Source organism: Helianthus annuus, chromosome 13 (assembly GCF_002127325.2).
Source record: "Helianthus annuus cultivar XRQ/B chromosome 13, HanXRQr2.0-SUNRISE, whole genome shotgun sequence".
Taxonomy (NCBI): Eukaryota; Viridiplantae; Streptophyta; class Magnoliopsida; order Asterales; family Asteraceae; genus Helianthus; species Helianthus annuus.
The window spans coordinates 102414426-102486514 of NC_035445.2; the positions used below are offsets into that span (position 1 = coordinate 102414426).

At 37.5% G+C, this 72089-nt stretch overlaps 1 protein-coding gene and 2 long non-coding RNA genes across 3 annotated transcripts; 2 read left to right on the forward strand and 1 right to left on the reverse strand.

Annotated features, from left to right (window-relative positions):
• Positions 1-38623: 38623 nt before the first annotated feature.
• On the reverse strand, positions 38624-40256 carry LOC118485579. Its single transcript, XR_004876756.1, has 2 exons — positions 39978-40256; positions 38624-38850 (listed from the first exon to the last, which is right to left on the reverse strand). It is a non-coding gene; the product is annotated as an uncharacterized LOC118485579 (long non-coding RNA).
• Positions 40257-40619: 363 nt separating this feature from the next.
• On the forward strand, positions 40620-44680 carry LOC110901420 (general transcription factor 3C polypeptide 3). The gene is made up of 9 exons (XM_022148251.2): positions 40620-40652; positions 40765-40883; positions 41025-41148; positions 41293-41361; positions 41476-41602; positions 41723-41834; positions 43783-43967; positions 44057-44169; positions 44339-44680. The coding sequence occupies exons 1-9, from the start codon at positions 40620-40622 to the stop codon at positions 44606-44608; spliced, it is 1152 nt and encodes a 383-aa protein (XP_022003943.1). The 3' UTR covers positions 44609-44680.
• A 4114-nt stretch (positions 44681-48794) lies between these two features.
• On the forward strand, positions 48795-49346 carry LOC110903065. The gene is made up of 2 exons (XR_002571638.1): positions 48795-48892; positions 48989-49346. It is a non-coding gene; the product is annotated as an uncharacterized LOC110903065 (long non-coding RNA).
• The last annotated feature ends 22743 nt before the right edge of the window (positions 49347-72089 follow it).

Below are 72089 nucleotides of genomic sequence, written 5' to 3' on the forward strand. Positions count from 1 at the left end.
GATGACCGCATCACAATGGCAAATGAAGAAACGACCGTGGCTCATGAAGCAGGATACGCCCCTACAAATTACTAATTGCGGGGAGGCACAAAAGTTGTTGCGTAAAGGATGTGTTGTTTTCTTGGCTCATGTCAGGGACAAGGGAGCCGAAGAACCAAAACTCGAAGATATTCATGTGATAAGGAAATATCCTGAAGTCTTCCCTGAAGACTTGCCAGAATTATCCCCTCCACGACAAGACGAATCTTCGCATCGATTTGATTCCAGGAGTCGCGCCTGTAGTCGATGCACTTTAGCGACTTACACCTTCGGAGATACAAGAATTGGCAGTGCAACCTCAGAAGTTGATAGAGAAGGAAGATAACAGACCAAAAATTCCATGTTGGGTAACCCAAATTCTGCGCGCCAAGAAGGAGGACGATGATTTTTAAATAAGCATCAACTACTAGGAGCCGAACAAGCTAACCCACAAGAGTCAGTAACTCTTGCTGAGAATTAACGAATTACTTACTTGACTAACTGTGAGGATCTGACTACTATTGCATGACTGATCGACGATCGAGAGTCATTAGCTGCGTATTCAGGAAGAAAGCATACCGGGGAATTGTGGGACAATAACTTGTTTTTAAACGTACACAAAGATGGTGCTACCTACACAATGCACAAAATCGAGTTACACAGAATACGAAACCTTAAGGATCTAGAAAACATATGCTTAGGACCCTTGGGAACCCAGGTCCAAACTTGTAAAGGTTGTTACTTAGACACCATATCTGTTAACTCAATCGAACACCATTAACCTGAAATATATGCCATTTCAGTTAGCAAAACAGAAAGCACTTGAAATTCTTTCGCTAGAATCTTCACTTTTGCTTCTAGCCGAGTAGATGTTTGCATCTCTACTCCCCTTGAAGTAGTTGCATCGCTTTGATTTTCTTCGCTAAGAGCAAACACACATTTGCTTCGATACTTGGTCATTACCTCATACTCATTGTTTCATCACTTGGAAACTCACATGTTACGCGTGCACCATCTGCTACGCATACGGTTTCATTTCGAACGCTTCATTGAAATTCGAATATTATGTTGCTAAATCTAACTACTGGTTTGTGATTCGAATGGCTTACATTATTGTAACGGTTGACTCTTTGCTATCAGGTCAACACACCTTCTCGAAAACTTCTTTTGTTTCAAGATACATTCATGGTTTATTTTTGTAACCATGCTGGGATTTCCCTTGTTGATACATACGTTCATTGGTGAGTTACACTAAAACTAAGTTCAATTGTTTGAACTTATCCATTTCACATGTTTGATTTGAGACACAATATGATGTATTAGGAGCATCATATTCAAATATTCTTGCAAAAGTCCTTTCATTACGGGTCGTAGTAGATTTGGTTGGTCTACGACTCCACTAAATCGTTTGATTAGTTTCAATACCTTGTGGTGATATCTTCACAAAATTGAGCTTGCGCTAAGTTGGTTACTCACTTCATATACGGATTTAAATTATTTATTTGCTCTAAATCCGTCTCGTTTATCACAATTAAAGCAGTCTCAACACGATTGTGTGTTAAGGCAGTGGTACATAGATTCATTTCATAAGCCCAATGTACCTCCTAACGATACTTTCATTGTCAATCGAATACCTTGCGGTACTTAATACTTTTCACGTTCGATCAAAAACAGCGGCTCTTCAATATTTCATATTCAACTGGAAACTTTACGACATTGTGTAAATCAAATCTTCAGATAGTCTCGGTACACGTTCATTTGATTTCAAGCACGGTAAACTTGTTCAGTCATCATTATTATTGAATCTCGTCATTATGACACCTTGTGGTGTCATTAGCTTGTACTAATCATGGCCAACTGTTTCACACAAAACTACATATACTTTTGACAACTGGTCATTTAAACATTTCTGATGCAACTACGAATTAAAACAATGGTACACCAGATTCGCTTTTACCTCACTTGGTGTATTTTCGCAATTCGAGAATGTCAGCACACAAATTCTTATCATTTACTCATTCGAAAGTTGACAGGTCATTTTCATCTCCAAGTTGTAGATTTTGAGTTCATGTAGCGGGTGCTATGGTTTGTGAAAATTTGCATACTATGACCAATCATTTGAGAATCCTATTGGACAAAACTCCTCTTTTGTGGAACCCCTGTAACTAGATTACACCAGACTATGCGTCAATACATCTTGTGTCTTAGACAGCAAATCCTGAAACACATACTTTTCAACCGCTGGGTTCTAATATTAATAAAACATCCTCGGATCCGTGTTGTTATATATTCTTGGACTCACCTGATGTGAATAAGGTTTGTTTCGGTTTGGTGACTATTTGCCTTGGTATTATTTGTATACATACACGCATAATGAAACCCTAAGGAGTTAAGGTAGTACAAATTTCGAGGACGAAATTTTCTTAACGGGGGGAGAATGTGACAACCCTCACAATTACAGGTACTGTACAATTAATTAATTCTAATTATGTGCTTAATGACTGTGCTTGATAACAACTGACACTTTAAACTGCTTACTGATTTATGTTACAAACATACATGTGCATCACTTTACATACAGTCACTCCATTTATTTCATACAGACTCTTAGTGACAAACCTGATGCACAAAGCACAGTTAGCACAGTGAGCGGATAACTCAGACACATGCTGACAATGCCAGCACATAGACAGACACTACATTGAGGCCAGTATGAGCCAGGGATAGAGTACTACACCAGTATGGAGTGTAGGGAAGTGAGGACCATAAGACTGTGTCACTAGGTGATAGTTTGAGTGCCGGAAAGTGCCTAAAACTCATTTTTAGTACAGAATTCTGCATTTTCAGTAACAATTCAGCTTTTAACACACTCGTATTATGCAGAGAATTGACTAAATAGTCCTGAACGCTTTCCTAAGTGTTGGAATTAAAATTCGTTACAAAAAGATGCATAAAAGACACTATGCGGTACAACTAAACGCTTTAACGGAACGATACGTAACCGACCAACCAGACATTACCCGGGACACCAAAATATTGTCAGAAATATTATTTTATCATTCTTAATTATTTACGGTCACAAAAATCCCCACACACTATATAAACATGACATACACTCACTATTCTAGAAAATACCCGTAACCTCTTAATTATCTACCCATTAGCTATCAAAATTTTACAAATTACCCCCCCCCAACCGAATTTCAGCCCCATCATTACAATATCTTTTATTCGGATTTTATTTTTATTTTCCTTATTTTTGGTTGGCCAAAAGCTTAGCTAATCATGTCCCTAGGATGATTAGGGTGGCCATGTGAGTTCCCAATGCCTCTATATCATCACCATCTTCATCCCCCCTCTCACCTCACACCTCTCTCTCTCATTTTCGGTTCCCCCTAGCAGAATTCACCATCACCACCACTTAAACATCACTAACTTCTTCATACTCAAGCTCCATTCAAGCCTTGAAGGTGATCCATGAAGGTTGCAAGTTGAGAAGCATTCAAGGAAGCTTTGATCTAATCTTGTCACCATACTTTTCTCACCATCATCTTCACTAGATTTCTACCCTAGCCTTGTGCTAGTAGTAAGTCTTCGATCTAGCTCACGAATCATTTTTACGCTGATTGTTCGAAACATTGTTGTTTGAAGTTTAAAATAAGAACACAAAGAGAAAGTGAACAAGGAACCTAAACACAAACTTATATAATGATAAAATCTGGTTGGATTATGTTGGTATAAGTATGCATGTTGTTTGATCATTGATTTCTCGATAAAACCGTTGTTAGAACAATCATTGACGCGTTTTTAGTAACTTTTACATCTTAAAAAGCATGCTGATCGGTATTTCCAGCCAACTTCAACAGGCTGTAACTGGACTATTTTAAATCGAAAAACTGATTTTCTGAAGCCTAAATTATGTATTTTTGAAAAACCGAACAAATGGCACTGGAATCATAATTTTTCGAGGCCGTTTACTATTTTTAAAGGACTATTATTGGACAGCAGCTCAAGCTGTGTTTTTACTGCAGAAAAAGTGTGTTGTATTCGGAGTCATAACTTGAAACCTGAGTAGAATCAACTCATGGAATTTTTACAGTAGATGGTCACCGTTGTCACGATGATCCTCCAACTGGAATTTCGTCAATTGGACTTACGATTAATTTTTAGTGAATTATTCCGTAAACTGCAATCAGAAAGTAACAAATCTGATTGCAGTTGGGAAAATGATTTTTTATAAAATATGGGTGATGAACTGGACCCCAATATTTTTACATAATAAAATTTGGATTGTGTGAGACATTCTGTAAAAAATTGGGAATTTTTGGAAAAGATTAACTATTTTATAAAAATCCTCGAAAACAGTCCAGTTTTGGGTAATGAAGCTGAAATAAAGTAAGTAATGCTTTGTATGTCTAAATGTCGGTTTGATTATTGAGAACGATCTACGGGGTATATGTAAAAGAAAATGATATGCTATGAAGCATGGACAACTCTATTTACAAAGGAGACTATGGCGAAATTTTCCCGAAAATCGTAACACTTAGTAAATATTTTCGAGACGGGTGTTTACTAGTATATTTTGTCACACCCCCAAAATCCACACGCGGAGTATCACCGCTTGGGAGCGTGACTGACCAGGATCAAGCCACCAATCATACAGAACATTGTATAAAGTAAAAGTAAATGCAATATAAACCAAACCAATTCCATATGAAAGGTGTTTCCAAAACATAAGTAAGTTGTCATTGTTTAGCGGAAGCGTATTATTGTAAAACCCATAGCAAATAAGTATCAAATATCAAAAGTGTTTAACAAGATGATCAAGATCCAAGCCCCACAACGACCAGCTCCTCCGTGTGCAAGCTCCAAGTACCTAACGATCTGCAAGGCATGTAACAGAATGATCAACAAACTAGTTGAGCGAGTTCATAGAAAGTAAATGCGTAATAGTAAGTTCGTTTGTAACAGGTGGCTCTACTGGGCCGTTTGTATGTTCTATTGGTGGTGGTGTTCCACGTTATTGGTGGTGGTGTTCCACGTTACTGGTGGTGGTGTTCCACGTTACTGGTGGTGGTGTTCCACGTTACTGGTGGTGGTGTTCCACGTTACTGGTGGTGGTGTTCCACGTTGTATAACCACTAGACTACTCGTAACTATAGGTATCCTTCACAACCGAGGATAGTAAAGTGGTAGTCTAGTCATAGTGTCAATAGAGTATCTAATCAACCTTTCAATCCCATTCCCAACACCCCGGGAATCCCATGCCTTGGTAAGAGTGTGAACTCACCTTGGTTTGCTCGGTATGCTAAGTTAAGCACTCACAAGTAATTAATCAAGTCCTATTGTTTGCACGTATAACAAATCAGTTCATGTTCGTAATGATACGCATGTAATCAAGTGTCACATAGAGTTTGACAGCCAATATCATGTATCGATTATGTATCACGTAACAGTTAACCCATTCATACAATTCACGTAATTCATATGAATACATACAGGACCATGCATCTCACAAAACTCAGACAAGTATGGGGGGGGTCTCCCCTGTTCAAAATTCGGATATCACATGTAATCATACAATAAACTCAGACTGTCATGATACACACACAAGCTTGGACCCTTGATACCTTCTTTAAACTCGGGCCCAATGTAATAACAAACTCGGTCCAAAGACAAACTATTATGCTCGGACCACACATGCTTATTAAACTCGGACAAGCAATTGAAGATTATACTCGGACCAAGTATACAAATTATACTCGGACCACTTCTCGGCCCAATTAAGTTCGGTCCAATTATCCACCTATTAAACTCGGACCATTGCCATTAATTAAACTCGGATCATTTCATAATTCATTATGTTCGGACATATACCTCATCAATTAAACTCGGACCATAGTTAAGTTGATTAAACTCGGACCATAGTTCAATTATTCTCGGACAATGATTGATCCAATTAAACTCGGACTATAACCAACCAAGTAAAGTCGGGCCAATTACACATCAATTAAACTCGGTCCACACTTGAAATATTTAAACTCGGACCAATATTCATCACTTATATTCGGACCATGATTCTTCCAATTAAACTCGGTCCACTAGTCTTGCAATTAAACTCGGACTACATGTCTTGCAATTAAATTCGGACTACATGTCTTGCAATTAAACTCGGACTTAGTTATAAGTTGATAAATTCGGACCTAGTTGTTTTAAACAAACTCAGACAATCAAAAATCATGAATTCCAATACAGGAGACAATCTAATCAGTTACGTTTTTCATTCAACAAACTCTAAATCAAAACATATGACGGCAGAATCATGATCAATCCATTCAAGCTCAACAACAATCAAACTATATCATTATAGGAACCATCTATCAATCATACGACTAATCATTATCATCAATAGTTCAGAATCAAACCAAAATCACAACCTATCACATGAAGAACTAGGGTTTTCAAAGAACACAAGAATCAAGAAATCAATCAACAATCAATCATGAACAATGATTAAACAATTACCTTGAATGATTCTAGAGAAATAGAAATCAAGTGTGATGATTATCTTGCCAATGATTTGGTGATGATGCTTGCTAGAGAATTAGAGAGGTGAAAGTATGTGTTCTAGTTTTGTGTGCAAATGATTAGAGAATTGAGATTAGGGTTAAGTATTTAGGATTTTCACTAATTATCATCTACATCCCTAAGTATTATAATTTACAAATGCACACCATCTAATATTTGACAAGTTTATTGTTTCATAGTTCCACCACCAAGTTTTACACATTAGACAAGTTTCACAAATAACCAACAACTTATACACAATCAAACAATCAAACATATATAATTTCATGGAATTCAATGGTGCACTTACATGAACGTGCAATAAATACGGAATAGAAATCTTAGAAATTCGAGTTGTCACATTATCCCCAACTTAAAAGAAATTTCGTCCCGAAATTTGGTACGCACTCACTGAGGAAGCTAGGTAAGTTACATCGTTTACCGGTTTTCCTGGGGTGTCACATCATCCCCCCGTTGATTTGGAATTTCGTCCCGAAATTCAGTAGTAGTAGCTTCAGTCTCAGTAGTGGATGCATTGGTTTCGAATAACTGGGGTACTTTTCTGTCATCTGATCTTCGCGTTCCTAGGTGTACTCTGGGCCACGTCGGGAGTTCCAACGAACTCGAACAAGAGGGATTCTCTTGTGTTTGAGGACCTTACATCCCGGTCCGTGATTTCAACTGGTTCCTCGACGAACTGCAACCGCTCGTCGATAGTGAGTTCCTTAAAAGGAACTATAAGGGTCTCATCTGACAGGCACTTCTTCAGATTCGACACATGAAATACATTGTGAACTGCACCGAGTTCAGCTGTTAGGTTCAGTCTGTAGGCTAATGGGCCTATTCTTTCAGTGATTTCGAACGGTCCAACATACCGTGGATTGAGTTTGCCTCGTTTACCTAAACGAACCACACCCTTCCAGGGTGAGACTTTTAATAAAACCCGGTCCCCGACCTGAAATTCCAAGGCATGCTACGCTTGCCCGCGTAGGCTTTCTGACGGTCGCGTGCTGCCGCCATGCGTTGTCGTATCTGTGCAATCTTTTCTGTGGCGTCCACTACGATCTCTGGACCCGTAATCTGTCTATCCCCCACCTCTACCCAACAGAGAGGTGACCGGCATTTACGTCCGTACAATGCCTCGAATGGAGCGGCTTGTATGCTGGTGTGATAGCTGTTATTGTACGAAAACTCCACTAAAGGGAGGTGTTTTTCCCAGCTGTTGCCGAAATCGATAACACATGCCCGAAGCATGTCTTCTAGGGTTTGTATCGTTCGCTCAAACTGCCCATCCGTCTGAGGATGATATGCTGTGCTCATGTCTAATCGTGAGCCAAAAGATTTGCGCATCGCTTGCCATAGCTCTGACGTGAATCGTGCATCCCGATCCGAAATGATGGAGATGGGCACCCCGTGCCTCGAAACAACTTCTTTAAGATAGATGTCTGCAAGAGTGGAGAACTTATCCGTTTCCTTTATCGCTTGGAAGTGTGCAGACTTGGTGAGTCGATCCATGATTACCCATATAGTATCATTCCCACGCTGGGATCTGGGTAGGCCTGTAACAAAATCCATGGAAATCTCTTCCCCTTTCCACTGTGGTATCCTGGGTTGTTGCAGTAGACCCGCTGGTTTCTGATATTCAACCTTGACCCTCGCACAGGTCAAGCACTTGCCAACATAGGTGGCGATGTGGGCCTTCATACTAGGCCACCAATAAGTAGTACCGATGTCGTGGTACATTTTATCTGACCCTGGATGTACCGAGTAGCGAGACTTGTGCGCTTCGTCCATCACAAGCTCTCGTAAACCGCCATAAAGTGGAATCCAAATACGCCCCGTTACATAGTAGGCGCCGTCTTCCTTTTGTTCCATGCGTTGCCTTGAGCCGCGTAAGGCTTCAGCTTTGACGTTTTCGGGTTTCAGTGCTTCCAACTGAGCAGCTCGTATCTGTGCAGGAAGACTGGACCGGATAGTAAGCTGTAGCGCTCGCACGCGCTTCGGTAGAGTGTCTTTCCGACTGAGGGCGTCAGCCACAACGTTGGCCTTGCCTGGATGGTACTTGATAGCGCATTCGTAGTCGTTCAGAAGTTCAACCCATCTCCGTTGACGCATATTCAAATCCTTCTGCTTAAGGATATGCTCGAGACTCCTGTGATCGGTGTAAATTGTGCACTTGGTACCGTACAGGTAGTGTCGCCATATCTTAAGCGCGAAAACAACAGCTCCCAGCTCTAGATCGTGCGTCGTGTAGTTTCGTTCGTGAACCTTGAGTTGCCGAGAAGCGTAGGCTATCACTTTATCCCGCTGCATCAATACGCAACCAAGCCCCTGTATCGATGCGTCACAATAAACCACGAAGTCATCCGTGCCCTCGGGCAGTGAGAGAATAGGTGCGCTGCAAAGCCTATCCTTTAAGTACTGAAAAGCGGTCTCTTGCGTATTACCCCATCTGTAGACGACACCTTTCTGTGTTAACATAGTGAGCGGCTGCGCGATCTTTGAGAAGTCTTTAATAAATCGTCTGTAGTACCCCGCCAAACCCAATATTTGGCGTATTTCTGTCGGTGTGCGCGGTGCAGGCCAGTTCCTGATCGAATCTACCTTGGATGGATCAACATGGATCCCATCCCTGTTCACCACATGGCCTAAGAAGTGGACTTCATGAAGCCAGAAGTCGCATTTTGAAAACTTTGCGTACAGTTGCTCTTTTCGAAGAAGTTCCAAGATAAGATGTAGATGCTGCTCGTGCTCCTCCTGACTCTTGGAGTAGATCAAAATGTCGTCGATGAAAACGATAACAAACTTATCAAGATACGGTTTGCACACCCTGTTCATAAGATCCATGAAGACTGCAGGCGCGTTCGTAAACCCGAATGGCATGACAAGAAACTCGTAATGACCGTAGCGAGTTCTGAAAGCAGTTTTGGAGACGTCCTCATCCCGGACTCTCAGCCGATGATACCCTGACCTTAAATCAATCTTGGAATAGTAACACGACCCTTGCAACTGGTCGAATAAGTCATCTATACGCGGAAGAGGATAACGGTTCTTCACCGTCACCTTGTTGAGTTCGCGGTAGTCGATGCACATTCTGAACGTACCGTCTTTCTTCTTTACAAATAACACTGGAGCTCCCCAAGGCGAAGAGCTTGGGTCGGATAAATCCCTTATCCAAGATTTCTTGTAGCTGAGTCGATAGTTCTTCCGATTCTGGTGGAGCTAAGCGATACGGACTCGAGCTATGGGTGCTGCTTCTGGAGCGAGCTCGATTTGAAATTCGACCTGACGATGAGGCGGTAGACCAGGTAAATCTTTAGGAAACACCTGAGGAAAGTCGCGTACAGCTGGATGGTCTTCCAACTTCTTTTCTTTGCATGGGATTTCTGCTTGCTGTTGCTGCTGGCGATTCCGATTTGCAGGCCGTGGGCTCCTGAATCCTTAGCTTCATGGCCCATCTTGAGACACCTCTGGAAACGTCCCTCGTTGCACTAACCACCGTGGTGTCTGTTGCATTAGTCACACATTGGGTGAATTCCCCGATATCCACCCTGCCCCTGACCACCAGAAGTTGGCTGACTCGGCTCTGGTGATCACTATTCTTGCGCTGCTGCTGTGCTTGAGACTGAACGGTAGCTGAACCCTTGCTGGAATACCCATCCCATTTCCGCTTGCTGTCACTAGGAGTAGCGGGAGTAGCAGGAGTGGTAGCGGTAGTAATAGCGCTGATACAACTAGGCAGCCTGTTCTGTTCCACTGCCTGATCCGTGAGGCGATAAGCAAGACACTGAATGTCTTGAATGTTGTCGAGGTTAGCCGATGTAGCATAGCTCTGAATTTCTGAGGCTAGACCCTTGTGATACAATTCGATATGCTTGCTTGGAGGGTCCACCATGGTTGGACACAAGATGGCCAATTTGTTCGTCCGTTTCGTATAAGCATCAATTCCTGACCCCGTCATTTTCAAATGGTAAAGCTCCACTTCCAACTTGTGGATGTCATAACGCGTGCAGTGTTCCCTTTTAATGCGTTCTTTGAATTCGTTTCATGGGGTGGCGTTAGCAGTTGCCAACCCTAGTATCCGTACTTGCGCGTTCCACCAGATTAGCGCGATTTCTTCCAAAGTACCAGTGGCGTACTTGACCCTGCGAGCCTCAGGGCATTCACACATCTCGAATACCGACTCGAGCTTCCCAAACCAATGGAGTAGTCCAACTGCTCCTTCTGGGCCACTGAATGTGTTTGGACGACAGTCCATGAAGTTCTTGAATGTGCAGGCATGTTGCTATGCGTTCCGACCCGTTGCGCGAGAAGGATAGGTCAAGGTTAAGCGCGAGAGTTGGGTCACGAGAGTAGGATCTAACATCCTAGAATAGGTCTGGAATAGCAGGTTATACCTCCTGCTTGTGCGGCTGCAAGTGCCGCAGCAACTTGTTCGTTAATGAGAGCCGTCAACTGGGCTTGAGTCATGTCAACACGTCCAGACATGATCGAACAGTAAAGGTAGCATAAGTAAGAATGGTTCACGAGTAGTGCGATGACAGAAGAGTGTAAGCACGTATGTGTTCTCAAGCAATAACAAGTTGTGAGCAAAGTAATGTAAGCATACTACGAGCAAAGTTCTATGCAGTTCTAGCAAGCAGGTAACAAACATAAACCTTATTACCTAGGATGTCGAGTCTTGCACGTGGAGCGAAGCGTCGTTGTGGATCGTTGAGAGCACTGTTCTGGTTATAGTCTGGTTTTAATAAAAACGTTTTCCCATATTAAAACCAAGTTCTCTATAACCAATGGCTCTGATACCAATCTGTCACACCCCCAAAATCCACACGCGGAGTATCACCGCTTGGGAGCGTGACTGACCAGGATCAAGCCACCAATCATACAGAACATTGTATAAAGTAAAAGTAAATGCAATATAAACCAAACCAATTCCATATGAAAGGTGTTTCCAAAACATAAGTAAGTTGTCATTGTTTAGCGGAAGCGTATTATTGTAAAACCCATAGCAAATAAGTATCAAATATCAAAAGTGTTTAACAAGATGATCAAGATCCAAGCCCCACAACGACCAGCTCCTCCGTGTGCAAGCTCCAAGTACCTAACGATCTGCAAGGCATGTAACAGAATGATCAACAAACTAGTTGAGCGAGTTCACAGAAAGTAAATGCGTAATAGTAAGTTCGTTTGTAACAGGTGGCTCTACTGGGCCGTTTGTATGTTCTATTGGTGGTGGTGTTCCACGTTATTGGTGGTGGTGTTCCACGTTACTGGTGGTGGTGTTCCACGTTACTGGTGGTGGTGTTCCACGTTACTGGTGGTGGTGTTCCACGTTACTGGTGGTGGTGTTCCACGTTGTATAACCACTAGACTACTCGTAACTATAGGTATCCTTCACAACCGAGGATAGTAAAGTGGTAGTCTAGTCATAGTGTCAATAGAGTATCTAATCAACCTTTCAATCCCATTCCCAACACCCCGGGAATCCCATGCCTTGGTAAGAGTGTGAACTCACCTTGGTTTGCTCGGTATGCTAAGTTAAGCACTCACAAGTAATTAATCAAGTCCTATTGTTTGCACGTATAACAAATCAGTTCATGTTCGTAATGATACGCATGTAATCAAGTGTCACATAGAGTTTGACAGCCAATATCATGTATCGATTATGTATCACGTAACAGTTAACCCATTCATACAATTCACGTAATTCATATGAATACATACAGGACCATGCATCTCACAAAACTCAGACAAGTATGGGGGGGGGGGGGTCTCCCCTGTTCAAAATTCGGATATCACATGTAATCATACAATAAACTCAGACTGTCATGATACACACACAAGCTTGGACCCTTGATACCTTCTTTAAACTCGGGCCCAATGTAATAACAAACTCGGTCCAAAGACAAACTATTATGCTCGGACCACACATGCTTATTAAACTCGGACAAGCAATTGAAGATTATACTCGGACCAAGTATACAAATTATACTCGGACCACTTCTCGGCCCAATTAAGTTCGGTCCAATTATCCACCTATTAAACTCGGACCATTGCCATTAATTAAACTCGGATCATTTCATAATTCATTATGTTCGGACATATACCTCATCAATTAAACTCGGACCATAGTTAAGTTGATTAAACTCGGACCATAGTTCAATTATTCTCGGACAATGATTGATCCAATTAAACTCGGACTATAACCAACCAAGTAAAGTCGGGCCAATTACACATCAATTAAACTCGGTCCACACTTGAAATATTTAAACTCGGACCAATATTCATCACTTATATTCGGACCATGATTCTTCCAATTAAACTCGGTCCACTAGTCTTGCAATTAAACTCGGACTACATGTCTTGCAATTAAATTCGGACTACATGTCTTGCAATTAAACTCGGACTTAGTTATAAGTTGATAAATTCGGACCTAGTTGTTTTAAACAAACTCAGACAATCAAAAATCATGAATTCCAATACAGGAGACAATCTAATCAGTTACGTTTTTCATTCAACAAACTCTAAATCAAAACATATGACGGCAGAATCATGATCAATCCATTCAAGCTCAACAACAATCAAACTATATCATTATAGGAACCATCTATCAATCATACGACTAATCATTATCATCAATAGTTCAGAATCAAACCAAAATCACAACCTATCACATGAAGAACTAGGGTTTTCAAAGAACACAAGAATCAAGAAATCAATCAACAATCAATCATGAACAATGATTAAACAATTACCTTGAATGATTCTAGAGAAATAGAAATCAAGTGTGATGATTATCTTGCCAATGATTTGGTGATGATGCTTGCTAGAGAATTAGAGAGGTGAAAGTATGTGTTCTAGTTTTGTGTGCAAATGATTAGAGAATTGAGATTAGGGTTAAGTATTTAGGATTTTCACTAATTATCATCTACATCCCTAAGTATTATAATTTACAAATGCACACCATCTAATATTTGACAAGTTTATTGTTTCATAGTTCCACCACCAAGTTTTACACATTAGACAAGTTTCACAAATAACCAACAACTTATACACAATCAAACAATCAAACATATATAATTTCATGGAATTCAATGGTGCACTTACATGAACGTGCAATAAATACGGAATAGAAATCTTAGAAATTCGAGTTGTCACATATTTAAGATTTCGTTTTCAAAGATAAAACTCGTCATAATATTATCACAAAATACAAAATATCGGAGGTTGGTTTATACATAAAAGTGGTTAAATATATACTCTCTATTAAGGACTTAAAAATATATTTCCGACATTCCATCTTTGGGAAGGAAGCACGAAGCTAAAATACTTGAGAAGTATTAATACAGAAATATTGTATAAACAATTATTCCGAAGCTAAATACAATTATTATAACTTGGAATAATACCAGAAACGTAACTCAAAACGTAAATACAAAGGCAAGGCACAGCCCGTTCGTCTAATAGACCATAGTACATTGTAGGGAGTCGTGTATGCTGAAGAGATTTGGGTTACAAGTACCGAAGACGCAATATTGTGAGTTCATGTCCCCCCTTTTCTCTTTAACTGTTTTCAGTTTTATACTTCGGGGGTGAAATACATGTTACACTTTTACAGACGCTTTTATAAATGGTATGGTTAGCTTAAGGAGGGTTTAGACGCTTAGAGCAAGTGAGTGGTGGGCATGACACTTAAGGCCATTAATCCTCATTGTAGGACCGAGGGACATTAGTGATAGATCTATTCGGATGTAGTGAGCCCCACTCCTGAGTCCGCTGAGTGGACCATGAGGTGACTAAGTGCCCGACGCACAAATCCGCTAGGTTTGAGTCTTCCTGCATCACGTCACACGTATCATTGGCTTTGCAACCCAGTGATGATTTCTTTTTCCTTATTGCTACATACCAGGGATTTTCATACATACAGACACATTACAAAGGTTTATACATACTCACTTACACATGAACTCGCTCAACTTTTGTTGATTTTGCAAACTACATGTATTTCAGGGAATTAGTAAATGGATCTGGCGGACGTTGGAGTTTTTAAGCTGCGTTGTGAATAAAGATGTCATCCAAGTCATTAGGGCTTAGGAGGCGTATCTTAATCCTGGACGAGATACGTGGTCCTAAACTCGGGGTTGTTTTAAAATCTTTTGTTGAGTCTTTTTGAACTCCTTAAAACATGTTATGGCTTGTAACTTGAATTTGGTCTCGTCATTTCAGACAATTATGTTGTACTTCTTTTAAACTTAAATTAATGGATGTACATCTACTAGCTTTATCATATAGTGTTGTTATGATCATATGCAATGGTATTAAGAAGTCACACCAATAATCACGCTTCCGCAAAAGTCAGGGTGTGACAACAACGTTTCCTATGGTCGAGCCATTGGTGTTTTCGTGTACGCCCAAAGTAATATATGCAGTTGTGACAAAAAATTTGCATGAAATAAAAGTAGCCAAACACTTCTTGTATTATGATAAACGTGTTGACGGTTCGGCCTTTGCGGTTACATAGCTGTTTTACATATAACACTTCCTAAGCTGTTGAACGTTCCAAGTTCGTGGAACCTCCTTGTCGTCGATGGTGCGCAGTTTGTAAGCCCCTTTGCCGAGTACTGCATCGATAACATATGGGCCTTCCCACTTGGGAGCTAGTTTCCCAGGTTTTTCTGCGTTGGAAGCCTCATTGTCTCTTAAGACGTAGTCTCCTGGGTTGAACGTGCACACTCGGACTTTGGAGTTATAATATTTTTCTAACTTTGTTTTGTACTTTGCCTCATTGATTGCCGCCATTTCTCTTCTTTCTTCTAGGAGGTCCAGATCGATCCTCCTTTCTTCTTCGTTGTCGATTAAGTTCATGGACAGCATTCGTGGAGACGGCAATCCGATTTCTGCTGGTATTACTGCCTCGGACCCGTAAATTAGACTGAACGATGTTTCACCGTTGCTTGTCTTTGGCATTGTTCTATGGGCCCACAGTATGCTTGGCAGCTCATCAACCCAGCCCCTTCTTTTCTCGCCTAACCTTGCTTTGATACCATCGACAATGCTTTTATTAACTGCCTCTACTTGACCATTCCCTTGCGGGTGCGCAACCGAAGAGAAGGTGTGCTCGATGTGCAATTCTTTGAACCATCGTTCGAGGCCGTCTGCTGCGAAGTTCGTGCCGTTGTCAGTGATGATTCTGAGCGGTAGGCCGAAACGGCATATGATTTTTTCCCATATGAATCTCTTGACCACATTTGACGTGGTTGATGCAAGTGCCTTCGCCTCTACCCATTTGGTGAAATAGTCGACTGCGACTATTATGAATTTGACCGCTCCTGGGGCTTCTGGGAAGGGCCGACCATGTCTATGCCCCATTGCTGAAAAGGCCATGCGGTTGTGACTGGTAATAACTCATTTTTGGGGCGCATGTCTTTGGCATCCACTGCACTTCCTCAACTCCTTCACTGCGTCTAAGTGCATTCCGGGCCAGTAGTACCCGGCATTCATCACCTTTGCCACCACCATTCTTGGCCCGGCATGTATACCACAGATTCCTTCATGGACTTCTCTGATCAAATAGTTTGCGTCCTCAGCATCGACGCATCTCAACAGTGGACCAAGATATGACTTTCGGTATAGAATTCCATCGGCCATCTGATAATGCTCGGCCTTGTATTGGATTTTTCTCGCTCCGGCTTTGTTCTCGGGTAGTATCCCAGACTGAAGGTACATGATTATTGGAGTCATCCAAGACGTTGTCCCTGTCTGGGTGACGCATACTTCCCGAAATGGGACAGATGGGTTGCTTAAAACTTCTATGCGCACATCCTTTGCAAGGTGCTGAAAGCTTGTGGATGCGAGTTTACTCAGCGCGTCTGCTGGTTTATTCTCGCTCCTGTTTATGTGGTGCACTGTAACACCTTGAAAATTTGTGTCCAATAAAGTATAACCACGTGTCATAAGCTCTGAACGTGAGAAAGAATACTTTGGAGGGACTAAAGTTGACAAACAGGAAAACTATGTGAATATAAGGGTCCAAAGTGTCAACGATGGATAAATATATTCTAAAATAGCCCTACATAATGTTTATACCTTCCAACGAATAAATCATGGATCATACGAAGCGAAACATAAAGGAAAGTGAGGAATTACAAACTACAGGGGCTAAAAGTGTCAACATGTACAAAGTATACCTCTGAGTGACCTTTTGGCAGACCCGAAGCTTTGTAATGGTAAAATATACTCACTAGAATATGTGGTTAAAATTTCATAAAGTTCCGTTATCGTATGAGAAAGTTATGATCAAATTCGTGTCCGAGGGGTTAAAAGCGTCAACATTGAATTCTATGGCCTTATGAGTGGTTACAAGGTTGGCCAAGGACTTAACCAAGTTAGTAAATGTCCCAAGGCCCTTAAAAATCAAGTTTGGAGGCTGAAATGGCAAATTAGAAGCTCAAAACCACGTTACAAAGGACCAGGGACTGAAATTGCTAAGTTTGAAACTTGTTGACTGGACCAGACAGGTCAGGCGACCCGCGTAAGCCCCCCTTAAAAACTCACGTGGGCCGCGTCAGGGTGCCAGCGACAAAATTCACCTGCAGCTGCCTGTTTAAAGCTGTTAACCGACTTATGAACCTATGAAATGATACCAGGGGCTGTGCAAACTGGTTTTCATGCATTAGGGACATGTGGGATGATCCTACAACAAGTGTAGACTTGTTTGGCACCATCTTGTAAGATCAAATGTTGTATATAAGGAGCATGAGTTGTGAACCAAATGTTCACCCATTTGCAAAGTTCACAAGTATACTCTCTGGAGCTCTCTGGACAGCAAGCACTCTTCCTTAGCATCCCTAATCCTAATTAGGACTCTTGTAAGTGTCCTTAACCCTTCCTAATTCGTTTTAGCTTAGTTAATTAGCTAAAAGTCAAACCGTCGTAATTAAGGTTTGACTTCGTGATTAATTAAAATGTGCTCTGTCAAATCACGAATTAAAAGTACCTTTAAGTAGGTAATTATATGGGTAACAAACCCTTAAAAGGGCATTTCAAGTTTCCCACTCTAACTATGTTAATTGTCGAGTCAAAGCTTATTACAAAAAGTCAACAGAAAGGTTATTTGCGAATTAATACATAATTAGCAATGTAGGATGCATGCAACCTGTTTAATCATTAAAATAACTTGGTAATTAATGTAAGAACATGTTCCAACATGTTCAACTCGACAATTTTCAGTTTAGGCTCGGTTTGGAACCGAAAGTCGCAAAGTTTGACTTCTGCTTTGACTTTCAGTTCTGACCCGTTTAAGCCAAGATTAGGATTGCCTTAGAGCTTCTTTTGAACCTATTTACATGTTAGTATAACTCTCTGAGATTATACAACTTGGTTCATGAGATATCCTTTTCACATGCATGTTTCCGTTAATCGCTTATATGTTGACCATTATGCCCATTTGACCTTAAAACGTCATTTTTGAAAATGTAAAAGGGTAGGCACTTTAGCTACTGAATTATAAACTTGCACCCAAAATTTGAGGTCAGTTTGAGGTCTAGATTAAAAGTTATGCTCAATAGCGTAATTAAGAGTTTCTTTATTAATTAAATGGCGTAAATTACGTATAGCCTATCAAAACCCAAATTTTTATACCAAACTTTTTACCCACTATTATAAAATAATATTTTGGGATTTTTGGAGATTTTTATTTATTTTTAGGCTGAGCATAACTTAGGATTCTAAGATTAATTCGGTTTATGCCGGTTTTGCCCTTTTTAGCCATAAAATGAGTTCTGCAAATCCTTTTGACCTCAAACCAATTTCTACTGATTTGTTATGATAAATAAGTTATTTTGAGCCTTCTGGAATATTAAAAATATCAGCTTTTTACAGAAAATCCGGAAATGGCTCCAAATCGGCTTTTTAGGCATTTTTAACGCATAAGTGTGCACTAGAACCTTATTAAGCTTAAGGGATTGAACCTACTGATGTAATTAGTATATTTTTATATTTTAAACAGTAGGCAAATGTTTTGAACTCAGAATTCCAGAATTGACCTTTTAGGCACATGTGAAATTACCAAAATGCCCCTACGGTGCAAAGTAAGGTTAAAGATAATAAATTTCACATAAATTTGATGCCCTACAGTTATAACTTAGTAAATTAAGTATATTTACTAATTTAATTAGACCTGTAACTCAGGTTATCATTTTAACCCTTTTTTCACTTTATAAAATGACCAAAACGCCCTTATGAGGCATAGTTTTGGTTTAAAATCATTTGGGGCATAATGGAAGGTATCATTCTGATATCACAACATATTTTAAGCATATTGACTTCAGAAACTTGTATTTGACTCCTATGGTTACTCGTTACGCATTATACGCGTTCGGATCGGCTTATGCGACTAGCTTGGCCATTTTAGCCGAAACGGGTCAAACCATATCTTTTTGGTCTCAAAATTCAGAATGTGATTATGTTACCCATATAAAACAAGTGTGCAAGCTTGTTGGGACAAAACCACATTCTAAAACGGTCTTCGCCTTATTGTGCGTTTAAAACCGTAATCTTTATATAAAACTAACCGGTCTAAGCTTAAGACCCGTTAGGATTCTAATAGGTTATTAAAACCTTAATTTCCAGATCTAGGAGCCCAGTAAAAGCTACTTGCACTCGTTATATTTGGTTTATACTTTGCTCAGGTAAATACGTTTAACTTATTTTCCCTATACGGGTTTGGGATACGGTATATAAAATACCGCTTGGTCGGGAATTGACCTTAACCGGTCTTGGTTATGTGCAGTCAAATTAACCCGTTTGAAAATGCTGTTTTGTTTGTTTAACGCCTTTGGGGGCTTATTGACCATGTCCCGGATATCCTTGGCATCATTCAAAGAATGGCCACGACCTTAGCACTCGGGTGTAGGCGTACACCCGTAGTGTTGTACAACATGTATAATCGTCGGCACGAGAGAAGTCTCGCGGCGGAATTATATTAAGTGGTGTGTCTATTAAACTTTAACCCGGCATGACCCGGGCTACTGAACGCAGAACAAACATGTAATTCTTTTACAAGATTATTAAGCAAATAATTATCCCAAGTTATAAAAAGTTTTATGCCACGAGCATTTAAATCAATTTTAAACATTTTCAAAATGAGTCAGTTAAATTGTATTTACCAGTGTAAACTGACGTATTTTCCAAAAAGACTAAGTGCAGGTACTACGCGTAATAGGCTGGTCACTGCTTAAGCATCCATAGAAGTCTCGCAAGCTTAGGATGCATGAAGTCTGTTGAACAATATTTTATTTTATCTTGCGATCCGCCTGTGGACCTTTTACTTTCCGTTTGTAATACTTGGATATTACCTCATATCGGATTGTAATATATTTTGCTTCCGCTGTGCATTTAAATTGTGTGGTTTGACTATGATGATATCAACTACGTCACGGAACCCCCACCGGGACCACCGGTGACACGTGGTAAAAATTTTGTGATATTTGAATATTACAATAATTTAAGTTGAAATAAATATATCTTTGCTTCCGCTGTGCATTATAATTTGTGTTGTTTGACTATGATGATATCAACTACGTCACGTTAATCCCCCACCGGGCCCACTGGTGACACGTGGAAATTAGGGGTGTGACATGCACCTTGTAGGAATAGAAGGTTTGCAGCAGCGTCTTCGCTTGACTTAGATAGAGCGCCATTACTTCTCCCTTGGCTTCATACTGCCCGTTGATCTGGCCAGCCACTAGCATGGAGTCCACATGCGCTTCGATGTGTCGGACTCCTATTTTGATTGCCAACCTTAAGCCAACAAGGAAAGCTTCATACTCGGCTTCGTTGTTCGTACTTTTGAAATCCAGGCGTATGGCATATGTGAATTCATGCTTGTCAGGGCTTACCTGTCGAAGCCCTGCTCCTGCGCCATCTTCGTTAGACGCGTCATCTGTGTATAACAACCACGGTTCTTCTACTTGCTTCTTCTCAGCTTTCTCCATTGCTTTACATTCTCGGTCCTTATCGTCAGGTACCTCTGTCATGAAATCTGCTAGCACTTGCCCCTTGATGGCTGGTCTTGGTCTGAAAACCACATTGTGACCTCCGAGTTCTATCGCCCATTTGGCTAGCCTTCCTGAGATTTCTGGCCTTGCCAGGATGTTGCCAATGTTGTAGTTTGTTAACACATGTATGGGATGGTTAGCGAAATACCTTCGCAGTCGTCTTGATGCATGGATCAGCGTGAGGACTAGTTTCTCCATGATGGCGTACCGAGTTTCTGGGTCGGTCAAGGTTCGTGACACATAGTAGACTGGTGTTTGGATACCTTGACGGTCGACAAGTAGCACTGCTCCAACTGCTCTATCGAAAGCTGACAAATATAGTACCAAGGGTTCTCCTTTGATTGGTGCGGTTAGTGTCGGCAGTTTGATGAGGCAGTCTTTCATCTCGCGGAACGCACTTTCTGCTTCCGGAGTCCATTGGAACTGGCTCTTCTTCATACAGTTGCACAATGTTTGATGAACGGAAAGGATTTTGTGGCGTGATTAGCTAAGAAACGATTGAGCGCTGCTAATCGTCCTGCTAGTTTTTGCATCTCTTTGATGTTTGATGGGGAAGGCATTCTTTCGATTGCTTGAACTTTTTCTGGATTTACCTTAAAGCCATCTTTTGTGACAATGAAACCTAAGAATTTTCCTTCTTCCATACCAAATGAGCATTTTGCTGGATTCAGTTTAATACTTACGCTGCGCAAGGTGTTGAAAGTCTTTTGGATGTTCACCAGCATCATGCTTTCTTCCTTGCTCATAATCACTAAATCATCCATATACACTTCGATGTACTTGCCGATGGCATCGCTGAATGTCTCGTTCATCAATCTCTGATAGGTCGCGCCCGCATTCTTTAGGCCGAAAGGCATCTTGGTGTAATAGTACAACCCTGTCGGTATGCGGAATGCGGTTTTGTCTTCATCTTGAACAGCCATTTGGACTTGGTGGTACCCCTTGTAGCAGTCAAGGAAGCACTTCCACCTGAATGTTGCTAGAGAGTCGATCTTTTCGTCGATATCTGGTAAGGCGTAACAGTCACGTGGACATGCCTTGTTTAGGTCTTTGTAATCTACGCACATTCTCCAGCTTCCATTTGGTTTTTTCACCATCACTGGGCTTGCCACCCATGTCTGGTATCTGACTTCTCTGATGATGCCTGCATTTAACAGCTCCATTACCTGCTCTTTCATGGCATCGTGTTTTATGTCGCCCAAGTGGCGCTTGGCATGTACTGGCTTCGCTTCTTCCGAGACGTTTAACCGGTGTTCTGCTATGTGCCGTGGAACACCCACCATATCTGTTGGTGTCCAGGCGAACACGTCCCTATTTTCGTGTAACAACTTCTTGAGCGCCGCGCGCGTTAAATCGGACATCGCAGGTCCCTAGCCCGTCGGAGAGCTAGATTTGCCTCGATTGTTTGTCTCTTTCCTTCAGCTTTTCTCAAGCAGCTTCTGCTATTTCAAGAGTTTGCTGAGCTTCTTGTGGATCAATGTCACTACTTTTCTCTGCATCATTTACTAAAACAGTGATTTCATTATTACCTATTCTAGCAAAACCGCCCATCAGAGCCATCGTTAGCCATTGGTCGTTAAGGCCAAGGTGACTGTCTGTTCTGGGTATGCACTGTTCAGTACCCATTTTTCTGCCTCTGCGCGCGGTGCTTGTTTGCTTGCCTTTGCGGGTCTGACCTCATCAGTTGCTAAGACTTCTTTGCTTGCGTATATTAATGCTATGCCTGTTTCTGTTGGGAAACCAACAGCTGAGTGTGGTGCAGAGCATATCATACTGAAGTCTCCTTGGGATTCCCTTCCTAAAAGAATGTCGTGTCTTGAATGCGCGGGTAACACCATAAACATGACATCTTCTGCTCTTGAATTTCTCCCATCTGAGAGTAGCACCGGGAATGATATCGGTCCCAGGGGAAAGACGGCTTCGTTGCAGAAACCAGTGAGTGGGTAATCGACTGGTTCTAAGCGCGCCTTGTCCTCCTGATCAAATTGATTGAAGCATTGTTCATATATGATGTCCGCGGTGCTTCCCGGATCGATGAAAATGTAGTCTGTTTGGTAATGGCCGATCACTCCTGAGATGACTATCGGTCGCTTTTCCCTCGGGCCCCCTCTAACAACGGGAAAAATAACTTGCCGCTCGCGCCACGAGTCGTCTTGTGTGCGCTTGTTGTAGTTTCTCCTTGGCCTTCGTGGACCTCCCTGAACCATGTGGGTTTCTAATTTCCTGAGTTTTTTGTTATCTGGCCCTTCCTATCGTCTTTGAATTTGGCGATAATCGCGCTTTCCGCCCTTTACCAAGTGAGTGAGCTTTCCATCTCTCAGGGCCCTTTCAATTTCTTGCTTTAAACTGAAACAGTCATTGGTTAGGTGGCCCGTATCCTTGTGAAATTCACAGAAGAGATTGGGATCTTGACCCCTCTTGTTGCGCATCTGCAGGGGTGGTTTGAACTGGTGATTTTCAGTGGCCAAGACCTCAGAAGGGGTCTTTGTCAATGGTGTCCACTATTTCTCCCTGTTTTCTCTATTTACTTCTTTTCGGTGGACTATTTGATTGATCGTGTGGCGCGCATCTTCCCTTGCTGGGCTTCTCTCTCTGTGACCGGACGCTTTCCATGATTGGCTTCTGCCCTTTTTGTTGTGCCGGTCGTTGTGGGTATATCCGCGTTGACGGTGATCATCACCGGTCAACTGCTTATCTGTTTGTTCTATTGTTTTGGCTGCCTCAATGAAGGTTTCCCAATCTTTGGGTCCTCCGTCTCTTCCCTTTACGCGCTTGATTAGATCATCGCACTTGACTGCCCTCATGAAGTGCGCGCGCATCATTTTTTCACCCACGTCTCCGATCTCCAGACATTCCTTGTTATATCTTGTAATGAAATCTTCTACGCTTTCGTGGTCTCGGCGCCATATATTCAAACAATCAGCTGGGTCTCTGGTGTGTCTACGCTGTTGGGAGAAGTGTGCAAGGAACTTCTCTCGGAAGTCGACCCATGATTTGATTTTTCCCGCTGGCAAACTGTCAAACCAGATGCGCGCTGCGCCGACGAATGTTTGTGCGAAGAGATGACACCAAGTTGGCAGGTTCCATCCTCCTGTTGCTCCTGCGCCATTAAAAACTTGAAGGTGGTCATCTGGATCTATGAGCCCATTGTATGTGCCCACGTTGTGTGGCAACTTTGTCTTGTCTATAACAGCTGTGGCGATTTCCCTGATGAATTTTGAATTTTCAGCCATGTCATCTGGATGATAGCTTAAGGTGTAATCATGTTCTGCCTTTGGGTTGTACCCTGCGCGCTTAGCTGGTTTGTACGACTCGTGTTCTGGGTGTAGTCTGCTGAACACTGTGCTTTCTTTGTACGTTGGGCCTTCTTCTTCGTCTTCCCATTCATTGTTCATATTGTGCGCGCCTAGGCGGCTTTGAATCGGCCTTCGTTGTAAGTTGGAGTGCTGCACATAATTGCTTTCTGTTTCACCGTAGGTGTTGCGCGTGTCGTGCGCGCTGGGCTTTCTGATGTTTGGTGCAGGTCCTTTTTCTGGGCGTAAAGTCCACGCATTGATCTGCTGAGTCGTGTGTGTGCTCAAAGATCGTTGCGGTGGGGAAGCGAATGCTGACTGATTAGCTTGTGCCTGTAGCAAAGCTTGTTGTGCGCTGAGCTGCGTATAGACGAGGTTTATAGACGCCATTTGTTCGGCATACCAGGAAGCCAGAGTTTTTCCTTCGGGTAGCCCTAAAAGTGCAGAGAAATTCAGTTGTGCTTGTTCCGATGGAGCTGAGGGGCCAGCTCCATGGCTTGGTGTCTGCACTGGTGGAGGCGTTTGTTGGACTATCCCTGGTGGAGGTTGGAAAGTGGCTCCATTTGTGGTTTGAGTGATTATCCTAGTGGGGGCTTGGAAAATGGGTCAAGTTGTGGTTTGACTAGCAATCCTGGATGCACTTCCAAAGATACTAGGAAAATCGTTGTTCGCTGGCCCTTCTTGGATAATTTCGTTCCTCTGGCCCCGTTGGACGTGTGCTGTGTCCGAAACGAGTTCAAAGGAAGAAACTTCTCCGTCCACTTGGTGTGAAGGGTTTTGTTCAGCCATTTTTGGCGAGTGTTTTTCGAAAAGAAAAGAGATGAGATTGGTCTTGCAAAAAAGCGGATGACGCCAATGATGAAACATAGGTTAACACTGAGGTTAATCTGTGGGGTTATTTCTTCTGTGGGTTCAATCTCCTTTCTTACTCGCTGAAATGACCTAGATCCTGCAAACCAGCAACACCGTTAGTCTCGTTAAGAGGGGAATATGGGGGTTTCCCTCTTAACCAGGCTCCGGCGTGAGAATAAGTACTGTTCTGAGGGAGAATAAACAGTGTGTGTTTAGTGTGTGAGAATAGAGAGCCAAAAGATCCTCAACCTGAATGATAAAGGGTCCTATTTATGGCCGGAGGGTGAAGGAGGGAGGAGCAGCTGTGCCAGCTGTGGATGCGCGCCAGCTGTCCGACCAAGGGGAATATCCTCTTGGTCTGCTCTGCCACGGCCGGTGTAGTGATACACGTGGCGCGCTTACGTTTGTCCATGCTGGAAACCTTGTACTGGGCGTTGTCAGCTCTGCCCCTTGATTTGTCGCAGGCCTATGTGGCGTTCTGCGACTGGTGACACGTGTTGTCCTTTTTGTCGGGTAGAGCATCTTTGATGTCACCTGCAGATCTTCCAGAAGTTTCTAGAAGCTTCTGGATCGCTTTGCTGATGTAGGCGCCATGCATGCTCAAAAAGTGGTGTGGTCCCTGCTATGTAGGCAAGGAATTGAGACCATACCTCTTCAATTTTCCTTTTCGTTTTTCCTTAATATGATTACCTATTTAAATTAACAACGTAATTAGTAAAGAGTAACTGATGCTGGATTCACATAAGCAAAATGAAAATTAGGAGTAATCTGAATTCATAAATCACGTTGAATGGCTAACACCCAAAATACGTCTATTATCAAGGAAACTCAAAACCTTGATTACAGAAATCTCTACTCATGTTCATGGTATTTATAGCTAATCTATCTCATTAGACTATAACTAGCATTTCTATTATTGAATTTACATAACAATTATTTAACATACTTCCTAACCAAACACGTATAGGAATCTAGACAATTATCAACTAATTAATTAATTAATTAATAAATTAATAACCATCTTCAGCCATCCTTCAGGCACAAAGCCACAGGATGACCTCAGAATTTCCAACATTCGCCCCCTAAATTTCTGAGTCGTATACTAGAGGTCTTTAACGCCAAGTAGATTTCAGATATCCTTGAACTTGATTTTCGCCGGTGCCTTCGTCAATATATTCTTAATCACCCCGACACACATCTCTAAATACACCAATGCGACGTGGATTTTTTGTAAACTTTCGTGACGTTGTTTTTCCATTGACCGGTTGTTTTAAACGTGTTTTACACCGTTCAATCTTTCAAACCACCAGACACTCATTTCTAGATACACCATTGCGACTTGTTTTTTTATCTACATTTAAACTGAGTCCAGGTAATGCACAACCATTATGTTTATCTTTATATATGTTTTGGGGTAAATTTTGTTCGAATAACTTGTCTTTCGTATATAACGATGTAATTGTTCTGTGACTTTCAAATATACCTTCGCAACGTGGTTTTTATATCATTACGTTTGAGATTACTTATTTTTATCTACGTTTCGAATCTGTCGCAGGGTGTTCAATAATGTATTTTTTAACCAACAAAGTAAAATAGGTAGGCGATCAGTAGGGATGAGCATGGTACCCGTTCGGTACCGAAAATCCTCAAAAGTGGATACCGGTACCGGTACCGAATATACCCGGTACGGTATGGTTCAGTACTGGTACCGATTCAGTACCGGTATTTTAGTGTAAAAACCGGTAAATACCGGTACCGAAAATGTCAAAAGTTGGTACCGAATCGGTACAAAAATGTACCTGGTTCGGTAAATTCCGTACCAGAACCTGTTCGGTACCGGTACCCGGTATCATTTGCTCATCCCTAGAGATCAGTATAATATTGAAAATACCGATACTGAAATCGCCAAAATTAGGTACTAGTATCGAAAATATTTTAATACAGGAAATTCGATATTGATATGATGCCAGTACCCGATACGAAATGTTGATCCCTAAAATGGCTATCTCATCTTTATTTATTGTTATATAGACACAGTACGAGGATTTTAACTTATCTCATTTAGAGCATTCACATCCGACCCACTAAAATTCTTGAGTGGAGTTTTTATAATATAAAAAGTATGAAAAGTGGTTGTGAGTGAAGGAGAGAGAAAATGTTATTGTTCATCTCTATATTTGAGGGGACACTGTTCACCCCCTATAATTTTTTAATATATTTTGAAAGTGATTGTGAGTGGAGGAGAGAGAAAAGGTAATGATAAAGGTATAAAAGAATATTATTTAATTGAAAAGGAGAGAGGGAAGATGTAATGTTTTTTAATATAATTTATGGTGAAAAAAATGATGGAATGGATGTGAATGCTCTTAAACTTTGATTTTTAGTACTTTGTGTTACAACTAGTTAGATGCCCTGCCCGCTTTGCGGGGCGATCGCGGAATAATTCTCAACCAATTAAAAAAACAGTACTATAATTTTGGTAGAAAGAAAAACTAAAATGATGACAAGACTGTAATTTTGAGCGAGGGTAAAATCTTAATTTTTAGGTAGGGGAAATTATAATTTTATTTTGAACTGTGGGAAAAACATATTTTTGAATTGAGGGTGAAAGCGTAATTTTGAACCGAGGGGAAAATCGTATTTTTCAGCTGGGGGCGAAAGCATATTTTTAGTTAGAACTAGGGGCAAAAACGTAATTTTAAACTAGGGGCAAAACCGTAATTTTAAAGTGGGTATAAAATATTAAGCTGGTGTAAAATCGTAATTTTAGCTGGAGGAAAACGTATTGTTATTTTTAACTGGGGCGAAAACGTAATTTTGACTGAGGGTGAAGTCGTTATTTTTTAACCAAGGGCATAAACGTAAATTTGAGCTAGGGGCAAAAGGGTAATTACAATTTGAAATTGGGGCGAAAATGTAATTTTTTAGCTAAGGAAAAACCGTAATTTTAAAGTGGGTATAAAATAATAAACTGGTTGGTCTAATAAGAATTGATCACCACCAATTTAAACCAATGAAAAATGGCAGGGAAACACTATTCCCTGCCGCTCTTCACGCTCATGTGGTTTGTAGATATAGGAATTTTGTATTATATTTAAGGAGTTTTTTTCTTTTTCACAACATTCTATTATATAAGAGCATTCACATCCAATCCATCAAATTATACATACATTCCACTAAAAAACAACTCCTATATCAATATATTTCCACTAAAAACAAATACTTTTTCTCTCTCCTTTCAATTAAATAATATTATCATTACATTTTTCTCTAACTTCCACTCACAACCACTTTCAAAATATATTAAAAAATTATAACGGGTGAACAGTGTCCCCCCAAATATACAGATGAACAGTAACATTTTCTCTCTCCTCTACTCACAACTACTTTTTATACCTTTTATAATATAAAAACCCCTCCTCACATAATTTGATGGTTAGGATGTGAATGCTCTAACACATGATCACTTCCATTTACCAATAAATCCCTACACACTTTTTTTAGTATGACATGTGTTTGTTTTAATTGTCATTTGTAGTATTTTGGCTCGAGTAGCTAGTTGACAAAGGGCATGTGGTCAGAGTCGTCCCTGAAAACGCTTGAAAAAATTTAGGTCTCGGGTGACAAAAAGAATTGGGCCTAAAATTATGGTTAAGGATAAATGAATTACAAAAATAAAAACTTAGTGATGGAGCAAAGACTCAAACTTGAGACCTTTACATTATTTTGAGATAGTTTTTGCCACCACACTACAAATAGTTTTTTGCATAATAAACGGATAAATATACTAAATATATAATTTAATAAATATATACAAGCTTATAAAGACTTATCGGGCCCTTTGAAATTTTGGGCATCGGGCGTCGGCACGGGTTTGCCAGGTCAGAGCCGGCCCTGCCTGTGGTGGGTTGGGACATGGTGTGGTAATAAAGGTGTCGTCTTTATTTTAGAGGTGAATGGTTTAAATCCTGCAAAGTGCAGGGATAGGTGATTTAGGAATAGATTAAGATTGTCGTTCTAAATAAAAATACTTACATGCTTTTGTGTTCTATCAAGAGACTTGGACCAGTCACCAAATCCTGATAAACATAATAATGCCAATCCATGCAGGGGCGGATCTAGGCCGTTTTTGTGGGTTCTCAGGAACCCATTCGGTTTAGAAGAAATGAGCAAAATTAGTAAGAACCTTGTATGATTTGGAAAAAAATAGTGAGAATTAATAAGAATCTACCATAAGGAACACAGTATAAAAAGTTCTTAGATCCTCCACTGAATCGATGAAGTATAATAAGTAACATGTGGAACATTATAATCTGCTTAACATGTGTATTAGAAACATCTTTTTACAAACAAGTGTTACAAGCTCAACATAAATGAAATGTACATCTTTGGATTGGTATAAACAAACACAATTTAAGATTAGTGAACACAAACAAACAAGTTTAATATATCACAGTTTATCCGAAAACACATCTAAATTAAGGTTCATAGATACGAAAATTAAGTAGTTTTTATATAAATATTAAGTAGGTGATCAATTACAATCTAAGAAAAATTTTAAGATATCATTTTTTATTACTAGAAAACTCAATTACTAATTAGTTATATTTATATAAGTAGTTAGGGAACCTAATATTTATACAAATATAATTATTTATGTATTTACAAAAACATTCACGAACATAAACGAACGTAAATAAATGAATGCTTATGAACATAAATGAACGAACACAAGGTGTGTTCATGTTCGTTCTTTTATTAAATAAACAAACATAAACGAACTTCCCACAGAACAAGTTCACGATCAGTTTATGAAGGTTCGGTTCATTTACATGCCTATTTATTGCTGACTAGATGATAGCCAGGCAGGTCCGACCCTGAGAATTCATGTACCCTATTCGAGCTTGAAAAAATGTGCCCTTAGGCCTTAACGAAATTGGGTATGGGCTCACTAAAGGTCTAAACCTAATGCCAATGGGCTAATAACTAATCTAAACCATAAAATAGTTTTGTAAATGGGCCTATGTTGGTGTTTGTATGTGTATACCCTATTAATTTATTTATTTTTACATATACATATCAGAGTTTTTTAAAAAATAACGTACCCTTCAAAATATCGGGCCTTAACCAGTGGTCCTCCCCGCCCACTTTCAGGGCCGGCCATGCGCCAAGCCTGATGGGTTGTTTTTTATAGTGTAAGCAAAGTTTCTTCTGGAACTATGAGTCTCAGTAAATATAAACAACCATAAAAACAAGTTGAACAAGCATCAACAAATAAAAAGTAAACCTTAGAAAATTCACCATCAGTAACTTCATTCTAACTTCACTCTGAATGTGACTATTCATAAATGGCATGATAAATACATTAATAAGTCAGAAATTTACATACCTTTTTGTTACTATAAATAAATGGCAAACAGGAATCAACAACATATGTATGTTGCAAGTCCCCTATCATATCTATGTGCATACGGGTGCATCTACCATTGAAAGTTCTTGAAGCTCCAGAGAAATGAAAGTTCCAAGTCCCCTATCATATGTACTAGGTTAATTGACCGCGCGTTGCGGCGGTAGATTACCGCGAGCATTTGATTGGTATTGGTTCGGTTCGGTTCGGTTCGGTTCGCTACAGTACTGGAATGATTGCACTCGTTATAGAAAGCAACACGTGTTTATATCGATGTTGTCGTCGAACGGCATCGATTGGTTTAGTATCGAAATTCATTTATCGTCGCAAACACGTTGTGTCAATGAAAATTTATTGAAACCAGAAACCATCAAAATGAATACGAATACCGGTACCAATTTTGTTCGGTATGGTACATGTTAGCTTATCATAAGTAAAAACAATAAAAATAAATACTTGTACAGAGTTGTATAAATGAAAAATAGATGCTTTAAAATAATAAATTACCATTCATCGCCGGTTTCATTTCTGTCGCAATGTTGAAAAGAAAACATTGTTACGGTTTAAATATTTTGAAAAAATTAATAGACACATCTTATTAGAGTACGATACGTGTAAGCTTATCAATAGTAAAAACAATAAAAAATAAATACCCAGAGTTGTATAAATGAAAAATAGATAGTTTTATATAATAAATTACCATTCATCGTCGGTTTAAGTTCGGGTGGCATCACAGTGGCATGGTGTTCATTTTCAATAATACTTATATCGCAATGTTGAAAAGAAAACATTGATACGGATTTAAATGTTTTGAAAAATTAACAAACACAGGGTATCAGTTAAAACAAAATAAATTGTATAAACAAAATAAATTGGATGATGATTAAATATTTTTAAGAAAATACATAAAAGTTGAATATAGAACTAAAAAATAGAGTAAATTATGATTTTAGCCCCTGTGGTTATATCACTTTTACCCTTTTAGCCCAATTTTTTTTAATATCTAAGCTCTCAATGTCTTTTTTCTAACTCTTTTGGCCCCTAACACTAACCCCATCTATTAAATGTTAGGGGCCAAAAGGGTTAGAAAAAAGACATTGGGGACTCAGATGTTAAAAAAAAAATTCTTAGGCTTAAAGGGTAAAAATGATATAACCACAGGGGCCAAAATCGTAATTTACTCTAAAAACACTCTGATAGTATAATAAATAGATATGCGTGATAATAGCCATACCGATACCTTTACAGATGTTCGCTCATAATTAATTCGGTTTGTTAGGGTACCAACACGGTACCCAAAAACACTCTGAGTTGCATGCAACTTCGTTCTGAACAAAATTTATACTCGAATGTTAAGATACAAAAGAACAGTTTATAACATATTTGAATTTATGAGTTCTTTGATTGCATTAATGATACAATAGATGCTTACAATACATGCTTTAAGGACTTTTCATGTCTTATTGATGTTTTAATCAATTAAAATAATACAATAAAAGTAATCAAAACTAAAAAAACAAACAATACTAATAAAACAATTATAAAACACCCTTCATGAGCAATTTCTTTTAATATGTACAATTTAGTGTTATGAGTAATGAGGAATTTATTTCATATCACTCCAATGTTTCCGTTATCGGTTGAGGTGTGACAACATAGCTCTGACATGACACTATAAAGCCCATAGATGCTTTAAATCACTATAAAGCCCCTAAGGCTGCCAGATGTAAGGTGCGGTTTAAACCCTTTGAATTCATATGTGTAGTATAACAACAACAATAATAATAATAACTTTGTTATAAAACTAGAGATTTGTTATAAAACTAGAGATCAAAACTTCCTCAATATGAAATATATCTCTCTTAGTATCCCCTCTTCTTTATTACAGAATATTTTCTCTTGTTTCGTATATTGAATCACAAGATCGAATGTTGTTTATATAGAAAAGAAAAGGAAATAAAAACAAAACTGGTGGGGCCTATAAATAATAATTCGAATGAATTATTTCCTTTACTGTGCGCTTTTACTGTGCATATAATTGTCATCCACCGAATGAATTATTCATAACACTCCCCCTTGGATGACACTTTGCAAATTTTGGGGTAATTAAGTACTGCCTCATTAAAAACCTTGCTAAAGAAAAACCCAGTGGGAAAAAACCTTAGCTAAGGGAAAAAGAGTGCAGTCTATAGCTCCCCCTCAAGTTGCAATTTGTAAGGCATCATATTCTCCATACGTGACGCATGCCAATGTCATGAACGTGTTTCCTGAAAGTTGCTGTAGGTAGTGCTTTTGTGAAAAGATCGGATGAATTGTTGCTAGATTGGACATATCTCATCTCGACTTGATTGTCTTTAATAAAGTCTCGAGTATATTCAAAAATCTTGGTGGTATATAAGAGTGTAACTTGTAATACTCCCCTGATTTCATTATGTATCGTTTAAGCCTTCTGCGTAGATCTTTTAGTTAATATTTTGCCACTTCATTCCTTGATGCGTAATTCTTTATGTTCGCAAAGTTGTATATCTTCATATGAGCCTTCTAGTGCCTCTTCTTATAAATAAATATCATAAGATCCATAACTGTGATTTGTTACATTCCCTTAGATGTATTGAAATATTTGTTTTAACACATTCTAATGTCTCCTTGCTTGACACATGCGATATTACACCAATAAATTCATCCAAGATATATAAATATATATATATATATATATATATAAGCGTGAATAGCTAGCAAGAAATATTAATGCACAATTGTGATTATCTATAATATTTCTTGACTCGGAATCTCAACTTTGGTAGGAGATCAAAGTAGTCATCTGTTATAAGAAGTGACTGAATAACCTTTAACGTACATAAAAGATAAGCTTTGTTCATACTAAAACCGACCCGATATATTCTAGATGGACTTACCTTCATGCCTGAACTACAGGTCGAACAATAATTACATCATATCAAGGTCTTTCAAAAATTATCCCTCTAAAAGCTCGACAGATTCTCTCGATGTTGCCCAGATATCATCACTGTAAACTGGGATTATAGTGAACTTTTAGGAGAGGACTTTTGATAAAGATGGATGATATTATCAAACTCATATTGCTCTTTATCATAATATCTAATGAGTTGTACAACACTCAATCCAACTATTTTATCCATACTATCTTTTTAAGTTTATAAAGATACATTCATGAGGTTTTGAAACCAAAGCTTCAGACATTTACAATCATTCACTTACTTCTTTTCACTTTGAAATGTATGTGCATGCACTCTTAGGAGTTCTATTACATAAACCTCCTCATTGATTTCTACATCATATGCAAAGATGTCTTGAACACTTGCATCATTTGTATAATACATATTGTACCATGCTTATACATTGTACATTGAGATACCATAATCACCAAGTACAGGTATTCTATGTATGTTTATTGGTGCACAAGAATTATATCCATAAGATATTTTCACTTAACCTTATAAGCACTTAAATGCTTTAGGATACTCATCAGGAGTTCCAATTATATTCAACGTATTCAAATATGAATCTGTATACAACAATCATATCATTCTCGAGAACTTATTTTACATGATTTTAATAAATTAAATCCTTGAGGACTTTCATGTAAACATTTAGTATCCAGTAATTCATAACTTTCATAGACATGTATCAATTCTCTTTATATTACCAGACTATTTAAATATTGGAAAACCAATACATTCACCACCGGAGAATACGTCTCCTCATAATCAGTCATAGATCTTTGCGAAAATACTTGTGCCACCAACTTTGCCTTATATCACTTAATTTGATTTTAACATGATTCGCGTAAAAGACACTTTTGTATCCAGCATATTTTCCAACTTCAGTTGTATGGACTGTTGGCCCAGAATTCATTAGAGAACTAAACTCTGCCTTATTTGCGTCTTTCTATTTTGACCAATCATTTCTTAATATTCATTCATAGGCAGATCTTAAATCTTGATCCTTATCATTTGATCATTTTAAGCGCTTCATTATATACAAAAGTATAACGATGTCGATTTTATTTCGATTCCATACATATGTTAGACATGATACAACTTATCGAGATCTCTTTATTTCCAGGTACCTGAGGTTCTTCTTGAACCATCATGTCTATTGTCTCTTCAAGAGACCTTTTTAATATCACCTCGACTTGACCATCTTACTTAGTTGCTCCAACTTTCGAGGAATTGTATTACTATAATCGACTAGTTTACCATGCTTCACGCTTCAGGCGCGCAATAGACTCATTAGAAAATATGTGGTGTCCTTTTGGGACACAAATATAAGTGGAGCATAAGCAGTTGATTATGTGACTTACTTAGTCACTCTATTTAGGTCAGTGAACTTGTCTGGTAATTTGTTCTTTAATACTGGTAAATGAATTATACTTTAACCTTCTAGTTCATAGTTTATAGTCTGAGGATCAAGATGACATGATAATTCATTTCACTTTTCACTTTCCAACTGCTTGTTATCTCCCCCTAATGTTGGGAACATTCATTCACTAAAGTGAAAACCAATGAGCCATAAACGAATTTCTCACTAATGGCTTTAAGTATTCAATCACGGACGATTGTTTATACCCAACATATTCTCAAATCTTTTAGAAGTCCCATCTTTGTGCGGTGAGTTTTAATATATGTCGCACAACCATAACCTTTGATGAGACATCTTTGGTTCCTGACCAAAAACCAACTATATGGGGAGAATTATAACTTATTGGCTTGATGTGAATTGATACATGAACTTTTGTTCTCATGATCATACACTTTGCAAACACATCCAGTGATTGTCTCAATAAATCATGTCCAAACTACATGAAGTTTTACGTGTATTGCAATGATCATTATGTGAAATTGATTTATTATCAAAATCATTATATCAATCTGGAATAATATGCTTGCTATCACATTAGCTAAGCCATAATCACACAAACTTCAGGTTGTGGATTTGATAACCATTTAGACGATGCATCGATTTAAAAACACTAAACGGTATCATGTTGGATATGTATATCCTTTGCTTATTCCAGAATACTTAGGGATTTACACCCTACTTTCATTGATTAACTTTTTTTGAGAACAAAAATTACATTTTATAATTTTCTAGAAGGATCTGTTAGTTCTTCAATACATTTCACATTATTATTTTACTCGGTGTGGTCTAACCGGTCATGCCAACTGATTATGATTCATAAACTTCTTATTTATGATCATATATGTATTACTTGTAAGTAAAAACACAAAATAGAATGTATGTATTAAACAATTTAATCATAATAATTTGATAGTCTATTATGATTTGAACAAACTTACATTATATAATGAATCAAATTCAAACTCAGAATCATAAGGTGGTGAAGGTGGTAGAGTTAGTTGCATACTATTAGCTATTTGTTTTAGCATGTCTTCCAACCATTTATTTCTTTCTGTCAGTCGTTTTATTTGTTTAGACAAATTTCGAATCTGATCGTTTAACCTAGCCACTTCGACTCCTATTGAATCTGAAGGTAGATTCAATTGAGGTACCATACATGATTCTATTATATTAATTGGTGGCAATTGTTGTTTTACTTCGTTTAATAGTGATTGGAAAAACTGTTGCGGTAATGGTGATTGCAAAAATGATTCTGATGCTAACTGCTCTTGGAATATCATGTTTTTCATCAAACAAAGTTTGTTGCATCGTTGAATCTTCCTCGAAAACTAAAGGTGAGATGTTTTGTAAGATGTTCGGTTGAGATAGGTTAGTTGTAATATGTTCTTGTACGGGTGGCAGCTGTGGTTGTAGATCAAATCGATAAAAAGACGGTCGAGGAAGCTGCAACAATGATTGTTGTAAATTTTGTGTTGAGGTACTTTCTAAGATAACTTGAGCTTCCTCCGACTGGAATGGTTGATTTAGTATATAATTATGAACAGGGGTTAGCCTAATAGAGTTAAAATTTACAATCCCAGATGCCTTTGGTGGAGATAATCCTTGGATAATCTGATTACTTAAGACACCTAATGATTTTGCTATTTTTGTAATGTAAGACCCTCCCATGAGACTTCTCAGAGGATTTGTTTGTTGATTTAAAAGATATGTAGCAAGCTCGTGGGCAATATTACAAGGAACTTGCTCAAAAATACTATGCAGATGGAAAAGGTCGGTAGCACTAACCCTATGTTGATTATTCTTGCGCCCCGTGATAGTGTTGGCTAAAACACGATGCATATATTGATAACGAGGGTCTATGAATTTCATAGAATTATTATTGTTACACCATTCTTTTGATGAATGGCTTAGCCAATATTCTTTTATTTCCTCAGGGGAATAAGAGGTTGATGCCTCCGTAAAAATAGGTTGTTTAACTTCTTCATCTGTATATATGCCCAGATGAACTGCGAATTCTGTTAATGACATATTATAAGATTGTCCACAAAGTCGAAAATGAATAGATTCATCGGTAAGACTTTTATCATATTTAAAATAGAAAGTGGACAAGAACTCATATACAAGTTCATCGTATGACGGTTCTAGGATGTCGAAGAAACGACGCCAGGGCGTATTAGGTGGTAATAATCTCGCCAGTAAACCACTTGGATCAAACATTTCCATCTGATACCAATCAATACCGCTAATAGAAAAAACTTCAAGATTCTTGAGTTTTTGATACCTCTCACGATTGGGTAAATCAGTAAACCGAAGGAATCGATGAATGTTTGCTGCATTTGAAGATTCAGCATATGCTACTGGAAGATTTGCCATTTGAATATTTGGTTTTGTTGAACTAAGAAAAGTTTGGGTATGGGTTATTTTGGGTATGAGTTGAATTATATCAGAAGTTGTAGCTTATGTGTAGATTAGCTCGAGTAGTAAGTTTCTTATATAGATAAGAAAATTTAAGCTTACACCATACGTTTGGTTAAGGCTTCCATGATACGTTTTGAAACAGTTCACTGTAGCTAGTAAATGTTATATGGCATAAATAAATATTAGATGCATAAACAAAAATGTTAGGTACATAAATAAATGTTAGTAGTCCCATGATTATTATATCTCCAGAGCAATAGGTTCTCTGTACTAATTTTAATTTATCACAGAACTATATTATAAGTATACATATATATAAAGGAGAAACGGGATCTAAAAGATCATCCTAAAGGTGTATGGTTTTACAACTCACTGGTGCACCCTTAGGCTTTCAACCTATATATATGTATATATATTTAAATATATGAAATTCTTACATTGAGTATGGTAATAGCTCCTTTGCTTTTGTTGATTTGCTTGGTTGACAGCGCTCGTGCTGATAACGTGTTATAAAACTAGAGATTTGTTATAAAACTAGAGATCAAAACTTCCTCAATATGAAATATATCTCTCTTAGTATCCCCTCTTCTTTATTACAGAATATTTTCTCTTGTTTCGTATATTGAATCACAAGATCGAATGTTGTTTATATAGAAAAGAAAAGGAAATAAAAACAAAACTGGTGGGCCTATAAATAATAATTCGAATGAATTATTTCCTTTACTGTGCGCTTTTACTGTGCATATAATTGTCATCCACCGAATGAATTATTCATACTGTGCAGAGTTACAGAAGATGTAACATGTGTAAAACTGGAAACACTTGTGTAACATTTTGGTGTAACACATTTTACAGGTTGTATCTTTAAAACATGTTTACCTATAAGTACTTACAAAATATAAAGCAGAGTAGGAACACAACTTTTAAGGATGTTACATACATTGTAGAGAAGATGTTACATGTGCACACACAATTAACATGTGTAACATCACGACAAGTGTCATGTGTGATCTTTTTTTGTTACCCTAGGGTGCTAAACGTATTACAACGTTCATAACACACGTAAACTTATACTAACATCCGTCCCTATGTCCACAGATGATATAGAACATACTCCACGTTACCATATTTACTAGTATTCTAATGGCACTAAATTGTGGACACCGAATGTCAACGAGCAATATCATCCTATTATTGTTAAATCATACGTCACACTGGAAGAACTTCTTGCCATGTGTAAGGCTTATAACCAAGAAGCTGGGTTCAATGTAAAAAATATACGTTAATTTAGTTTTTTTTATCTACTAATAACATTGTTAATAACAAGTCTAGGTACTTATGTAACATGAAGTGTATCGTTTGTCCCTTTAATTTGTTACACTAGTCTCATATACTTATAGTTACATATATTACTTGTTTGTTCATTGATATGACATTTTGGATGATGTAATGTTGTTACATATGTAATTTTGCTAAGTTTAAATTGACACCAAAGGGGCTGACATATGTAACACATGTATAGCAATCTTACACATGTTACATATAGGTGTTACATGTGTTACAACGTCAAGGTTACACATGTTACATATAGTTGTTGCATCCAAAAAAAATTGCCTTCACAACAACATCCGTATTCATCCAAATATTGGCATACTAACAATGAAAATAAAAATAAATTTTATATCAATAGTTGTAATGCTTCTAAAAATGGTCTTCTAAAAATTGCCTTCACAACAACACCATCGTCACCACGAAAACCTGATGATGCGTTGTAATCCTTCCGCGGGTTTCGCTTCTTGATAACCATCTTCATCTTGAACACAAAACATCTTTCCACCTATGAACAAAACAAGTACATCAATATTAAATATTCTATAGTTAAAACTTATTAATCTTCTATGTAACATGTGTAACGTGGCTATACATGTGTTACCTCTCTAGTGTAACACATGTTACAAACATGTGTTACATATGTGCACCCCCCCTTTGTGTCCAAAAAAGGGTTGGGGTATCTATAAGTAACTTGCATAATGTTGTTACTACATATGTAGCTAATTATCCCACAAAAAAAAAACTAGGACTTTTTATTTGTAAAATAAACGAGATATTCCGAATAAATTATGAAGTTTATACGTTTTAACATTTAACAGCCAATCTAAAAAAAAACAATAAGCTGGTCTCATATACTGGGTGTAACACATGTAACACCCTATATACAACATATGTAACCCGCAGTGTAACACGTGTTACAACATATATAACAAACAGTTTAGAAATTTTAGCATTAATCTTCGTAAAAATAACAATATACTCTGTACAAACAATTTAGAAAGTCAACATTAATCTTCGTAAAAAATATCAATATACTCTTCGCATAAATGTAGCTGATAGAAATGTAACATATGTAACAAATTATGCCAGTAAAAAACACGAATTTCTATTTGTAAAACAAAACCGATATCCGATTAAATTATGAACTTTCTAAAGGTAATGAAAATGTAATATCGGAGTGAATTTATTCAAAAAAACAACTAAAAAACAAAGAAATTTGAAACATACATCGTAAAAATTTTGGATTTTCAAACTAATTATCTACCATCAATGGTGATGCTGAATTTAAACAAAACTAGAACACAAATTAAACCAAATCCAATTCATAAACCCTAAAAAAACCCAGCTCACCCACACCCCCCCCCCCCCCCCCCCCCCACACACACACACAAATCCAACTAAAAGCAATCATTAACTCAAAATCGCTGGACAAACAATTTAGAAATTTAACTTTAATCTTTATAAAAAAATCAATACACTTTGAAGAGAGAAATACAACATACAAAAATTTCTTATAGATCTTGATTTAAAAATAAAATAAACAAACTAGCTCTGTTTTTAAATCTACCAAACGTTATACAAAGTATAAATCTAAACAAATTACATAAATTAACAAAAGTAAGATCTTTAAACCTGTTTCTCTCTCACACACTTGTGCGTGTGTTCTTGGTGTCTAGGTGAACAACAGGAAAATTGTTATCTCTCCTTCCAAAACATTAGCTTTCTCTCTCTAAAAAACAGAAACAAAGATGTGAAATGACACCGAGCTTCCTTTTCTTTGAGAGCTTTGATGGTGGCTTCGATCTTCAATGGTGGCTTCGATCTTCAGATTTCAAGGTTGGAAGGGATGGTGGCTTTGATCTTCGATCTTTGAGAGCTTTGATGGTGGCAGATCTTTGATGGTGGCTTCGATCTTCATATTTCAAAGGTTGGAAGGGATGGCTTCGATTTTCGATCGTCGTCTTCTTCTCTCTCTTAAATCTCTCTATCTCTACCTCCTGAACTCTCTCACACACACTTGTGTGTGTTCTTGGTGTTTATTTTGAAACATGGAGAGAGAGAGAGAGAATGAATGATGATGATGATGATGGTGAATTTACAGAAGAAGAAGAAGAAAGAGATAGAATAATATATTTTGAATTCTAAAAGAAGAAGAAAGAAGAAAGAGGGAGAATGAAATGATGGGTAATAAATGAGTTGATGGGATGGGGAAGAAAGTGAAATGATAGCTTGATCAAATGACCAATATGCCCTTTTAACATGTGTTTTAAAAAGATGATGTGGATCAATCTTGACCACACAATTAAGGTTTGCCAAGTTTTCTTGATTAAATGAGTTTTCCATAGATACTTAGCCTTATATATATATATATATATATATATATATATATATATATATTATCTGTCTGTCTTTGTTTTAGGCTAGAATAAAGAAAAGGTTACCAAAAAGCGTGTTGTATAAAAGACTTCAAGTGCTGGACGAACATCAAACCGGCAACGTATTTCATGGATTCCGTCCCATTGCTTTGTCTTCAGATCTGTAAGTGTTCCTCGTATGTTTTTATTTATATGTAAATTCAGGACATAAAATAAGGTTAATATTGCATGCGAAATACATTGCCGTTACGTGTTATTTTCTTTGCTCAACTAAAAAATAATTCCTCCATTTACTGCTCAACAGGTCTAAAGCTGCTCGAGCTAAGAAGTTGCTTCAGAAAAAAGAAACAAAAAGAGAAGAAAAACGAGCTGCAGCGTTGGCTGCTGGAATTGAGTGGCAAAGTGACGAATTGGATGATGAATCTCCTGTAAGTATTCTATGTTTTATGTGAGGGGACAAAAAAAAAGTAAATATTTATCAAATTAATTGATTTGATTGCACTTTTAGCATCATATTGACAAACTTGTTTGTTCACTTATGACTTATCTGATTAATTTGCTTCACATGACAGGCGGCATATAGAGAACCTCCCATGCCTAATATCTTAAAGGATGATGACCAACTTACACTTATTGTGGATGTGAGCTCTTATTCTGTTTTTATACTTGTTTTAATTCTTAAGGAACAAACAGTTGATCAATTTTACCTTTTCTAAACCGTGTTTTCTCAATTAATATATGTGTGTTATATCTAGTTATGCAAAGGATTAGTATCAGTGAAAAAATATTCAGAAGCACTTGAAATTATCACATCGATTCTCAAGTTGGCACAAAACACTTTATCAGTAGAGAAGCAAGAGGAACTTGGAGCGCTTGGGGCACGTAAGTCTTCAAGATCATAGAAGAAAGTGTTTGATAAGCCGCCCCAAATTATTGGTTTCAAAGAAAGGACAGTTGTTCTCTTGAAGTTTAATGCATGATAATATTTGAATTTCTTTACAGAGATAGCATACAATAATATTGATGGCCCAACAAATGGATGGGACTGTGCTCGATACATCGTTACCCAAAATCCTTACAGCTTTGCAGCATGGAATTGCTACTATAAATTAATGTTAAGGTGCATACTTATGTTCTACATAATCACATCAACTAGTGGTTTATGGTTTATTGATCTGAATCAGTTCTATTGATTTACAATACCCATTATATAGGGATAATACGATCGAATAATAAGGAAACGATATACACAATATGCACAATTAATAAGAGATCACAATCTATTCCTGAAATAATGCCTAATATTCTTCTGGAATATTCTTCGGTATCGCGAGTAAAACGTCATACAGAAATAAGGTTTCTAATTATGTGTGGGCTATAAAGGACATTGGGCAGAATATAGGTTCGGTTGGGTAGGGTGTGGAAACCAGTGCCCGTGCTTTTAATTGGGATACAAGTGCCATTACCGACCATTATTGAACTGCATACAGGACAAGAGTTGGGAATAACAATTTTACCTGGATCGCGTGCCGAATGCGAGCTTGCTCTAGTATCCATAATGTCATTATTCCACGAGGCGTTCGGGTTCATCTGCATATTATTAAAGGCTGCACTTAAATCAGAAGGGCACAGCGCATCATACCAATATTGGTGTGGCCCGAACTAAGGAGATGAGTAATGGCCCGAACCAGCAAAGTGGGCCTGGGACTGCTGTGGTGCGGTCTGGGAATGAGAAGCATTGGGCCGCCAGTTATTTTGTGTTGGGTAAGGGCATGGGGGTGTGGTCCACCAGGCCCAATTCGGGTATGGAGAGTTGTAAGCCGAAGGGTTACCAGCAGTCCAGAAAGATCGGCCGTAGCCTGATGAACCGTCCCTATTACTGTAGCGACCGCCGCCCCTGGAGCCATTTGTTGTTGTGTTCGAGTGGGTGGTCAGAGGCGGTGGTTGTGAGAGCCGGCTGTGGAGCAGATGGTGTAGTGGTGGTCGGCGCTACCAAGACTGAAGAGGCAGCCCCTTTTTGCGCCTCAATACGAATGGCATCATCTTTTAGGAGAGAGATGGCGAGGTCCCAATCAGCATCTTTGTTGTTAATAAAAGAAGTAGTAGTGTTGTACTCGGGAGGAAGACCACGAACCAGCTGTAACACCAACCGAGAGTCAGAGACGGGTTGATCGACATCTGCGAGTTAGGTGGCAAGACTTTGAAGCTCTTGACAATAAGCATCTAAAGAAGCACAAGCACCAAGTGTCATCTTGCAGAATTTTGTCTCGAGTGCAGCAGCCGTGCCTTTTTATTGCTAAGGTATATTTTCTCCAACTTGGCCCAAGCATCACTTGCTGAAGCATTGTTATCAATGATGCGTTTGAGAATATCATCCGATACAGTACTGAAGATCCACTGCATCACAAGAGCATCAAGTTCCTTCCATAAGTCGTATTCTGGAGCTGTCTTTGCAGGAGGTGGCTGCCGTCTATGTGGTTTGCAACTTTGTAGGCGGTCACATGAAGGTTAAAAAGCTTAACCTAGTTTGAATAGGTTACATTCGTACCATCTAGGGTACGGATTTTGGCATTGATGTTGGTGACCGAGTAGGCTGGGTGAAGAGCAAGGGGTTTCGGGTTTGAGGGTTCAGGTTCAGCATCGGATTTGGTCATGTTTGGCCGAAAAAAAAAAAGAAGAGGAAGAAGAGAGGGATGGCGGTTTTAGGGTTTAGGGATTTTGAGTCGTAGCTCTGATACCATAAAAGTGGTTTATGGTTTATTGATCTGAATCAATTCTATTGATTTACAATGCCCATTATATAGGGATAATACAATCGATTAATAAGAGGAAACGATATACACAATATGCACAATTAATAAGAGATCACAATCTATTCCTAAAATAATGCCTAATATTCTTCTGGAATATTCTTCGGCTAAGACTAAAGTCTAAAACACTTGCATCTCTAGCTTATTCTTAGGATTGCCATGCTGTTTTTTTCTAACATACTTTTTGTCACCTGACATTTTGTGGATCTTAATGTTCAAATCTGTACATTATTTGGTTCCTCTTGTTGTAAGATCGAGGCTGGATAAGCATAAGAAATTCTTGCAAGAGAAGTTTGTGAAACATGAAGATTGTATACCGGTTCTTTTAATTAAAGGCCATCAATTTACAATGCTTAGCCAACATCAAGCAGCTGCAAGTTGTTACTTGAAAGCCTATAAATTGATGCCTGAAAATGCCTTGGTCAATCTTTGTGTTGGTATAATTTTCTCCCATCTGATTAGACATAACTTTTCTTTCCGAATTCTAAGTTATTAATATTTGCTAATTTGTTTTTCTTTAATTTAGGAACTGCCCTGATCAACCTATCTCTCGGACTTCGACTTAATAACAAGCATCGATGTGTTCTGCAAGCTTTAGCTTTTCTCTATAACAATCTTCGCCTTTCAGAAAACAGCCAGGTGTTTCTCGTTTTCTTTATTCTTCTCGTTAATCAGTTTTTTATTTTATTTTATTTTATTTATTATTATTATTGTTATTATAAATTAGAAGATTTTAATACTAGAGCAACCAAAACTTATTTTACTAAACTTTGTGTGAAGTGGCTCATGGAAGTTGTTTATGTAACAGGAATCCTTATACAACCTAGCCCGAGCCTATCATCATGTTGGTTTAGTCTCGGTTGCAGCTACATATTATGAAAAGGTGCTTGCGGTTCATCAACAAGATCACCCTATACCAAAGCTGCCAAATGATGGTCCAGAAATCACTAATGATCCGAAGCCCGGATATTGTGACCTTAAAAGAGAAGCAGCTTACAATTTGCACCTTGTCTATAAAAGTAGTGGATCTGTAGATCTTGCTAGGCAGGTACTTAAAGATCATTGTAGTATTAAATAATAATGTATGACTTTTGGAATGTTTGGACTGTTTCTCATGAAAAATAAAAACATAAGAGTAAACTTCCGTTTTGCTCCCTGTGGTTTGGTCACTTTAACGGTTTTGCTCCAAACCTTTAAAAATAGCCATTTTACTCCCTGATGTTTCGGTTTTTTTGCCAGTTTGCTCCCCGCCTCTAACTCCATCCAAATTGTTTGTTTTTCCATTTTGTTCCCCGCAGGGAGCAAACTGGCAACAAAACCAAAACATCAGGGAGTAAAATGGCTTTTTTTAAAGGTTTGGGGCAAAACCGTTAAAGTGACCAAACCACAGGGAGCAAAACGGAAGTTTACTCAAAACATAAAAGAGTACATACGGCTTTACATTGTTGGGGTCCGTTCAATATAACTGGTTAAACCCAATGGGTCAAACAGCCCACCAGGTTGCAGCTTGTCTTCCAAATCTTGCACATAACTGGTTAAACCGAGTCTTGGATCCAGAAAAAAAAACCTCTTAAATGTTTTAAACTAGTAAACACACCCGCGCTACGCAGCACCAACACTCTGTTTAGCAATCAAAAGAAATGCTCAAAATGATATTTATATTTGTTTTAAATCGATCGAGAATCTTACATTGGAAAGGAGCGTTGTTAAACCGTAAATAATCTATATAACATTTGCCAACTCGCATGAACAGTGTTTTTTTTTTTTGGCTTTTTGCTTTTTGACTTTTTTGTCTCTTTGGACCAAACCAATTTACGATTTTGCCATCAGTTTAAAATTCGAATAAAATTACGCTTTTGCCCTCGGTGGAAAAAATACAATTTTGCCATCGGTTCAAAATTACGATTTTTTTACTTTTTTGCCTCTTTGGACCAAATCAATTTACGATTTTGCCATCAGTTTAAAATTCGAATAAAATTGCGCTTTTGCCCTTGGTGGAAAAAATACAATTTTGCCATCGGTTCAATATTACGATTTTTTTTTTTACTTTTTTGCCTCTTTGTACCAAACCAATTTACGATTTTGCCATCAGTTTAAAATTCGAATAAAATTACGCTTTGCCCTCGGTGGAAAAAATACAATTTTGCCATCCGTTCAATATTACGATTTTTTTTTTTACTTTTTTGCCTCTTTGGACCAAACCAATTTACGATTTTGCCATCAGTTTAAAATTCGCATAAAATTACGCTTTTGCCCTCGGTGAAAAAATACAATTTTTCCATCGGTTTAATATTACGATTTTGCCCCGTTTAAATTTACAGTTTCACCATTAGTTTTGTTTTATTCATCCCATGTAAATTACGATTTTGCCATCAATCTAAATTTACATTTTTCTCATCCTTTTTCATTGATTTCCCAGCCAAATTATGATTTTTCCCCCGGTGTAACTACGTACACAGGATGGAGGAGTAGTGCCAGGCAACTGCCTGGAACTCACCCATTGGCCCAACGAATTTACGATTTTGTCACCGCTTTAAAGTTACGATTTTACCAACAATTGAAAACGCTGAGTTCAAAATATAATGATGCTTTTGCCCACAAATAAAAATTACAATTTTGCCCTCGGAAAAAAAAATACGATTTTACCCCTTTAAATTAACATTTTTTTTCCTTCTCCACTTTATGTATGTATTATAGTTATTATTGCGCGAAACTATTAAGAAACACTTTCGCAATTCAGTTGATTGTATAAACATTCAAATATAGTTAGTGTCTTGGGTTCGAAACACTTCATGGGAAAGAAAATTTTTTATTATCTGCTGTCAAATCTTTTAACACTAAAACCTTTTTAACATACCTTCTTCTTTCTACTGTGTAGCACAGATTAGGGATGAACATTTGGTACCGGGTATATTCGGTAGCGGTACCGATTCCCGTTTTCCCCGTTTTTTGGTATCGGTATTTACACCATTTTTCCCTGTTTTCCAGTACGGTTACTTTTGATATCCGGTTTGGTACCGAACGGGTACCGTTCTCATCCCGTTACAAAACGAAACGAATCAATAACATTCGAATTCCCCGCTGCATAGCGCGGAAAATTCCACAAGTTATTAATTATTTTACAATTGGACAACAAGAACAACAAAATTAATAAGCTTCCCTACAAGGGACTAGATTTGAACACTAGACATGCGGTATAACTGTATAAGGGAATATTATAAAACAAGTTGATGTAAGGTGATCTAGTTAATTAACATTTTCCAAACAAAAAAAATCATAGATATATTATTTTAAAAATATCTTGACATCATCAAGTTTGGACGTTAAAAAATTAGCATATTTAATGATAAATAAAATCAGTTAATTGAATAGGATATATTAGACAGGTTTTCTTATATCTAATAATCTACAAAACTGTCTAGTTGCATGAGTAAGGATCAACTCGTACATTAGGAATTTAATGACAATGCAATTGTTTGCCACTTGAACCGGCGCACTTGAACCACTTGAACCACCACGTTTATTTTGCGCCCTCGCATTCGAACTGAAGCTAGAATATTTTTTCTTTCCTTCACCTTTGTTTAAGCGTTCCATTGTAATTGTTTGCCAAGATTTGAGATGAGAATGGTGTATAAGAATCGTATATAACTAAAAAATGAGAGGTGAAATGGTTTATTTAAATAGGAAATTTAGTTTTTTTTTCTATTATATAAACGGCTATATAGCCGTTACAATCAAACACAACGATTCTTTCCAAACGGTAAAGCTTCACCGATTTAAATTCATACCGAGCGGTAAACATCTTCGGCGGCGATGTTACCGATCGGTAACCCGCTTTACCGAGGTGTTTACCGCACCACTCCATTCACCCTAACTTTTGAACTATAACGTTTTATAAAATTATAGATATGCCACTAAAACGAGCTCACTTTTATCTACTTATTGACCTAAGTCTCATTGAACGAAGCATGATCAAATATAATATAATATATTTTATTGTTATTATTAAAAAGTCTCTTATAATACTAATTACTTGTCCAAATATCTCATATTTCAGTTAGTCATTCTAACCGTGACTTACTTATTTAACCATATATGAAAAACAAATTTCATATATATTTTTTGTTCACAAAACAGGGTTTTAAGGGAAAGGGCATTTTAAAACACCCAAAATCTAAGATTTTTTTTTAGTTTTATTGCATAAGGTACAACATCAAATTGGGGGTAAATTTGTCTTTCAAACACCAATTACACTTTAATTCACTCTTTTCTAACCAAATTATAAATAACTAATTAGTAGTTACACTTTATACCCCTTATAAAAAACTAACTACCCCATGTTTTATAAACGACCATAACTTTTACCTATAACTTTTACCTACGTTAGTATATATATATATATTTTTTTTAATTTCACCATAAAAACGAGCAATTTATTCTCTTTAATTTGAGTATAGTATTGTTATAATTATTTTAATTAAAAAATAATATATTACATGATTAACAGTGTCTATTGGTGAACAATAACTGAATCGTTAACCAAAACTAAACTGAAAACAGAGGAAACCGAACATTCATATTTCTATATATTTCTAACTTTTATACCTCCAAATTCCAGTTCATGTATTTCATATTTTATACCTCTATTTCATATATTTAAACTTCCATTTCATGCATTTATACCTCAATTTCATTTATTTCAAAACAAAAGTTTTAGCCCAAGTTTGGTTTTGGCTATTAACGGATCGAACCAAAAATCGTCAATCTAATAGAATAGACCAAATTGATTAACTGAAAACAGATTGGTTAATAAAATAGACTAGCTGATTACTTCAATTTCGGGTTCAGGTTTTGTTGAGAACCGAACCAATCGAACAGTACACATCCTTGCAGTGTCTGTGTTTCACGTCCCATTACACAGGCACCCTTCTAATTTTACTATTATATAAAAACAAATAGAAAAGAACTAAAAACTTAAATTAACAGGTTAAATTTCTATACTCGCAAACCCGCTAGACATCACATGAACACGACCCGTTTAGTTTAGTGCAACTACCAAACTCTACATAACTCAAGAAATATGTAAAATAGAAAAACAAAAAAAAGTAATAGAAAAACAAAAAAAAGTAATAGAAAAACAAAATTTACACCAAAACTGCATTGTACAAAACTTTTGCAGCCTTTTTTTAGTGAATTTGCAGTGCTTTATACATGTTTTTGTATGTACTACATACTATCACTATCGTACTACCTACACCAAAAAAATGTGTTCATACTTTCTCTCTATACAAAACCAACCTCCCTTTCACTCTGTTTTGTGTCCCACTTAAAGTGAAATCAAGAAGGGACAAGAAAAAAACAGGTACGTTCATCATTCTCTATATCAACCGTGCTTTCTTAAACCAAGATTATACTTTTAGTTATGTTATTGTTACTCATTGTCTTTTGATTTGATCAGGTAATGTTTAATGTGTTTGGAGAATGCCTTTGATACCTTCAGTAGAAATGTTGATTGCATGCCTGATAATCTTACACACACCTAACGAGACACCCACAACACCCCACAGATTTCCAAATCGGCCGCTCAAAGAGACCACTATGTCTCCTGCTGCACACAACTATGCATGCACCGAGAGATCTACCAAGATAATGGAAACACATACGACGTATTTCTAAGATTCTCATAATCATTGTTTGTTCAAAGCCTTTAGAGAATAAAAAGTGTCTTTGTCGTGCATCCTGTGTTAGGGCATCTGTAACATCTGACCCCTCTTACCACTAGTATTGTTTGCATTGCCCTTGATGGGTTGCCCATTCATGAGCTCACAAATATTTATTTTCTGTTGTCCATGTGGAGACTTCCAAGAAGGTTACCCATCCTAGTACTATTCACACCTAAGCACGATTCACTGTGGAGTTTTCATGTACTCCACAACCAACTAAGCCCAAAACTTGTTGGTGATTTAAGAGGCGGTGACTGTCTTATGAACCAAGGATCTCTCCTGTCGTAATGGTGGGCGTCTGAAACAGCAACGACACGATGGAGAGTGGTCGGACCGGTGGCGGAGGTGCGACAACTTGAGTAGTTCTTGGTGGGAACCGATCGGAGCAGGTGGGTGGCTTGCGATGGTTGTTCGGTGGTGTCCAGCAGGTCTGATTCGGAGATGATGATGATGATGATGATGATGATGATGATGATGATGATGATCAGAATCATCAGAATCAGGGTCAGGGCCCCTAAAACTTGGGGGGGGGGGATAAAACCCTAGTTACGATTATCTTAATAACTATCTGTCGAATTCGAATTTTAAGAAACCGTCGACTCAGCAAAGCTACATGCACGAAGGGCTACCCTATGAACATAGGTGACCCCTCGCGTCACGCGACGCCCATAGGGGTACCCCTCGCGTCACGCGAGGGGGGTCAAAATTCGGGTATAAATAGAGGGCATTGGCACTTGATTTCTGGCACAAAAACGACGAAGAAATTCGTTGTACACGCTGAGTTATAGCAGAAATACTCCACAGCACACACAATTCACGAATCGCTGCCGCAATCAGGGTAATAACTCGATCGCTATTACGATTCAACGTCCGATCGATTGTAACTATCCAACGATTGTTTAAGTGTTGCTCAAATTGAGTTTATACTTTGTTATTCATCGTGATTTCGACTTGAATGTTTGAGTGTTGTTCGAACTCGGACTATACTCTGTCATTCGTTGTGAATCCGTTGAATTGTTAAGTATTGCACCTTATTAATCGTTGTGAGGGTTTAATCTCGTGAATTGTCGTAACTGCTGTATTAGTTACTAACCCGTTTGTGTGTGCATTGTTATTTAAATTAGGTTAATCAAGGCTAATCAGTAGGCTTATACTCTGCTCGTTAAATCTGCAATGTGAGTCATTCTCTTTTTATCAACTATTTTATAAAAACTCCAAGTTATTTTCAAAATTATAATTACAGGGATTAAGTCTTTGTAATCACCAAATTACAGCCGGTATGTGGGGTTTTGTATACATTACTTGATAACCGTCACTATTGGACAACGAGTTAGCCAATGAGTGATATGACCATAGTCACAGACACCATCGGGCAAAGAGGCTACCGATGGATGTTCGAGTACAAGTACTGTGGGTAGTTGGTTTGATATCAGAAACATTGTAATCGCTCTTAATACTGTAATTTATAACTAATGTATTATTTTTAGTAAACTGAATGATTCACTCAGTATTTCCCCGCTGACAAAACCTTTTTCAAACATGTTTCAGGTGATCTGTTGTGAGCAAAGAAAAAGTGCCGTGAAGCACTACAAGCTTAGAAAAGTGGCTCAATGTAAATAAATAAAGAAACATGTTTTGAGAAATACCTTATTGTAAATTATGGGATTTATCCCTAAGTTATGAAAACGGGCAGTTTTAATATTACAAGATCCTGTTTTAAAAAGACTTCCGCTGTCACTTAAATTAATACCACGGGATTTCCTGCCTCACGGCTCTGGACCGGGTCAAACCGGGGCCGAGGGCCGTGACAGGAAAAAGGTGGTATCAGAGCCACTGATTTAAGCTTACTATTGATTTTAGCCTATTAAGAAATACTTAGGAATTCTAATTGCCATTCTGTGAATATATGTTTTATTAACTGATTAATTGTTAAGTTACAGTATGGGTAAACAAAAGCTTTCTGCTATCTACCACAAATTAGATACTGCACCCACCGAAAAAGGAATCTCTTCCTCAAAACACCCAGCAGATCTGGAAGAAGGGATTTTTGTCCGTAAAGCACAATATGAAAATCCTCTTACCCCAGAGAAAAGAAATTCGATTATTAGAAAAGGCCAGAAACCCCAAGTCAAGAAAGTGAGGTTTAATCCGGAAATCCAGAAATTAGGCAATAGTCCACCCTTGGGAAGACAAATTAGATGAAAAATGGGCAAATCTTTATATGCTAGCTACTGTAGCAGAAAATGCAAACCTCTAAACTACCAATAAGCCTAGTCTAGTAGAAAATTACTACCCAGTAAATAAATAAATAAATCCTAGTGTGTTCTCTTTCCTGTTGTCTCTTGTACAAATTAGTATGCAATAAAACTCCAAAGTTTATTTGTAAAACTTTGTTCCAAAGTTTTAACTTAGCATTTTGTGCATATATGCTATACAGCATGAGTGAGATATCGGAAGCATTTCAGAATCTCAACCTCTACCCAGTACCAATTGAAGTCTCCCATGACTTTACTGGTTATGTTGCTGACATAGAGGAACCTCTGGAATTCCAAGCTCCACCGCTGGAAAAAGCAAAACCTAAAAAAAGAAGAAGATATGTAGGATGGAGGAAAGTGCGCAGGAGAAAGCCAGCCACTAGGAAACTCCCCAAAGTAGAAAACCCTATAGACAAAGGAAAAGGAATTGAAACCGGAGAGAGTTCTAAGCCAGCAGAAATAGAAATCAGGGAAAATTCTAAACAAAAAGGAATAGAAATTGGAGAGAGCTCTAGACAACCTGAAGAAATCACATTTCAAGACGAAATAGATCGTCTACTGGCAAATTGTGATGTCATCGAACCTATCAACAACAATCTATACCCTTACCCGGCCGAAATCCAACTTCCCGTAAATTTAGAACCAGCTATTCCAGACCCACTAATCCACACTCGACCTTTAGGCCAAATGGAAGAATGGTGGACGAATGACTGGCAATTCCAAAACATGATTAATAGTCCTTATTCCTTCCTCCCACAGTTTGATCCAGAACCTATCCCCAATCCTCCAATGAGCAACGAAAACTTAGCCGAACTTCGTTAGTTCGGTGAAGAGCTGATAGGTACAGGGAATAGGATCCGGGAAATGGGGGAACAAATCTCCTGGAAATATGACGAAAGGGAGCGTCGCTACTAAACTGCCAGTTGACCAAAGAATAGTGGGGTTGGGAAGAATGTCTGTATAATAACAGTAGCAGAAAAATATAACTCTGTAAAATGGGAAATAAAACATTGTAAGATAAGCAGTGTGTATGGATGCCTATATAATCTATAAATCAAAATAGAAGTCGAAACATCGACAATTTTGGCTATATATACGTGTGTTGTGAAAAAGATTTATGTGATTACTTGCCTTTGTTTTATTTACAATCATTTGATACTAATAGTTATATCTATAATAATTATCAGATGGAAAACGCTAGTAATGAACCAGTTAATGAAGGGAATCAATCTGAGCAAAATCAGGAAGACCAATATATGACTAGACAAGATATTGAAAATATCATCACTCAAGGGATAGCTAATGCTATTCCTGCAATCATGGCTGCTGCTCAGAAACCTGTTGAACCGCAACAAATCATTCCTAGTAAACGTACTCAGGAAGACAATTTTAGTCATAGTGTAAATGGAGGCGGCAATCATGATAATAATAATCCACGACAGGCCCCACTTCTTAAGAAAATGAAAGCTGCAACGCCTGGTTGCACTTACAAAGAATTCCTTGCCTGTAAACCAGTAGAATTTGCAGGTAATGAAGGGGCAACTGCAACACTGCGTTGGTTAGAGAAAACTAAAGCAGTAATTGCAATAAGTAAGTGTGCCGAAGAAGATCAGGTCATGTATGCTTCAAATTTGTTCAAAGAAGGGGCGCTAGAGTGGTGGAACACAGTATTACAAGCAAAAGGAAGAAGGATGGCCTATGCCATGAACTGGGAAGAGTTTAAGAATCTTGTAGAAAGAAAATATTGTCCTGAGTATGAAAAAGAACAAATGGCAACTAAGTTCCTAAATCATCGTATGACGGGTGTAGATTGTCGCGGTTATACTTCAACATTCTTTGAATATGCTAGAGTGGTACCAACACTGGCTTCGCCAGAACCGGTACTCATTTCCTGTTATATTTGGGGACTAATTAGTGAAATCCGTAACATCGTTAAGGCTGCACGACCTCGCACTATTGACGATGCTGTGGAATTAGCTAACACCCTAACCGATGAACTTGTGCGTACAAGAGAAGAAGATCGAAAGAAGGATTTAGCTCAAAAGATTACTCAGGGATTTCGTTTGGGTAATAATAATAATAGGTTTAAAAAGAGAGGAATGAGGCAATCCGCAAATCTGCCTTTTTGCAGAAATTGCAGAAAGAATCATTTTGGAAGATGCAATGTAACCTGCAACTTTTGCAAAATGATATGACATCGTGAGGAAGATTGTAGGAAAAAGACCAGGGTCTGTTATAATTGCGGAGAAGCTGGGCATTTCAAACCCGAATGCCCTAAATTGGTTAGACCAGCAGATAACAAAGGCAAACCAGCTGACGGAGCTACTAAGAAGAATGCCAGAGCATTCCAGCTGACCACCCAGGAAGCAGAACTCATCCTAGATGTAATAGCTGGTACGTTCTTAGTTCATGACGTGTTTGCAAAAGTATTTGACTCTGGTGCAAACCAAAGTTTTATCAATACTTCATTCTGCCAAGCTCTTAACTTACCCTTAACCACCCTTAGGCAGATTTTTGCAGTCGAAACGGCAGATGGGAATTCTATTAACATAGATAAGGTTTTGCAAGAAGGAAAGATAGAACTATTAGGTCATAAGTTCTCTGCAAACTTGTTACCTATGAAATTAGCCGGATTCGATGTGGTATTAGGAATGGATTGGTTAGTAGCCAACCATGCTCGAATCCTTCGTGATAAGAATTCCGTAGAAATTCGTACCCCTACAAGAGAGGTAATTTTAATTACAGGAGATAGACCTCGAAAGCCACTGAAATTCATTTCAGTAATGAAGTTGGCTAGTTATTCAAGAAAACAAGAAATTGTGTATATGATTTTTGTAATCATTAACACTAAAAGTAAGGAACTCCAGGACATCCCTATAGTCTCAGAATACCCAGATGTCTTTCCAGAAGAATTACCTGGGTTACCACCCGATAGAGAAGTAGAGTTTAGAATTCATCTAATTTCGGGTACTACACCAATAGCCAAGGCACCTTATCGATTAGCACCCACCGAAATGCTAGAGCTGAAAAAGCAGTTAGATGAATTACTAAGCAAAGGATTTATACAACCTAGTTCATCCCCTTGGGGAGCACCAGTGTTGTTTGTGAAAAAGAAAGATGGATCGATGAGGATGTGTATCGATTATAGGGAACTAAATAAAGTTACAATTAAGAATCGATACCCATTACCTAGGATTGACGATCTTTTTGATCAACTTCAAGGCGCTAGGTATTTTTCTAAAATAGACCTCAGATCCGGATATCACCAGCTGAAAGTACAACAAGAAGACATACCTAAAACTGCTTTCAGAACTAGGTATGGCCATTATGAGTTTACATTCATGCCCTTTTGACTAACAAATGCCCCAGCAGCATTTATGGACATGATGAATCGGATCTGTAAACCATACTTGGATAAATTTGTAATCGTATTCATCGACGATATACTTATTTATTCCAAAAGTCAGGAAGAACATTGTAAGCACCTGCATGCACTCTTAACTTTGTTAAGAAAGGAAAAGCTTTATGCCAAATTCTCGAAGTGTGAATTCTGGTTGCAGGAAGTGCAATTTTTAGGTCACATGGTGAATCACGAAGGAATTCACGTAGATCCTGCTAAAATAGAAGCAATCACCAAATGGAAGGTCCCGCAAACAGCTATGGAAATTAGAAGTTTTCTAGGCTTAGCTGGATACTACAGGCGATTTATTAAAGATTTCTCTAAGATAGCTGTACCTTTGACTAAGTTGACCTGTAAAGCCGTTAAGTTTGAATGGGGACCTAGACAAGAAGAAGCTTTTAAGATTTTAAAGCACAGATTAACGAATGCTCCAATTTTAGCCTTACTAGAAGGAACATAACATTTTGAAGTATATTGTGATGCTTCAAAATTAGGATTTGGATGTGTGTTGATGCAACGCAAAAAGGTAATTGCGTATGCCTCCAAGCAGTTGAAAAAGCACGAAGGAAATTATACTACTCATGACTTAGAATTAGGAGCCATAATTTTTGCCCTTAAGATCTGGAGACATTATCTGTATGGAAGTAAGTTTACTATTTATACAGATCATAAAAGTTTAAGGTACATATTTAGGCAAAAAGAATTAAACATGAGGCAAAGAAGATGGATGGAAATCCTAAGTGATTACGATTGTGATATTCAATATCACGAAGGAAAGGCAAACGTAGTCGCAGATGCCTTAAGTCGTAAATATCATGAAAAACAAAAACGAGTCCGTGCTCTTAGGTTAAATCTACAATTAGATTTAATGGAACAATTGAAAAATGTACAAACTACAGCAATCAAGGACGATGCTGAAGGAATGAAAGGTTATGTAAAAGAACTAGAGCAAGGAAATGATGGAATTTGGAGATTCCACAAGAAAAGAATTTGGGTACCTAAGCAGGGAGAATTAAGAAATAAGATTTTAGAAGAAGCTCATAAATCTCGGTATACCGTACACCCAGGAAACAATAAGATGTACCAAGATTTAAGAAACAATTTCTGGTGGATAGGAATGAAAAAGGATGTAGCTGAATACGTATCTAAATGTCTTACTTGTTCACAAGTTAAGGCTGAACACCAGAAACCTTCAGGACTACTACAACAGTTGGAAATGCCTGTATGGAAATGGGAACTTATAACAATGGATTTTGTTACTAAGTTACCCAAAACCAGAAAAGGTAATGATGCAATTTGGATAATTGTGGATAGGTTAACCAAATCAGCTCATTTTCTACCAATGAAGGAAACCTTTAGCATGGAAAGGCTAGCCAAGCTGTACGTAGATGAAGTAGTATCTTTACATGGAGTCCCACTCTCCATTGTATCAGATAGGGATAGTCGTTTCACTTCCCATTTCTGGACTAGTTTCCAGGAAGCAATGGGAACCCGACTCAATTTAAGTACTGCATATCATCCTCAAATAGACGGACAAAGTGAAAGGACGATCCAAACCTTGGAAGACATGCTCCGAGCATGTGTAATTGATTTTGGTGGTAATTGGGATAACCACTTACCCTTAATTGAATTCTCCTATAACAATAGTTATCATTCAAGCATCGAAGCTGCTCCATTCGAAGCACTGTACGGACGCAAGTGCAGAACTCCAGTTTGTTGGGCAGAAATAGGAGAAAGTCAATTATCAGGTCCAGAAATTGTACAAGAAACCACAGACAAGATAACTCAAATCAAAGAAAGATTAAAGACTGCTAGAGATCGCCAGAAAAGCTATGCAGACAATCGTCGCAAGCCACTAGAGTTTCAGGTAGGAGACAAAGTACTCTTGAAAGTTTCTCCTTGGAAAGGAGTAGTACGATTCGGTAAGAAAGGAAAACTGAGTCCAAGATACGTAGGACCATTTCTAGTAATGCAACGAATAGGACCAGTTGCTTATCGTATACAACTACCCGAAGAACTAGCTGGAGTACATGATGTATTTCATGTATCCAACCTCAAGAAATGTTTAGCAGACGAATCCCTGGTAGTACCTCTTCAAGATGTATAGGTAAATGAAAAGCTGAAATTCGTAGAGAAACCGCTACAGATAGAAGACAGGAAAGTCAAATTTCTCAAGCACAAACGACTAGTATTAGTCAAAGTCAAATGGAATTCCAAGAGAGGACCAGAATACACTTGGGAGCTGGAATTAGAAATGAAGCGAAAATACCCTCATCTATTCCAGTAAATCTCGAGGACGAGATTTTTATTAAGGTGGGGAGGATGTAACAACTCTCACTAAAACCAATACTTAGTATGTTAATTGTCTCTTAAGAAAACCCTAATTGAGAAACCCAAGTAATTCTGCATAAACCCTAAAATTTTCATAATCATCAGAATCAGGGTCAGGGCCCCTAAAACTTAGGGGGGGGGGGGAAACCCTAGTTACGATTATCTTAACTAGTACTGTGGGTAGTTGGTTTGATATCAGAAACATTGTAATCGCTCTTAATACTGTAATTTATAACTAATGTATTATTTTTAGTAAACTGAATGATTCACTCAGTATTTCCCCGCTGACAAAACCTTTTTCAAACATGTTTCAGGTGATCTGTTGTGAGCAAAGAAAAAGTGCCGTGAAGCACTACAAGCTTAGAAAAGTGGCTCAATGTAAATAAATAAAGAAACATGTTTTGAGAAATACCTTATTGTAAATTATGGGATTTATCCCTAAGTTATGAAAACGGGCAGTTTTAATATTACAAGATCTTATTTTAAAAAGACTTCCGCTGTCACTTAAATTAATACCACGGGATTTCCTAGCTCGCAGCTCTGGACTGGGTCAAACCGGGGCCGAGGGCCGTGACAATGATGATGATGATGATGGTGATGATGATGATGATGGTGATGGTGATGGTGATGGTGATGGTGATGATGATGATGATGATGATGTGATGGTGATGGTGGTGGTGGTGGTGGTGGTGATGGTGATGGTGATGGTGATGTTGATGGTGATGGTGATGGTGATGGTGATGATGGTGGTGATGGTGGTGATGGTGGTGATGGTGATGATGACGGTGATGGTGATGGTGATGGTGATGGTGATGGTGATGGTGATGGTGATGGTGATGGTGATGGTGATGGTGATGATGATGATGTGATGGTGGTGGTGGTGGTGGTGATGGTGATGGTGATGGTGATGGTGATGGTGATGGTGATGGTGATGATGATGATGATGGTGATGATGGTGATGATGGTGATGATGATGATGATAATGATGAAGATGATGATGCCCATACAATTTTCAAATCAGTCCAAACTAATAAAAACATTTTACATTTTGGTCCCTATTGATCTCAACCATTTGATCAAAAGATCTAATGGCTGAGATTCTTTCTTACCTTTATCACACTTTTGGTCTTTTTTACAGGAACCTCAATATATATATATATATATATATATATATATATATATAGGGTAGGGTTCTAGCGTGAACAACCTCCCAAGAGTGAACTGCGTGAACTGATCTGGACCCTTCATTTACATAATCTTGAGATTTTAATTCAATGGCATGATGGTAATTATGGGCTTAGTTTTATATGTTTAATTAAACTGAAAAGGGTATTATTGTACATATACATCATAAAAAAGGGTATTAATTTTATTGAATAATCAAAATCCCTTAATATACGCATTTTCCACTTTCAATATCATCAGTTTCTTTTTCATTGTTCATTCATAAAGAAGAAGGTAGAGGGGCGACGAAGAAGAGTTGCTGCTGGTGACGAAGATTAAACACTACCGTCGCCGATTAAAATCGCCTAAATATACAAACGATATCCAGTCACCAAGGTACACTAATATCATCTTTGAATATCCAATCGCCGGAATATAATGCCGTAATCTGCGATTTTGGGCTTGTATTCAATATCCGTATTTTTATTTCTTCAGAAAATACTGGTGTATTAGGGTTATGATTAAGTTGTGTAGAGTTTAATTTTTGCAAAAACTTGTTTGGATCATTTTGAAGTTGAATGGGTTAGTGTCGTCGATACCAATAGGGGTTAGGGTTTAGTTTCTTGTTTGAGGCGGGTGTACACATGTGTATGCTGATGATTGTTATTGTTTTGGAGGAAAATGTTTTGAGGATTGTACACCGGGTTATACACATATGTACAGGGTATTTTTTTATTAATACACTGTGTACACATGTGTACACAGCGATGTACACATGTGTATATTGTTATGAGGATTTATTAATACACTGGGTTGTACACATATGTACATGGTATTTTTTTTATTTGTCTGCAACCTGGGTTGTACACTATGTACACATGTGTTTAAGCAATCGATACACAGGTGTACAAACAAAGTGCACTATGTACACATGTCTATAAGCAGTCGATACACAGGTGTACAAAAGGTTGTTTATTAGTCTGCAACCTGGAATATGGCTGATGCATTTTCAAATGAAGCATGTGCAGGTAGTAGATGCCATAAAAGAAGATCTTGTATGCTACTGAAGAGGATGCATCTATAGTGGAAGAAGGTCAGGCTATGGTTCTTAACTAGGAGAAACCAATTGTGGATGTGGAAGAATACAAGACTCAAAAGAGGAAAAGTATTATCAATCTTGATGTTGATGTGGCTGCAAGTGACACATTGTCACCAAAGCAAAGGGTGTCTAATGCTTCTAATGTACACTGCAGTGGGTCACCTCTTATGACTTACTTATGGGTCGTCTTATGTTGTTTACTATGTTTCTTCATGTCTTGATAATGCAAACTATCTTTTTTTCTTTTGTTCATTTGTATGCAGTGTGCTTAGTGACAACTTGTTATTTGTTGTTGACCAAATATATTATGTTGGTGCAAAATGCGAAATCATCCACATTTGACCTGTTATGAGAAATTTCAAAATGATGCAATAATGATGTAGTTGCTTTGGTATGCTTATGTTGTGTTAAATTGTATTCAATATTGTGAGGATTTCATTCTGTTACATCTTGTTAGTTATATTTTTCCCCTTTTACTTGTGAATGGGTCAACTATCTGTGAGGGCTAACGATACACAAGCAGTCTTTAAAGGAAACTAAGTTAGACGGGTTGAATAGGTTGAATGTCCCAAACTTTAAATTATTTCATTCAGAAATTAGATTATTACTGAATATAATTTTTGTAATCAATGTATTGCACACTATCTATGTTTAATATTGTAAAAATTATTGGAAAAAAGTCTTTCGGATCCACCAGACTCATAACAAAACGTTACTCGTTTTAATCCCTTACCCCAAGCTGCCCATTTTCCATCTCTAGTGATCCATATCGGCAAGATTTTTCCATTATAACTTCTTTTTGTCAAACACCAGTTTCTTACTCAAATTGGTCTCAAGAGTACTTGAAGCCTGCAGAAAGTGGAAATTCATACTTTTCCAGGAGGTCACCACTGCATCCCAGCATTTCGTCCTCCTTTGTTACTTCTTCACCTCTAGTTACAATCCTCGTTAATCCCAATGAACAATTAAACGACGAGTATCTTCCAAAATACAATGGCGGATCTGCAGGTGCTAAGGTTAAATTGACAAGAGAATCGTCGGTTCAGGCGATGAAGAATCGTTGTTTAGACGATGATGGTGACTACCATTTTAGACGGCGATAGTTAGTCTGATCGTTTCTAAAATGAATACACAACCAGTATCTTAATTACTATGATGTTCTAAAAACATATACCTTGCTCTCAATGGATGTTATATACACGTGATCTTTTTCTACTCGTTCAGGACCAGGACCCTGGAGAAATCGCCAAAGAATCAGAAACACTAATCTGAGCATTTTTGTCGGACATAATACTAATTTGTATCGAACTAAAAAAACCAATGATCGGTGTTGGATAACGAATGGCTTGGATAAAAATATTATGCAAGTTTGTTGATATGAAAAAAAATGATGAAAGTCAATTGAATTGAATATGGACGTGGGTTTGATTTTTTGTTTGAACGATGCTGGGGAACCTACATTCTGATGTTTTGATTGCAAGAATGTAGGGGTGGTTAGGATTTATATGGTAACTGTTATTGATTATGTATATTAAATTTAAATAAGAAATAATGTTTAAATATCTAATTACAATCCTATCCTTATAATATTTAAACAAGATCAAGGGCTAGGATAAGTTCACGCAGTTCACAAATGAGGGGGGTGTTCACAATTGAACCTAATCCTATATATATATATATATATATATATATATAGGGGAAGGTTCATATGAGAAGAAATTTAATGTGAGAAGAAAAAGAAGAAAGGGCATAATAGTAAAACATTAAATAGTTTATAACTCCTCCCATTAATTATGTTATCTCTCATTAATAAAGCAAAAAAAAAACATTTTATCCTACACATTTCAAAATTTATCCTACATATATCTTACACTTACTGAAATTTACCCTACGCATATCTAAATTTATCATACACATTTAAGAATTTATCCTGCACATACTAAAATTTATCCTACACATGTCAAAAATTGTTCTTCAACCTAAAATATTTTATCTTGAAAGAGTATATTTAATAAGGAGTTACAAGTTTAATTAGTTAGCTAATTAATTACAATTAGAAATTTACTTATATGCCCTTATTAATAATATTAAATGCACATATTAAATGAACTAAAATAGAGCATTTCTATTGGTTTAAAGCTTATTCTTTTTATTCTTACAAAATTTTTCTTCTCATTTGAACTCTCCACTATATATATATATATATATATATATATATATATATATATATATATATATATATATACAGGATAAGGATCCGTTAGGAACCACCCTTTATTGCGAGAACCGCAAGAACCAATGTGAACACATGACAAAGTTGTAATTAAGTGATATCTAATAAAAAACACGCGCTCCTGATTTCCAGCCCCTGTTCATGATAGTCTTTTACAATCTAGGGTTTCATTTGAGATCTTGCATACATCGACTACGTCGATCTACAACGGCGACTAATATCTCCAATTTCACTGCGGCGATACGGTGGATTCACTGGGGTTACTGATTACGGCGTTGGGGGTACTGATTACGGCTACACATGGCTTTGTCTGACTCATCTGGTGTTGGAGTTGAACCTACCGCATCTGATGATCACCATACAACAACTTCTGCATATCATCGACATCCCGATGCTGGTTTTGGTGATGTCAATCCCATTTCCGCCGTCTGGCCATCTGATGTCAACCCTATTTATGCCGTCAATCCAAATGAAAGTCGCAATCCTGTGTCCAATCCTGTGTCTACAACAGTTGCAAGTCGACACACCCTTCATGGATTTGAAATACAAACGCTTGATTCCATGTCTACATTAGGCAATGTTGTATTATCATCTAGGCAATGTTGTATTATCATCTAGGCAATGTTGTATTATCATCTGGGACTGCTAATATACCTGATCACTCGTTATCAGTTGACACCACATCGATTGGTACAACACCTACAAGCACAGAACATCAACACTTACAGTTCATTCGGTGTATTTTATATCCATTTTATGTAAATTGTGACTCGTTCAATGATATACTCGTTTGCAGCATGTTCACAATTGTTTTATGTTGTAAATGATGATTACTCAATATTATATGAACATGTGCATTGTGTTAACTGCATCATATTACAAATTATGCATCAAATTACAAATTATGTTACATTGTAAATTTATGCACATGTGCATTATGATTAAAAATAACTTATGGCATCATACATTAACTGACAGTGCACATGTGCATTTTGATTACAATTTTAATATTCATCCGTGCATCAGGTTGACCATTTTTTTCATTTATTAATTATTTTTCACAGGAACAATTACGGCTGCCATACATGCTACACCTAACGACACCCCATATTGGATTCCTGAAGTTGATGTTGAATACCTTCCTGTTATAAACAGTAAATTTGCCCATTGGGAAGATATTGTCACAATGTACAATATGTATGCTACAAAATCCGGATTTTCCACTCGTATTGGCATATCGAAAAACAAAAAAATATCATGACAATCCTGCTATGAACATCCGCACTCATAGATATAGATTATGTTCAAAATAAGGACAACCACGGATCACAGAATCTGACCCCAATTCTCCATCCAAGAATGCTCCAACCATGTATGATACATCCAAGAAACAAAACCGACGAAGTCGATAAACAGTTTCCGGGTGTCGTGCGCGTATCAAAGTGAGTTATGATTGTGCCACTGAACAATACAAAATATACGATTTCATCGCTGCGCACAACCATTGCATGATTGGTAGCGATAACGCAAACATGTTAAAACAAAATAGGAAACTTGGGTTTGAAGAACAACAGTTCATCCACAAAGTTAGTCTTAACAAAATCGGCCCAAATGTTGCACATAACATCCAAGTATCACTTAAAGGCGGGCCTCATAATGTTCGTGGCACGGTAGAGTATTTCAAAAATTGCTCTAGAGATATACGTTTATTCATTGGTGAACGCGATGCAGACATTAACTTACATACCATGAAATCCCGAGTTACCAATCTTAAAGACTTCTATTTTGATTATGTTACAGTTGATAACGAGTTATGATCGTTTTTTCGGCTGATGTATGTGCATTTGACGCTACGTATGACACTAACAAGTAAGATACTACACTTTCCAACATGTGCAATTATTATTAATTTTTTAATATAATATGTTTTCTTTACAGGTACAAAACGATTTTTGTGCCATTCACCGGAGTTGATCATCACAAGAAATGTGTTATCTTTGGCGTTGGCATGTTATACGATGAGACTAAAGAGTCATATACATGGTTATTGAACACCTTCCTAGCTGCACATAAGAAACAACCAATATTTATTCTCACTGACCAAGATGCATCAATGAAACAAGTTGTATCAACCATTTTCACAAACTCCATCCATCGTTTATGCATGTGGCACATAATGAGAAAACTTCCATCCAAGGTCAACACTATATTTTAATATTAACACAACTCCAAGTAAACCATATAATATGATTAACTAATTCCAATTATTATTATTCACATATCTTTATTTGCAGATTTCAAATGACATCCTTGATAATACCACCCTCCGTTCATCAATACATAAATTCGTGTGGAATTTATTCATCACACCACAAACATTCGAAGAAAGATGGCATGTATTAATGGATGAATATCATCTAGACAATCATCCTTGGCTATGTGAGATGTTTTCTATACGGCATGAATGGGTCCCGTGTTATTTCAGAGAGAGAGAGAGAGATACCGATGTGTTGTTTGATGAAGACTACATCAAGATGCGAGAGCTCAAACGCGCGTTTTAAAGTCAACTCATCAGAAACTAACACGTTAGTTCAATTTCTTATGTGTTTCGATACCAGTCTTGATACTCAGCGGCACACACAACGAGATCTCGAATTTAAAAGCGACATGTCGAACCCTCGTTTGTCTACCGGTCTTCGTATAGAAGCACACGCGTCTGAAACATACACATGATCCATGTTTCTTGAAGTTCGAAAAGAAATATACATGGGCATGTTCCATTGCATGCCAATTGAACGTCCTGGAACGACCGATGTAAAAAATTACATTGTTCGTCACTGCAAACAAAACATGTCTTATGTTAATGAATTCAAGGTATCTCCTTACTATCCAATATGTTTTAATATTCGATATACACAACATAACTACCCAATATGTTTTAATATGTTTTAAAAATTACCATTAGTGCATATTACCATCAATATAACTATTATAATTGCTTGTCTGATAATTTTTGCTATGCATATTAACCAATGTATTTGTGCATGATACCCTTAATATACCATTACTGCATATTACCCTCAATAAAACTATTATAACTGTTTGTTTGATTATTTTTTGTTATTGACATGTGCATGTATCAAAGTTTGTCTGATTATTTTTGTTATTCACATGTGCATATATCAAACAGTGTATTTGAATCGATTATTTTATTATACATGATAACTTATTAACCTGTGCATAGTACCCTTCATGTATACATTCTATTTCGATACATGTTATGCACATGTGCAGGTGTCACTCAATGTACCTGAACAAACAGTAAGATGTACATGTCTTGGGTTCACTCGTATTGGATACCTATGCCGACATGTATTCTATATATTCTCTTACAACCAAATTGAACGATACCGTCCCACTACATCATTCCACGTTGGAAACGAGATGCGCTCCCGTCAATTATGCATATCATATCTAACATGTACTCATCCGACAACAGCGAGTTTGCTACTATCAACAATGAAATAATGGATTTAGTCACTCAATGCACAACCCGACTAAGACGCAGCCCTGATCATCTACGTTCGTTATCTTCTGAGATCAAACGCATCAAAAACCGTATATTCGAATCGTTCTCGTGTAAGCCCCAGCCTCGTTCCATCCAAAAAACTGCAAACATCAGTGACATACTAAACATACCTGCAAATCTAAGCACAAGTGTCCATCCTCCTCAAGGTATTAGAAACAAAGGTTGTGGGACCAAAAAACAACGGATTGGCCCCGGTGGTCAAAAAATTAAAGATAAAAAAAGAAAGCCGGCAAACGACAAAAAGTCACCCGTTTATGCAATAAATGCAACAAATATGTATTTGACCATGATTTACGCAATTGCGAGAAAGTCAAGGCTGCCAAACTTGCTGCACGAGCAGTTAAACGTGCTGCTGCTATCGCCCCTGGACTACCCGCCCCGTCTGATTCTGGTTCCGATGATACTGATGTTGATCTCGATGACACTGATGATGATGACACCAATGATGACATCGATGATTATAATTCTTCTGATTATGGTGCATCTGAATACCCCGTCTCCATGCAAAAACCGCCTGTACCCGAACAAACAAATGTTAGGCGTGAATCTGAACAATCTTTTGAACCTGATCAAACCCTTAGGCGTTCAACCAGACGTCGCAAACCATCCAACATAGCTCATGATTCTTTATTGATATATTATATATTACAACTTATGATTATCTAACTTATCTAATTATGACTATCAATGTTTGTTTTGGTTATGTTTATTAATGAACTTATCTAATTATGACTATCATTTTTTTTAATATATTCATCATTGCCATCATCTTATTCTGTTATCAATTATGTATTACATGCAATTATCTGTGATTGTATTATTACCCACTTAACATAACGTAATTTTATTAATACCCATTTAACTTACAATATTGATATTGATGCTTAAGTTACCATGTGCACATGTGCATATGTATTTACAAGTTGTATCTACCATCTAATCCACTTGTTTATTTATATAATATTGTTTAACATTATACATGTTACTAATATAAATTTAAAACCATTTGTTATACCTTACATATAAATATACCCAATTGTAATACATTATCTAAACTTATCATGTGCATACACATCATTTAGCTAAATAAACTTTCATTTAACTAAATAAACTTTCATTTAACTAAATGAACTTGTTATTAATTATATATTTATGTGCATATGCATCATTTCATTTATAACTTTATGCACATAATGCATGCACATGTGCATACGCGTCATTCAATTTATTAATCAACATAACATAACATATTTTAACAAACATATAAATTTATTACTAATAACACGCATTCAACAATTATTACCATACATTACTGTGACTTTAACCATCTTAATGCACATGTGCATAAACAACAAACAGTACCAACTGTAACTCCAAACATTGATTACCATATCACCCATCCAACATACCAATTGCTAAAATACCAACTACTCAATATAGCAACCAACAAGTATTAGTAACACAATGAGCTAGTTCCAACCACATTTAACCAAAACTATAACATACATCATAATGGTACCAAGTTGTTACCTTCCCACTATAACCATCTAACATGCCAAACCAAACAAAACAAGCCAAACTACCAGTTTACTGTTCATATAGAACCAATTAACCAAAAATACTACCTACGTGTCATGACAGTTAGTAAACTGAATTATTAATTAATACCCTCAAACTTTATCCCCATTCTTCCATTTGCTAAGAATGTTCCAGCATTTTTCTTGTTTTGCCCCCTCTTTTTCCAACATTTTCCGCATTCTTTCATCTCTCAAACTTTGTGTTGCCTTTTTTCGCGAGGTACATAACCGTTCTCTTGTACACGTTTGCCTCCGATAATATCAGTTTTGTTGCAATCTTCATCCTCAAGTTTTGCAATTGCATGTCTTGAATATTTTTTCGCGTACTAAAACCGCATTCAAACTCGACATCACTCCCTTTGTACATCTCCATGTGCCTCATACCAAACACACCTCAATCGTTGAAATTATCGCTTGTTGCCCATTCTAATGTTTTCTTCGTCAACGTTGCGGCTGCCATGCGTGCCGCACTTGGATGTTTAACATCCTTCAAATACCCAACCATGTAATTTTTCTACAAAAAATAATAATACCAAATGTTACTACATATCATATTCATATATCCTTATTACATATGTAACATTTAATATAAAAAATATAGACTTACCACTTTACATGGCGTTCCAGTTTCTTTAAATTTCGTTCCTGCTGACATTCTGTAAAACCCGTTGTTACTCACCATATTATCAATAAGTTTGACCTTCACGTTCTCTAAATCAAAGCATATTAGATAGAAATGCTTTCTTTCAATCATTGGTATTATTATGATGTTAAATTCTTTTAACTCCAACATTTTAATGTCACACTCAACAACCTCCTTCAAGTGTGAAGTTAATGTTGTAAACGCTTTTTTTCTGACTGTTTTGTTTTCAACATAAACTCCGGCTGCACATTACATTAATACATGTCACACACAAGTATAACTATCCTAAATATGATTGTTAAACATGAATTATAACACACTTACGATATATGTCGTATAACACCATAATCGCCTTTTCCCTACTGTCGTGTTTTTTTTTTCTCTTCATAATTCAAAATAGCCGCCCAACAGTCTATCACGTTTTGTGAAATCCATTGCCCATCCTCCAAGGTGTATATCAAATATGCTCGTGTTGTCATCCCATGTGAGGTTTCAAAAATATTTGTGTTGTAATTGTCACAATAAATTACATCAATTATGTTCTGTATGCACATGTGCATCAAATACATTACATATACTATATACCATATTTTATGCCAAAACTCATCAGCCCATATACCCACACTAAATTTTTAACTACCCCTCAAACCAAAACAACCGCTAACCTAATCAGTCGCAACCAACCAGACCCTTGTAACATGCGAACAGTATAAACAACCCACTTTTTTTCTAACTGTTTTGTTTTCAACATAAACTCCAGCTGCACATTACATTAATACATGTCACACACAAGTATAACTATCCTAAATATGATTGTTAAACATGAATTATAATACACTTACGATATATGTCGTATAACACCATAATCGCCTTTTCCTTACTGTATTGTTTTTTTTTTCTCTTCATAATTCAAAATAGCCGCCCAACAGTCTATCATGTTTTGTGAAATCTATTGCCCATCCTCCAAGGTGTATATCAAATATGCTCGTGTTGTCATCCCATGTGAGGTTTCAAAAATATTTGTGCTGTAACCGTCACAATAAATTACATCAATTATGTTCTGTATGCACATGTGCATCAAATACATTACATATACTATATACCATATTTTATGCCAAAACTCATCAGCCCGTATACCCACACTAAATTTTTAACTACCCCTCAAACCAAAACAACCGCTAACCTAATCAGTCGCAACCAACCAGACCCTTATAACATGCGAACAGTATAAACAACCCACTTATTTATTCCGAATTTACTGATTACATGCTTTATATGTCAAAAGTTTAGGTCATTTCTAAACAAATTGCTTCCTATACTCAAATGTTTTTAAGTAATTTTTTAAATATTCATTTTTTAATGCGGCAAACCATCCTCACATATTAACCTTATGGCAGATTCAATCAAACAACCAACCCCTAAGCCATCGGCATAAAACAAGACCTGTTTTAGCACCATTCCAGCCGCAAAAAATATACCAAATAAAACACAAAACAACATGTCATAATCCATCAGCAGCCTAAACCTCTAAACCGTCCAAACCTTAATCTTAAATAACTCAAGATATGATCAATAATAACCAGCCCAGCCAGCCGCAACCAGTATCACGAAAATAGAGACCAGCCCAAACCTCCCGCACCCTGTGAACATACTAGAAATAACTTGTAACATGGACACATACTGACCTAAAACCTAACATATCAAACAATACGTAACAGATTTATAAATAAAAAATAATGCATATTTAATCTTACTTGAATGTTAGGCTGACCTCCCTCGTCTCCTTTTCAACATCTATTTCTTGATCCTCCACATTACATTTTTTGCCCTCCGCCCTACAATATTAGTTTATACATCAGATTGTAACTCTAAATTATTGTGTCACAACAAATAATAACATGACATTATAATACACGTCCATACCTTCGTTTATCGTCAATGGTTGTCAGCAAATATTGTCATATCGTTTTTTCATCGTCGTTTAATGGTTCATTCATGTCAACCACATTTGTATCTTTACCACTCACATGCACGTTTACGTTTGTATCTTTAACACTCGCATGCACGTTTGTTCCAGTGTCTGATTCTGGTGAACTTTGCGAGCTTTGCGACAACAACATAAAAGTCGGTATGGTGTTATCTATTTCTTTCCTCCTGCGTGTTTGCCTCTTCATAACACCCTTTTCCGTTTCTGCCAACTTAATGGTCTCACCAACAACTTTGTCTAATTTTATATTCATATCATTTTTTGTCACTCCATCCACCTTCATTGCATCACATTCGTCATTTTTTGATACACCATCCAACACATCACTTTTATTTGTTAAACTTCTTTTTCTTGACCTTGTAAAGACCTTCATCCCACCTTTGATTTTAACGTTAACCTTTTTATCCTTCTCATCATCCATAACTTCGTTTTCTTTGTTGTCAACCTTCTCCATTCTAATTAACAAACCCGACATTTTGTTCTCACCTCTAAATGTTCTATCTTACTCCCTGACCAACTCTTCAACCTTCTCATTATTTGGATATTTGTACCAAATATCATCCAACTCTTTATTTAACAACTCTTTTTTCCTTAATGTCTTAGCCATTAAATTTTCAACCATACGAACATGCTCCTAATTAATAACACATTAATAAATCAAAGTTAATAATATCAACACAACATTATGCATATGTGCATCTGCTTTATCACATTATAAAACACCATTGTGCATCAGCTTGTACAACATGAATTACATATCGAACTTTATCATCTTAAAATAATTATTATGCACATGTGCATGAGTTATATGTTCATATCAACACAACATTATGCACATGTACATCAGCTTGCACAACATGGACCATATACATCCTATCCTAACCACTAACACCACCGCATATCACTCAACATAACACGGATCTATATCAACCACATACGAACTACAAAATACAAACTATTATCTTAAGCAATATAATCAATCATTTTATCATTAACACACACTTCAAACAACAATATAAACAATGTAAACTGGATCACAGTCCTAATTCAATATAAACAAAAAAAAAACATTAAAACATGATACGTACCTCAAACGTCACATTTTTCTTTTCACCACCATACTCATCTACCATTTGCTCCACGTTCTTCATTTTGTCCTCTTTCATTACATGCTCTACGCCAACTTGAGTGTCAACGTATCCTTCACGTAACACCCCTTTTCCAAAACCGCCATTCTTTATTTCCCATATCTGCCTTCTGCTCAACATTTCTTTCGTCCAGAATGATAGTGGACTCAATGTTCGAACCGTATTGATGTCCCCGCACAAAGTTCTATCCACGTATAACATCTGCACATGTGCATTATTACCATATGTGAACAAAAAAAACTTATACAAACTAAAAAAAATAATTTATACAAAAATACAAATTAAATTATATATTTTATTTCAAACATAACAATTAACTTACCACCAATATTGTAAGAGCACCATTAAAATATTTTGATGTGCTATCCCGTTGCCATCCATCTTTGCTCATCTTAATTCTATCACAAATATACTTGCACCAGTTTACATCTTCAACCGCAACATCTTCACCCAAGCATTCCAGAAAATCAGTTTTGCATCTACCATCTTTATTTATTTCCACCATCGTATTCATGAATAATGTCAAAAAATCATATTTGAACATTATGTCATCTTCCGTTGGGTTATCCCTTAATCGCTCGACAATTCTACTCGGTGTCAATGCACGCCCTTTGTATAAACGGTTCCACTCAACCAATATCCCATGTTCTTCGTCTTCTTCTTCGCCTTCATCTTCTTTCACATCAGATTCTATAACAGCCCCACTGTTTTTATCCTTCTTTTTCCCCTTCATCCTTTTGTTCTTTCTGTTCTTCATTCCTTTTATCCTTCTTTTTCTCCTTTTTATATTCTATAATAGCCCCGCTATTTCTTAATCCCAGCAACCCGCTAATAACAGTCTCATTAACTTCAATGTTACCAACATTCAACTTGATTGCCATATCTTTGCCGCTAAACATGTCTACCACAAAATGTGTGATGTGTGCAAATGCAACATATAAATTACATCAATTGTGGCATAAAACTAACCCTTTTTTTGTACTAATGTTGGAAAAAAGTGTGCTTTTGTCTTCCTTTTGTATTTTCAGGATTAAATGAGCTCAAATGAACAAAAGAAGCAAAAAGGCAACTAAATCTAACATAAATACAAGAAAAGGAATAAACGTGGCATGCCCGACCCCTCCACCTCCCAAGTAAAACAAGAGAACAGAAGGCTGAACAGGCCCCGTGCTCAATGAGCACGGGGGCATGCCCAAGTGTCTGTAGAAAAGACAAAGCTGTAGAAGCTTCTATCACCCACCACGGGGGCGTGCCCAGCGGACACGGGGTCGTGGTCAACTCTAAGTTACACAGAATCTAAGGAAATCTTGATAGTACAGATACGCTTCTGCACAAGGGGTCGTGCCCATGGGACACGGGGGCGTGGTCAACTAATGCAGACAAGATGCAATTAATGAAGAAAGAGAAGAT

What these genes read in the sequence shown, in the direction of transcription:
- LOC110901420 (XM_022148251.2), top strand. Translation starts at nt 40,620, where the DNA reads ATGATGTGGATCAATCTTGACCACACAATTAAG. An exon ending in ATTGCTTTGTCTTCAGATCT is followed by an intron (nt 40,884 to 41,024) that starts GTAAGTGTTCCT and finishes ACTGCTCAACAG; the next exon opens with GTCTAAAGCTGCTCGAGCTA. An exon ending in GCCTTTCAGAAAACAGCCAG is followed by an intron (nt 44,170 to 44,338) that starts GTGTTTCTCGTT and finishes TTTATGTAACAG; the next exon opens with GAATCCTTATACAACCTAGC.